Below are 59,530 nucleotides of genomic sequence, written 5' to 3'. Positions count from 1 at the left end.
TTGTCCGCGATCTTAGTAAACCGTTACGAATCGACTATGAGGGAAATGGGAACACTAACGCGCAACCGCGACGCGCAGATCACGTGACTGATGAAGTCCCCGCGCGGGCTATACCCTTGAATGTGTCCTAGGGATTGGAAAAAAAAGGAAAGGAACATCGATGTGTCGATACAACTGTCATCGACCAATTACTGTCGATGTTAATCGATACATTGGTAATAAAACGTCGATGTTCGTGCCATCGATATGTTTTTAAGTTTGTTTAATGAATTTAAATCTATATTTTCATTTCAGAGCTCAGTTTATTCAATATATTTTCTTTCATAAGTACAATTTTTATCGAGTGAACTAGTTAAACATACCAATTTGTTGTTGATCAAATACCATTCCCGACAAACAATTTTTTCGTTGAGTTAGTGTCAAGACAACTTTCGAAATATGTCCATAAAATAATCTATAACTGATTTTACACCTTTCGAACTTATGTCAACTGTAATTCCGTTCCCTATTACATTCAGTTTCATTCAAACTTCGCGCCTGTTGAGCTGCGTCTACGCTATAATAACATAACGCGTTACATAGCGACGTTCTACAAGTTGTTAGAAAAACAGAAAGAAAAATGTTATATACCATGATGTTACGTAACATTTTCGTGTTATATAGCAAGTTATGTGTTATCCATCAAATATGACGTCATTATTAATAATGAGACGCGAAATGTTATACAAGCTCGTTATGGACTTGTCCAAAAGGTATAATCTTGTAACAAGTTATAAAACATGTTGAATAGCAAGATTATACAACACTTTGTTGTACAGGATGTCCCAAAATGATGGGACAAACCGCAATATGCATATTCCTCATGCAAATTCAAATCGAAAAGTCCTTTACCGTTTTGTAATCTGATGCTCCATTTCGGAGATATTAGCAGTTGAACGAACTCCATTAACTGAGCGGTCGGCCACACGTACGCGTAGACATAGTCAAGAATCGGAGGCCAGTCAGCTGGGTCACGCGCTTCTTAAATATACCTGCGCGTGCGTGTGGCCGACCGCTCAGCTGATTCTAGTTCGTTCAACTCTTAATATCTCCGAAATGAGGAGCTTCAGATTACAAAACGGTAAAGGACTTTTCCATTTGTACTTGCACGAGGACTATGTATAATATGTAGACGCAGCTTAAAGTCCATGAAACACACTCAAGCTTCATTCGAAAACTATCAAAATAACATCGATGGTAAAAACATCGACAGGAAACATCGATGTTTTCAACATATCGATACATCGTTGCCATTCCTAGTTACACTCGCAGTATATTAACCTCAACGGGTTGACAAAACACTCTACCGATTCTTTAACCGGCCACTTTTATCGAAGCTTCCCACCGTGTCCCTGAGACTCTGTCCGCCGGCGTCACATTATTTGTATATGCAATCGATGTTCAAAGTCGCTTCGTCATTTCCGCGGCCAGTAGAAGATAGTTCTAGGGATATTTCGAAAGCTTTACGGAATCAAACCTCTACGGTGTCGATATTTATACCCGATCCCGCACACGCGTCGCAGCGTTCTCTCCGTCAAGATTCGCGATACCTCCATCGGGAACGACACAATAGATCGAGCTATGTATCTCGCCGCCGTGTGTGTTCAGGTGTGTCGAGTCGATTCCATCAAGAGAACCGCCTCTGGCTCTCCCCCCGCCGCGAGAAACTTCCGTGATCCGATGTCACGTGAACGCCAAGTCCTGCCGTGTCCACGACAGCGGCCATGCTCGATGGCGAACTTCGTCCTTTCTTAATGTGGAAAACAATGTCCTTTCTTCGCGTGAATCACACTCTGTGTCACTCGTCGTGAAACTGTTCGATGATATCTCGAAACGATTACAAGCGAGGTTTGTAAAATGGGAGGAGAGAAGCCGGACGATCGCGTCGCTCGCCGTGTACTTAGATAGCTTAACGAGTGAATTCACTAATTCTAAGGCGTACCGTTTACCAATTAATAAGTATTACTAAGTTAATCCGCTTGCTGTGTGTGTGATCATGACGCATCCGAGATACGACAAAATCCGCCGTGCATCGTAGACGAGCACATGCCACCAAAAGGCACTCGATACACACACGTTCGTTCTCACTGTGCCGCTACAACACGCTTCTGATCCGGTGTCATCCAGCGAGTGTGCGATCCGCTGGACCAAAAATTGCACTTTGGGGGGGCGCGACTATATCCCCCCCGTGGCTACTCGGTTTTCGTGTTTTTATAGTGGAGAATTTGAAGGATGAAAATGGCAGATTTAATGTTATATTGTGGAGGGGAGTTTGAGGTTCGGAGGGGCTGGAGGTTGTTTGGCGTTCTTCGGATGGGGGCTGATTTGTGTCTAGTGTGAGTCTGTTATTAGACGAACAGCCAAGCTTCTCAATTACTTGATACTGTAATATAATCGTTCCTTGTATTACTGAAATTAGTGGCGTTGATGGTATGAGTAAAGGGTAGGTGAATTTTGGTGACATAATATTTACAGAGATAGGAAATGCCAAGGTTGCAACAGGAATAACAAGTCTCTTCAATTATGCTTATGGTATAGCTTCTTTTATTTACTAAATATTGTATTGGTGGAAAGATATGGTTGTATTTGATCCGATATTATTCTTTGTATTCCTGAGTCTGGAATTGATTTTACAATATACAGTATGAATATACAGGATTTAGCATGAACCGTGTTTATATACAGGGATTATTATACATTAGCGATATAGTCACGTATATAACTTACTTACGTATAATATTTGACGTATGAAGGATATTAACAATGTCAATTGAATTATTAATAGAAAATCTACAATTATTAATCAACATCCATATTTGATGATGCATTCATTTCGATGTTCAGTTAAGTACGTACCTATTGAGGTACTAGAGTACTTCAATAAATGTGTCAGATTGATTACCGTCCCAAACAATATTCATAACAGCGACTGCAATTATAAATGCTACTTTAGCACTTGGTTCAATAACTGTTCAGGTACCACTGAAATGTTCAACTCAGTACAATATCTCTTCTGCCAATATTTGACAGCCTGATAAAATATTAGAAATTGTTTCTGAAATAAATATATGTCCCACAATCTTCTGTCACATCAGACCATCAAAGTTCGGAAAAATTCAAAATATTAAATTACACAAAAAGAAAATTGTTCAAATTTCAACAAAACTGGAATTATATTACAAGTTTCGCATCAAGACTAATTTCGAATTATTATGACGATTACACATTCATCAATATTTCAACAATCTACAATTTACCAAAGGTTCGACACGCCGCATAAATCAGCCCCTACGTTTCGAACGTAAAACGGTACAATTGTTTCACGAATCGTTCGGGTCAAGTTTGTCGTGTTCGAAAGAAGAAAACAGGAAATCATTATTTCTGGCGTCGCATTACGTCCTCAGTTTAACGAGGAACACCGTGCCCCATAGAACAATTCAACGTGCGAAATCTGAAAACGCGCGTTGCCCGTCGGAAATAAATCGTGAGTCCGGAAGCTCGAGCCCGCGGGTTACGTAAATAAACGGGGTGCGCAACTTGACGCGGGCTGGTAAAACAAGCAACAGTAGTTTTACGCGGCCTGGTTGCCGCGCGTGAATCGATACGAGTGGCGCAGAACCGGGGCGAACCTTCACCCCTGAGATCGATGGGGAAAAATTGATGCCTCGAGAAATTGTCGGCTCCCCCTCATGCTTCGTGCTCGATTCGCTTCAGGGGGATTTTCGCTTAAAACGTATTAGAATTCGTCCTACTATTAGATATGTGTGCGGATTCTACGAGTCACGAAAGATCAGAGGCCCTATATTGATCGATTGGAAATACGTAAATTGCGAATATGTAACAGGATCATTACATTTATGCAGAATTTTGACAGGAAAGATAATTTTGTGATTTATATGCTATTCCAATAACTGTTTCGTTTTCGTGCTGCCAATTAAAATGTTTGAAATTGCTTTGGAATTCACGGTGAAATTGATCGTGGGAGAAATTATTCAAGAATAATTACCGAATCTATGATTTTGGTTAACAGTGAAGGTGTAGGCACACTTTTAAATGAAATGTTTTGTGACCAGAAACGAATGTATTAAAGTAATTCATTAGTCTTTAATATGATGTCCCTGGAACATCCTACGTCATTTTTATATAACAAAGTATTGTCAAGATATTCCTAATTCATTCAGCATTGTTATTATTCAAACAAAAAGTTATTATTCGTTTATACATTCAATAATGTCAGTAACTAAATTCACTTTCTACTTCTAACCCTTTATGACCGGCAGAACTTTTACCGAATCTGTTACTTTAAAAGATAAAATGTTAAAAGCAGTAACAGAAGGTAAATCATTATTACTGGCATTCAAGAAAAGAGTCATTTTCCATAAAAATAACGGCAAATCGCGCAAATTTCGAGAACGAATATTGACCAGGAACGATTGCATCGGGGTTGGAAAAATTTATGCCAAATCCATAAAAAGTATGTCATTCGTCTAAAAAGGTATCTCTGGATATAGGCAAAATAGTTCTGAAAATTCTCATCAACCAGAGACTATTTTAGTCCACATATTTATACGATTTCATTGTTTAAAATTTAAGATGGAATATCAACGATACACGAAACGGCGAGTGCCACTCGAAATCGATTCACGATATACATATGTATGTACAGAATGCGAGGAATCATATAATTTCCGATCGATCTCTAGACAAAGGGAGAAAAGAAAACGAATAGAGAAATGCGAAGGTAGATGCCCGGATTTCATATTTATAAGTATAAATTAAATATTCATAAATAATTTCTGGCCGGTTCAGACGTTTTTTTTATTTTAACAGAAGCAATCGCAATGGCTCTTGACCCGATGACTATTAACAAATATCTGTATAAAGGATAATTTAATCGTAGCATCGAAGCATTTGAGAGAATGAAAAAAAAAACGATCTCATTCGTCGCGAGCTACCGCCATTTTACAGTTTGCGATCACGTACAAAGAAACGACACGAAGAAAACACATACACAGACGTGCGTACTGACACGACACGCAACGTGCCCATTCACCGAGCGCGACATGTGCAGGTACACACAGCCACATACACACACACACACACACACGTACACGGAGAGAACATACACGCGAAACACGCATTGAATAATAACCTATGGAAGGAAATAATTGAATTGTTTTTATGGATTAAGAACAAGTTGTCTGTGATCTACAATAATTAAAAGAATATTTAATAAGTATTAAAATGGTAAATGCATAAACTGACATGTCGATAATGTCGAACGAATCGATATAGGGATTAATAATAATAATTATAATAATAATAACGATAAAAGAGAGATGAAAAAACGTAACTAAAAGAAACGGAAGTAGGAGAAACAAGATGGCGGCCAGATATATCGAGGATACTCGCAATTAAAAGGGGGTAGAGCAATACGAATAGACGAGTCGAATGGAATCTAAAATGATGGTGAAATGGAAAACGTTTAATCGCATTAACGACGTCACTGCAAAGGAATTCTAGAGAAGAGGTATATTATATAAATACATATATATATATATATATAAACATTAAATAACAAATAGAGATTTACAATGGAGCACGCAACGTCTAAATATGTAATCGCTGTTGTTAATCAATAATAATTCGCGATATAAAAAATGGAAGAGGGAGAGAGAAAGAGAGAGGAAAAGAGAGAAAACCAATATGCGTGCTGCGTTCGAAGTACCGATTAAAATACACAAAAAAAATGAATTATATGAATAAATGAATATATATATATGACACTTGACCGTCGCGGCTAAAAGTACATAGGATAGATAGATTTATAGAAGCGCAAAAAAAAAACACCAAAAAATCGTTCCTTCCACCCGCTCCGGCCGTGTATTTGATTATCAATTTTAAATATATCGCATCTCATGTGAAGTCAAGAAATGCTCTGTGAACTCGTAAGCGCACTTCAGAATGCAAGTAGTACGTCATTTTATTAATGCAAAGGGACACGAGGTGGGAGGGGGGAGGGATAGGAAGACGAAGGAGAGGAGGGAAAAGAAGGAGTAGGACGAACGAATGAACGAATAGCAGGAGGAGGAAGAAAGATATATAAAAATGCCACAATCACCGAGTAATAAGTTGTTCAACGAGCGTTGCGAAAAATGTTCGAGATAATTTTTGTACAGTTTTGGCACACACGAGAACGTGCAACATCGTCGTCTTTATATTTATGTACAACATTCAATTATTATAAATTTTCGATATTATTACGAACTATGAGCGATTTCGTGTGAAAGTGTATATGGCTTTTTCTGCGGTTAACAATAAAATGTTGTCAAAGCTTTTTCACGAGATATATATACATACATATTTCACTCAAACGTTTGATTTATCTATTGACTCGTTTCCCCAACCCCTTCGTATCACGTTCCTTGGATAGATATTATGTTATTGTAATTCCTTTTTCTTTCGTTTCTTTCGTGGACCTTGATAATCTTAGGAATAGCAGATTGGAAAAATCTGTAATCTGAAATAACTTAATAGATGTCTGTTTATTGTTGATATACCAAAAATTAGTAATACAACAAAAATTAAATGTGGTATTTTCGTAATAGCCACAATGAATTGAATAGTGATACTTCACGTACAATCTGTTGGGTTTCTAACTTTCTTATGAGCATTCGGTATTGTAGAATTCTTTATAAATTACGATAGAAAATCGATAATTGTTCACGTCAGACCCGTAGAGGGCCAAATTTCCAGGAACTGATAAATTAACAGGCACCAATCACAGGCGCGCTCTACCTACCGATTATTCGTTCACTTGTTCACACCATAGCTACATATGTATTATGTGGGAATTGGCCACTTTGTGCAGCACACATACATACTCAAAGACAACGAATTCACGGGCGTGAGCACTCTCATTTTCTCTCTGGTTGTACTCATTTTGACTGCATTTACATAGTTATACGAACACCATTTTTGTTTCTCAAGCACTAGATTGAAAGCATAAACAACGTAGATTAATATACTTCATTGTTTGAGAAAGAATAATCAAAAGAACATTGATAAAATCACAATTGTTTGCAACGGTTGACACTGTCTCGTCATGCGCAACTTGTGTAATTCACTTTGAATAACTTTTACAGCGTTATGCGGACAGATTTCGGCTTCATCAAGCATTCGATTTACAGCTTGAGAAACGTATATTAATCCCTGTATATTGATAATAACAATAAATGAACAGAACACTGTTACAATCGCATTTAATCGCGGAATACAACTATTCCTTTGACTGGTGGCGTCTTCCGTGGCAAATCGCTCAAACTGTTAATCAAATCATACCGAAAGGTAAGTGAAAATTCCTAGTGAACCTATAGATGATAGCCCCCTTACCATTTTAGTGTCAATACCCGACGTTACCGATAAAGCATGAATTCTGAGTATTATTAGCACAAATGAAGTGACTTTTATGAGTTTTTACACTATCGGTATTTCTGAACATGAGACATGAAGTCCCACAAGATAATAGGTCTTTCTTATACCTAGTCGGTGTATGTACATACAGTAGGCATTCAATTCCCGCACTACCGTTATCTGAAAGCTACGCACCTCGCTCACACGTATTTCTCACCACGTGCGCGTTCCCTACTCTGTCGCCCAGCACGCCCAGGTCGGAACACATACGGTGTCGCGTTTAAGATGCATATCTCATCACAGAAAGCGTAGTGTATATCATACTGTTTTAATAAAATGTTGCAATGTTTTTATTGGTAGAATGAATATTCGTGGCGATTTCATTGATTCTTGTCTCGCGGATCACGCGTAATAAGTAAAAGATGCTAACCAAGATAGACATTTGCCACTAATTAATGTAACTGTAAAGTGCTCAGCCCACCCTATATGCGGCTGCGTCGTACAATGGAACGGCCGAGTGGTGGGGAAAGCGCTCGGGTAACTGGTGACCGATTTCTGCACGGTTCCTGGAATTCTGGTCGTCTACAGCCCCGACTAGTGCGGAAAACGAATGTCTACTGTACTAATATTCCGCGCCAACTACATATTCTTCGGTCTCTGCAGTTCCAACTCGTGCGGGAATCGAATGTCTACTGTATCTTGTCTGCGGATGTGATCCAACTGTAGGTCAGTAATTTCCTACATTATCACCAAATATATATCCTGAGAAAAACGTTCAGTGGAAACATTACCGACAGTGTGATTAATTCCCCTAAAAATGTTACTAGAGACTCTAGAAACATTAAAAAGGAAAAGAAACTTCCTGATAAGGTCATAGACAAAAGTATTATAAAAGACAAAATGTCCTGCTTTTAATACCAAATTTTTAAAAAGATGTGACGGCATATTATACATATTTGTAAAATATACTGAAACAATAATATTGCCAAACATTAATAATGTCTCTAATATTTCCGTCGAAGGGACTCAATAATTGTTACAACAAATTTGTTCCTCTCGAGTTTTTACAATACAGTAAGTGACACAACCCTTGCAGTTTAAAAGAGCCTAAGAATAATTGAGAGTTCTCAAATGTGTTCTTTCATTAACCCCTTGCCCTACGATTTTCTTGATGTCATTAGTCTCCAGAATTACTTTATCATCAATAATTCCCCAGAAACAAAAGGAATTCGTGCACTTATCGCAATTGTACATTTACTCTAAAAGTTAAATATTATTATCAACAAACTAGTACCTCACTTTGACTCAAAGAAAACGAATAATATTTCTGTTTGCTAAATCCATGTTGATATCGTCATCACGAATCTGACTCGATGTTATAAGGCAGTAGGGACTAATCAGAAATCCATTCATACCATAAACTGTTCAAAATTTTGACATAACCACTAAACTCACTGTAAAAATATAAGATATACTTGCCTGAAACGTAAATAATTGTTATAACAACTACTTCAAGAAATAGTGAACCAGAAGTAACTGACTTCTCCAGAGTACTATGCAGCTACCACTACAGTGAACTTTCACGAGAATAAAAGTCTGATAATAAATAACACAGTCAGCCCACCGAAGAGTTGATAAAAAAAGTAATTTCCGCCATTTATGGGTTGTTGGATATATACGTGTCCTTGGATTCTTCTGCTGCACTCGTACATACTCAGGAACCATTATGAGGTGTAGGCATGTCAGAATTATCATACATATTGGCTGGCCAGATGCCGACACGAAGATACGCGCCACGGTCCCGAAACGTCCCGATTATTTAAACAAACCCGCGCGATACGATCGCGGACTGCGGTCACACCCATCTTAGCGCGCCGGGCAACGTGGAATTTTTCAAGGTGAGAGATCTCGCACGACATGAAATTCACTTACCTTTTATATCTAGAATTATCGAGCAGTCTGACTAACAGTGCCTCGATATAAATAGCAAGCAACTTTTGGAGTTTCGTAATCAATTTTATAATCAAGACATTCTTATATTAGTATATTTTCTGATATCGGAATGACCGATCATTCTACATTGATAAAAGAAGAGTACAGAAGCCCAGCTTCGTAGAGCATTCAATTTTAGACAGAGTTCTGTCGTCATTGTGTTTCTCCGTTAATTTCTGTCGAAATGTACTTATCCTTACGCTAATTTTTGAATTTGTGGACGCTTGAGATTATTACTTGAATGTATTCATTTATAACAGCAAAACAGCTATCGAAATTGAAATTACGTTTGTTTTTCTTGAAATTTTTATAAAAATAATTACTTACTCTAATCGTAATTTAAAAAAAATTATTTATAAAATGCAAAACGTGTAACTATATTCTTAAAATAGAACTACACTCAATTTATAAACATTTAATAGTTTGTAAATTTATAATTTACATTTCTTGCCTAATGGTCATTAACTAGTACGCAGTCAATAATTGGTTGACTTACCCTAACATTTCCCTGCTTGACATATTTCAAACAAACTCCGTTAAAATGAATCTTGTATCATTGTATTGTGTTCATTAATATTACTAAGAATTCGGCTATGTTCCGTCTGCTTCCACAATCATACGATTTTGATTGTTAAATAAAAATTACTTCATACATTTCATGGCGTCAGTCACCGATAACCAACACGACGTATAACATATTACAAAAGCAATTACAAGAAAATACTACCTCTGTATCTATTTAAGTATGTTCTAACATACAATAAAACTCGTTTATGCTCACGCATTACATGTCGCATCCGTAATCGCTTGCAACATTCTGAAAAGACGAAAAACTCCCCTATAATTCGAACCCCAGATCGCAACAAATTTCCGTAAACCACTTTTCCGCGTAATTGCCCTCCTCGTCAATGATTCAGCTCCTCGACAGAAAAATACAAAACCTTAAAACGGCATCGTCAAAAATAAAAGCCGTGTTCAGCGTATATAATCAATGGCGTTGCGTCGAATTACACGAAATTGCTACGAATTACGCACAAGAAATCGTGTCTTTCGAGGGCAATTAAATCAACCGATAAATAAATAACGCTCGAAAATTATAATTTTCCGGTTGGACAATCACTCGAACGCTCACGCGAGCTTCCGAGGCCCACCCCTGCGAAACGGGGCGGCGATTTCCCTTCGTCGCGCGTGCACGCGCCGATATTAAATGTCTCGTGCGCGAGCAATGCGCGCTTTACTCTCTCTACGTATGAATAATAAAGGAGCCAGTAATGCGGGGGCAAGCGACACCCTCGAATCTGGCTCTTGACCGAATCGCCGTGCCCTGTCGCTGCCTGCTACAATCGAGAACTTTCGCCCTTCGTGCCGCCTCGATTATTTATAGAATGTTTCGCGCGTTAATTCATGGTCTGGGTCGTCGATGAATTTCACGAATACCACCCCTGGGATGGATTTTGATCATCGGAGGATTAGTAATTTGGTCGTAATATGTGTGTAATTCGCTCAGAATAGATATTAAGTAATACTGTAGTGTGGATATGAGGAAAAATACGTCTTTGGAATTTTAGTATTCTATAGCAGTTCTATACTAATTATGATGTAGTATTGTAAACTCAGTTATGCATTATTGTTTGGGAGAATTGTTTTGGATCAGAGTTGAGCACAATTTTACTCGGATAATATATAGTGAAAAGCGAGTATCTTAAATTTAAATGGTTAAGGAGATTAATTAATTATTCACTAAGTATCTACTCATTCAAGAAGAAGTATATTATTACAAAAATTTGACTTTCGTCGTTGAGTTAATAAAAATTATCGAAGTACTTTTAATCGTTATATGAAACTCTTTATTTAGATAATGAATTTGCTTATCTCTGTTTTGGATCTTATTCTGGAAGCATGAATCGTATCTTATGATTTATGCTTTTGCATGTTGTACGATAACAAATTATATTTTCACAAACTGCATGGTCGGTTTGTTTAAGAAGTTAAGCAATGTGAAACGTAATTAGGAACTGGGCTACGTATTGTACCACCCAAATTATGAGACCAGGTTTCACAATTAATGAGGGAGGAAAAATTCATTTTTCAAACATCTAATGAGACTAGCATATCTAAAGTAAACAAAAGTAGTTTGCATTATAAGTACACATAATAGTGACATAATACTTACTGACTTCGTAAGTTTCATTAAATCGTTGTAAATTACTATCATACTCTTCTATCAAATATGAATCCTGTTTAGGACTATTCACGAATAGCGTAAGAATGTCCACTTTTCTTTTAGTATCAAAAGAATAAACATTCATACCTCAGAAACAATAATACAAAAAAGACGATAAAATTTCTATAATCCTTAACTTAGAATGAACCGAACCAACTACAAACTTAACTATAACAAAAGCTCCATTATAATTTCTGTCCAAACCAAAATTAACCTAAACCTCTGCCTAAACTCTACCACAAATTAAAAGTACTATCGAAGAATGTTTCAGATATTAGTATCCCGTAAGAAGACGCCTAAACTCATTTTGCCAAAGTAATGAAGAATCAATGGAACCAGGAATGGAAAGACTTAAAAAGGACCGCTCTACATGAAATTAGGGATAGCATTTTTATGAAGAACCCAGGCCATAAATTAGACAGAACTAAATAATAACTAGACTGCGAATAGCACATTCCGCAATAACCAACAAGTACCTATTGGAAGGAAATGCCCCGCCAAAATGCGCGATGTATGACACACACCTATCAATTAATCATATAATACTCGAGTGTGTAAAATACAACTCCTTAAGAGCAAGGTACGTATTGACCAGGGACATCAAGGCTTGCTTGAATAAAACAGAAGTGATCATAAAACTTTTATCATTCATCAACGACGCAGATCTAAACAGAACCCTGTAATCACCTACGATCAATTGTATCACCTTACAGCATTAGCATTCCTATAAAAGCAGATTCGTAAGATAGACTATGTATTACATTAGGCAACTGTAATTATCGCACAACTCATGTAAACAATTGGCAAATGTAGTCTAAAAAAAATAAATAAACAAATAACAAAAAAAAAGATGTTCAGTCGATTCTTATATCTCAAACGTACAAACGAGAAGTCATTGTCGACCTTCGAAGATCGAGCAACCTTCCTGGAAGAGGACCGTGCCAAGGGAACCAACACAGTAAAACGTCGCGACCGCATCTTTCCCCTGATATTCGCGGCGATCCGGGCAAAACCTCCCCACTCGCCGTCATTTACGCATTCACGTTACGTGGAAATGCTAGAGGACGGTATTAAATAAGTACAAAAAGGTAACAGACTGACAACGAGCGAGGTACGTGCCCGCGAGGCAGAGAAGAAGGCACGGCGCTTACGGGGGCGTCTTGGTATGCAGACGGCGTGTGTCGCGGCGGCACTGACGAGCAAAAGACCCATCGGACTTCGGTTACGAAACGATTCTCGAAAATACGGGATCGGATAGCGGAATACCAGTAGCCGGGCCTTACCGGCTCGATAAATTTTCAACCGTTCCGCGGTGTCGCCGCGGCCGGAAAGGAAGCGGTGATCCTTTGACTACTTCCACGGTGAACAAGGACGTCCTATCGATTGGAAATTCTATTGTAGTCGCGGGTTGAATAAGTACTGAACTTTATAGACGGTTGATAGGTATGTACGATGGTTAGTCTTTGGTCTGAAGATACATTTGTTGATACCTTGTACGTTGCATTCAGAAAAATGGAAGACTTTCTTTTACGGTTGTTGCTGGAAGACGTTCTATTGATTTGTCATTGCATTACAGTCGTGAATTGGATAATTACGGAAATTTAGAGATGATTGGGTGGTGTATGTGACGATGATAGGTGTATACACGATACTACTTCTTTAGTCTGAAGGTCTGTTTGTCAATACTTTGTAGCATTTTGGAGTGCAGACACTCTATTAATTAGAAATTGCTGTACAGTCGCGAATTGAATAACTATGTAAATTTACAGATGGTTGGGTGGTGTATGTGATGATGATAGGTGTATACACGGTACTACTTCTTTAGTCTGAAGGTCTGTTTATCAATACTTTGTACGCTGCTCTCACTTAAACAGAGCATTTTGGAGTGCAGACACTCTATTAATTAAAAATTGCTGTACAGTCGCAAATTGCATAACTATGTAAATTTACAGATGGTTGATGGACACAAGATCCATTTGTTATAATATATTATGCTACCCACAAGAAAAAGAAAATTTTCTTTGACTTCCACGATATACAAAACCGTTCTAGTGACTAGAAATTACATTACATTCGCGAGTTGAATAATTACTGAAACTAACAGAAGGTTGATATGTAGACACGTTACTTTTTATTCAGTATCAAGATCAATTTCTGAGCACATTGCACGCTGATGTAATTTATTGAATGGAAATCGTACCTGAGCTGACGGTAAAATAACGACTAGAAGTTATAGACAATTGATCGACAGGATGCTTTCTCTTTCGCCTTTTATCAAGATTGATTTTTCACCACGTTGTACATCGCTTTCACTGTATGATACAACTTTCATGTCACTACTCGAACGTTGGCTTTGCACTCATAAAATTTATTGAGAACGTGGCTGCAAGAAGTGAAAGTTAATAAATAATATGTGATTATATAGGACTGAACTGAAAGATGATACCCACACCAAATTTATCGATAGAAAAGTAACGCATAAATGCACATCAGTACCTCATATCTCAGAGAACGGGTGCTTCAGGCTGAAAACAATAGTAGCATCAAACTTCAACATCAATAATAGCATCAAACTAAAAATTAGTACTATGTATTACAAACTAATTTCAACTTACACAAGATTTCTCAGAATGGAATTGATTATTTTACCAATGAAGTGATACGTCGACCTCTCGTTTCTACTTTAACAACACCATTAGCAATTCTGTTTCTGTCAGGCTACTAAAGGTATCTCTATACTTATTCATTTAATCAATATCATGTGGTATATTTAGCAACTATTCCCCGTATTGTTTCAAACATTACAAACTTACTGCACGTCCGTCACATTCTATAGTCTATAATCGTGCGGTAGTCTTCAACAGTTTAGTAAAGCGATAGTAAAACTGAAACATACTCTTCTATGTTCCATTTTCAATCCCACACCTGATACTAAAAGTCTCCATGAAAGATTACACAGCAAGTACATTTGCAACATTTTTTTTTTTCAAAACAATCACCCCACCTGGAAGACCGTTCCAATCTCAACCTTAAAAAATCCCTACCTCCTTCTCAGGATTCTCCAAGGAACAAGAAGAGTCTACCAAAGATTTCGGTGGTCACGAAACTCACGCCGAACAAAATCCCCAATGAAACGTGCGATGAAGTATTCAACGTGTAAATACCGTAGATCGCGTATTCGTTTCACGCGAACGATCCGGGCACCGTTAGCGCGAAAACAGCGAATCAGATCGATTCGAGCGGGGGATAGTCGTTGGTCGATCAGATCGTGGGTATCGAGTGGGCGTACCGTTCGTAGGGTCAGCCAGTCGAGAGATCTTTGCTTTCGATGTTTAACGAGGATCGGCCCTTCTGTAAATGAGACTCGATGACCTGGCAGGAAATCGAGGAACGGGTCCCGCCTCGGTGCCCTGGCGTTCTTGCATAGAGGAATGATATCGTAAGAAAGCCCTCTGCGTAGCGGCGTGCGCGCGCGCGCACGGGCCAAAAGTGCAGCCGCAGCATTCGTCGCTCTTGTTCTTTCCGCGGGGTGTCGTCGATGACTTTTTTCCGTTTCTCAATCAGCAGACGCACGGAATCGTTTCTAACCGATACGCTCGTATGCGTGGGACGGTAATTAATAAAGGGTAGAATATAAAAAGCTATTGAATGGGGCTCGAAAAAGATTTCAATGTTACGGGAATGTTAGAAATTATACTTCTGAAGTACCGATATTTTATTGATACAGTTGCTATGAAATATAAAAATATCGCTTGCGTGCGTGGAACGATAAATAAAAAAGGGTAGTACATAAAAAGCTGTTGAATAAGGCTCAAAACAGATTTCAATGTTACAGGAATGTTAGAAGTTATACTTCTGATGTACCGATATTTTATTGACAAAGTTGCTATTAAATATAAAAATATCGCTTGCGTGCGTGGGACGGTAATTAATAAAGGGCACAATATAAAAAGCTATTGAATAAGGCTCAAAAAAGATTTCAATGTTACGGGAATGTTAGAAATTATACTTCTGATGTACCTAGATTTTTTTTTGATAAAGTTGCTATGGAATATAAAAATATGGGCATTCATGCAATTCCATTTAATAGTCAAATTTTTTTTTACTAATTCATGAGAGTATTATACTATATTGACTTTGTTATTGTAAATGTAGAAAAAGGACATCCAACTGTATCTGAAACTAGCTTTAATTCATTTATATCAAAATTGGGCTCACCAGACTATGAATTTTGTGCAATTATGACCTCTGTGAAATGTAGTAAACGACAAAATTTTCATCAGATGCAGCCAGTTTTCTATTTCCTTCTTAATCCAACAAGATACTCGAGGGAAAAAAGAAATTCCTACCCTTGTTCCTGTCTTTATTAAATTACTTTCTAAAATGTTGTTCTGTATAAAAATCTGCGATCTACATATCATTTTCAAAACACACGGTGCATATTTACAAATAATATGAGAGCAATTTTCTTTAATGTTCTAGGCATAATTCTGAGGGAAATAGTAAGTTGGTTTGGATGATTCATCTGGGTGGGTATATTTATCTACGGATTGCTGTATTGTTTCTATTATTTAAAATTGCAAAGTCAGGGTATAATAATATTCTTATGAATTAGTCATTAGAAGTCCAGCTATGAAAAGGTATGTACATATATCAAATATATATCAACTGTACTAACTGTTTCCTGTCTAGCTGCAAGATCTCAAGCTTCAGAATAACATCACGTCTTCATTCACCCTTTGCCTCGTAATATCGAGTTAGACTCGCGGTGACACTTGTAAACCGGATTTACCAAGCATGAATGTTATTCATCCCCTTTACGTCGTAACGAAATACAATTTTGCTGGTACTAATATTCAAGTTTAGCAATAAATATAAAATTGCTATGAACATGGAATTCCTATTACTTCCGGAAAGCCATTAGTAGACTGTGTATTTTTATGCAAAATGACATTTTCCAAAGTAATATATAAACACAAGGGTAAATGTAGGAACTTCTTCCTTCCCTTAAATATCTTATCGAGTCCAGAATAAAATAAAAAACTAGTCACATTTAATGACATTTTTGTTATTTATTTTACTTTCCAGAGCTCTACAAGCTATAAGTGCATCAAATCCGTAGTCTAATTACTAGCAAGAAATAAGAATAAGCATAAAAACGAATAATTTGAATGAATCTAAAGTTATGTCCCCACTGAAGCAACAACGAGGAACTTTCTGTCGCCTCTTATCACTGCATGTTCGAAAACATTTCCAACAAACACCAACTTGCAGAAACATTTAGTCCACACTGAAGCAACAGAATCCTACGAACAGTTGGATTTTGCGTCGCTTCCAAGGCTACATTTCTTACAAGCAACAGAACCACGAAGAGATCTAGAGAAACATTCATCAATAACCTGAATAGCTTTCATTCAACAAACTGGAAACGGTTTCTTTCAAGAAACATGTAACATCGATAAAACATTCCTCGTTATTGCTTCAGTGATGACACTGCTGTAGCTTGCTCCACGCTTTCAAACACGAACATAGTTACACAGAAAAGCAACAGCATGTATCCTCATGCCTACCGTACACTCTTCATCGGAACATTCCATAGAAAGTCTCGACACAATTTCCCGCAGAGCCAACAGAAACTATTACCCCCATCAGCTTTCTGCCAGCTCGGTGAATCCGATCTGGAGGATCACCGTCGTGTTTAGCGTCCCTATTAACAGCGGCTCACGCGGTTCTGCACCTCCCCCCCGCGATGGAGGGACGCGCAAAGTGATTGCCGACGAAATGAACGAGACCTGTGCCCGGCGGTGGTGTGCCATGGGCGATCCACGCCCCGCTGACTGGACTGTGGCAGAGGGGTGGCCGAGTCCAGTCCGCCCGCAGCTGTAAGCAGGGACAAAAGTGGGTGGAGATACCGACGGAGGAGCAAACCGCTCGAGTCAGCGCGCCGGGATCACGAACCTATATGGGGGAGGGGGGGACACCCCCCTTTTTCACGTGGAGAACCGTGTCCTCGATTTTATACGATTTTTAAAATACAGACACGGTCGCTGGAGTCGACCCTGGACGAATCTGACGCGGGTGGAATTTTTGTGATCGAGTATTGGGATGGGTGGCGATGATGTTGGGAAATGGGGAGAGGTGTCAATTAGTTTATTTGTAATATACAGGAGAACGTCGATTATTGGAGACTCTAGAATAGAGACAATGACATCGTAGAGACGAATAAAGACGAGTGGACAGAAATGATATTGTTTCATGTATGTTTAGTGATACTTGAGAGTGTGGATCTACTAGACCGAATACCTGAAAAACCGTTTATCACGGTGGATTTCTGTTTCTATTAGTTCGGATAATCGAGGTCATAATTCTTTTTAACATCGACGGACTTAGACCCCGAGATATTCCAATGTTGCAGACCAACCTTTTTTGGATGACATTTACGGACCAACCTTCCTCGGATGATAAAGATTGCTTTGATCCAAACTTTTTGGGAAACTTGCATTTGAATTCGCTGTTGATCAATTGTTAGGAGACGCGGTACAGGACGTAGAAGCACTTTTGGTTGAAGAAGCTATATACAAAATATACCTATACCTATAATGGTATGGAATACCTACTGACTTTTAATATGTTACAGTCATTCATGTAACACATGAATATCTTCAATGAACTACAAAACTACTTATGTCATCTTCACTTCATTCCGAAAACTTTTCAAATGACCCACGTAGATTGTATACATTTATGACATACATGAGTACAGAAGATACAATAGAAATGTCTTGAGAAGTAAAACCTTTAACCAAAGAAGAAACAAGTTTTTGTTCATTTTCTATTTTTATGAACAGTTGGAAAGATTGGCAGACTCTTTACACCAGTAACTGATACTGAATGTAATTGGACCTATTATTTGCTGCAGTAGAATTTTCATGAATACAGGGAACCGTGAGTACCCCTCTTTCAAAGCCTGAGGTGAAAACTTACCCTTTAAATGTCAAGGTAAAAATTCTTTACAAGGAATTTGCATAAAAGAAAAAACTACTCTGACGATTGCTAGAAAACTAAGGACAAGTATGCCTTACTACTTTTAGAGATTATCCCAGGTGACTTTTCCTAAACTCTTAAAAAATCGATCAAAGAAGTAAGATTCCCCCGTAAATATATTTTTACTCCTATTAAGAACAAGTAAGAAATAACCATGATTTTCTACTGCTGACACAAGTTGTAGTAAAGGGATTTCAGTTGCCGAAGAATTATTCTCCTCTGGTTTAATTTTAAACAACGTCTCCTAAGTAGTGGGACGATCGATTCCAAATTTCTGCAGTCCTGGCAGTTGTCCATGGGATATCAGAAAGAGGAGGATCCCCGGCGATCTTCGATTCGGTCCTTCCACTTCCTCTCCTTGTCCGTATCATAAATTCGTAGGAAAAGCTTGAGGAAGTACCCCGGGCTATTTCGAGACGTTGGAAAGGTCAACGCTGCAATAAAAGTATTGAAATTCACATGAGGAAACTTTATAAGACTCACCAAAATCTTATTTCGATGACATCAATCTTTGTTGACAAATTTATGTTAGAGTCCTTTCCATCACTATGATAATTCGTTTTGCTATCTTGTTATACATTAATTTCATTCCTTTGTTCATATTAATGAGACTCATATTTCCTTTGTCATATTATACCTTCTTCATTTTACCAATAATACCAATGCTGTCAAATTAATTTACAAATGTCTATAATAAAAAAGTATAATAAAAAATAACGTAAAAATGTAATAAGAAATATAATAAAAAGTTCAAAGCAGACTTTAAGTCGAGTCAACACGAACAGTGCACAAATGTTAATGCAGACTGTTCAATAATATTAGATTGTTGCATAATAAATTTCATTCATGAACTGCAGAGTTTAAAGGATCATAGGTCACTTAACAAAAAAGATTTGGAATCGAAGTATATTGACCTACATCAATCGTAAGTCTCTTGCCAAAGAGTTACAAGCTCCTTGAACCCCTATTTACTTAAATTAAGATGGTTAAAATGAAGCACGCTGAAAACGACATTTAGTATGCAACAACCTACTAAATCCTGTATCTAGCCTCCATCAAAACTCTCTTCAAAGAAACCGCTGCACAGACAATATTCACTACACAAAATCCATCAAACACTCTGACATCACTCTCATAACACCCAGCCACATGTCACTCCCGCGAAACATCAACAATCCAACTATTCCATCCGCAAGCCCAATACAAACTCAATTCTCAAAATAACTCCCTCCTCCAACTCACGTACACGAAACATCCCCGACCTCGATCACCTTGAACCCGTCTCCATTCGCTTCGTAACCGAACCGTGGACGGTTTCCATTCGCCTAATCAACCCTCGAGCGTCGGAGGATTCGTTTCCGTTCATGATTGGGATTACCCGGAACCGCATCATCCACGAAGACGAAAAAGGAACTTCGATAAACCAGGAACGTGGAGCCGGACGGGTAAAGATCGTCGATCGATTCCGTGTCGTTTGGATCCACCAGCGTTTGGACCACCGACTGGAAAAGCCATGAGGCAAAAGTAAACGGGGTTGGAACGGGTAGGGGAGAGCGAGGTTCGTCGGTGGTAGCCGAGATATCAGTATCAACGCGGTGTAATCAGCGAACCACGCCCATCGCCGCTATACCCGCTCCGTTCCGCCCACTACGGCAATTACACCCTCGAGTCACCCACTGGAGGGGAACATTAAACTCCGTTTCCCTCCTCCCCCCTCTCTCCCCCTGGTCCATCCACGCTCCCCCTCGACCCTTCACGGTTTCATTCGTCGGCCACGGTTCTCCTCCTCTGCCCCGAGGCGGACACCCGGCACCGCACCAAGGCGACACACTACGCCGCGAAACGATCCTCCCGGCAACCGTTCACCTTTTTCCACCCTCTTCTCGCTGTCCCCCCAACCATACCTCGAACGGGCGATTCGGAGTTTTACGAGTAGGCGAGGTAATGAGAGCGATTAAGCGAAAGGGAACTGTGTTCCAACGCACGCCGATACCGGTTTGGATAGTTTGTCCTATTGTTGAGTCTGGCTTTATCCGCTCGATCGGGCTTGTTCAGGTGCCGATGGTGGCCTGATTTTTAGAGATTAAGAGGACACTTTTTCTTTACTGATTTGTTATAATGAAGGAGATGTAATAATACAGTTTCGAGAAAAATTTCATTACCGTCGAAATGACAAGCAGAAGGTTCTCTTAAGTCAAAGTTTAATATTCTCGAAAGTTTATTGCTACACGTCATATGTAACATGGGCATTTAAATAGGTAGCAGAAATTGGATGTACCAGGAATGTTACGATCGATGGACCCGACACTGTAATGCATGTGTACAGTGTTAAAGGGACTAGTTTGAAGACGATGGTCTCAAATTTATAGAATTCTCAAAATAAATGTTTTGAATGAATTCTTCTCAAGACTGTATTTCTACGCCTAGTAATATAACAGATAGCAGAAAGTGAGTACCAGAGATGTAAGGATCGATAAATTAGACACTGGAATGCGTATATAGATACCTATAGTTTCAAAAAGACTAAGTAGGTACATACTTGGAAGGCAATGGTATCACATCTGTAGAATTTTCAAAGAAAAATTTTCAAACGAATTACCTATTCTCGAAAATTTATTGTCACGCCTGGTACATTGTGTCGTGTGCTCCTGTCCCTGTGCCTCTCTATTTTCAATTAAGTAATGTATAATGGGGTCATTGTATATATAAAATACGATCATTTTTAAATGAATTGTATAAAGTAGGAGCATTGAAGAACATTAGGCGCACTCTTAGATCCTTAGAAAAGGTCAGTCTTAGTATTTGTCAGATTAGTATTTGTTACAAATTATTATTTGGAGTCTACGTTTATTTTAGTAGACCGTTCTATAACATAATCTGTTTGTTTATAAAGATAAAAATATATCTGAACGTCCTACAAACCAATATTCTTAAAAATGATTTAGGGTATACGGAAAAAGTATCTTTCAATTTCGTTCTGTTTAGAAAACCACACTTACTGATTAAAAAATATAAAGTCACCGTAACTGTTCTAAATTTCATTCTATCTTTTTAACTATCAATATTCTACAATATAACACAAAAAGGAAAGTTCTTATAACAACACGATTTTATGAATCGACGTTCTTTCTCGAAGTCTTCGAGTCTAAAATGGAATCCGGGTTCATTCGACGATTTAAGAGTTGTAACATGAAATCTGCCTACCTCGTTGAGTGTGGCAATATGCGTGTTAGTGCGTCGCAATGCGTGAACCGGTACGATAACAAAATGTGGAATCATTCAGAATGAAAGTATCTCGTTTGCAGTTTTCTGTCATACAAAAACCGCTGAGTCCGTGAAGGAATCCAGTGCGTTACGGTCAGGTAACGGAGGAATGATTTCTGGGTTTTCAGTGACGTTTGAAAACTCGATTCAGTAATTCTAGAACACCTCCATTTCCTGTTTCTAAATAACCGAATTTGAAAGACAATCGAACTGCTTAAACGGAACGATCACTTTCAAAGATATGACAACAAAGGATTTTTTTAAGTATTCTATCATGAATCGTAAATAATTCATAAATCGACTGTTAATGCGCTACATGTACCTAACATAACAAAAATAAAAAGTTTCAATCCGATTTCTGTAAGTTTCTGTACATAGACAGTATTGCTGTTTATCCAGAGAATATAATAATACAACAGATTAATTTATATTTTTTATGGTAATTTCGGTGTAAAATTTATCATTTAGCTACTCAAATAATATTTAACATGTACCAAGATGTGGTCAATTATTTTTTCTTTAAATAGTAATACAGTTTATGCAAAATACTTTCCAATGTTCCTTCTTCCAAAAATGGCGTAATAATTGTGAAACAACCAATCATACCGTACATTTAGCGCAAGTATTGAAGTTTCAAGAAACAAATAATACCTTCGAAAAAACCGTTAATATACCCTAATAATTTCTCAAATGTAAGAATTATTTATTAAACATGACTAGCGTATAGAACCAAGATACCAATACATAACCGAACACTACTTTAACAAAAACTTAAAGAACCTAGACCTGAATTTTCGTTTCAGTTATTTTAAATAAATCGACCCAATTTTCTAAATAATGTTCACGAAAGGAAAACGACATTCGTTAAGTGTGTATATATTGAATAAATTAAGATCTACCTCTAATCGTGGAAAACAAAGGGGGTCGAGGGTTGCAAATAGAAGGTGACAGACGTTGGGTACAGTAGCAGAGGGCAAGGTCTGGTGAAATTCGTCGCGGTCTCTTGAGCTGCAATTTGTCTGCCCAATTTCACGGCCCTTTTGGGGAAAATGGGAAAATCTCCCAGCTCTCGACTGCAGTGCCGAGTGTGGGAAATAGACCGCGTTAGTCTACCGCTTGTGTTTGCTCTCCTACTTCCATGTGGGTGTGAGAAGTCGTTCGGTTGCTACGCAATTACACTTAACTTCGTCGCAAAATTTCGTGTCACTATGCTCACTCTCACCTTAACGCCATTTTGAAATGATCAAATCCTTTGACGATCTCTTGTCTTACGATTGTTAGCTGGTCAGGATTCTTTTATTGTTAATTATTTGCTATGTAATATATTAGGAGAAGCAAAATATTAGTCATTCACTTGGATGAAGGCAAAATAAGTAATCATCAATAGACCGCCGATTTATATGCAAAATGACATTTTGTAAATGGATTTATACAGACAAGAGTACTGGTAGGAGTTTCTTTCCTCTGTAAAGTATCTTATTGGGTTAAGAATAAAGTACAAAAATCTCGTGGTATCTGGTGGAAGTTTCGTCCTTTACTATATCCCATAGAACCCTACAGAAAATACTACGATGAGGTGGGCCATACCGTTTATTCAGATTGACAAGTTACGAGGATTAGACAATAATTCATCAATGGATCACGTCAGCTAACATCTAATTACTCCATCAGAGGGTCATGCCACCCTAAATCTATTAATAAAACGAACAAGTTTTTCTATAGTTATCGTTCTCATAAATTAATCCACAAGAACATTACTTTACAAAACTCTTTGAAATTTAATTACACGACTTTTCATTCGAGCCCGTGAAAGTATCAACGGTGTAGGCCAATTTCTGATGAAATCGTGTCTGCAATTTTACTGTTGAATACTTTTATAAGAATTTTCAGAAAATTAATGAATGTGTACAAATATCTTCTGAGCCTTTAAAAAACTTTAATGCATTACCTACCGGTTGTTATTTAATAGGTTTGTAGATCCAACGATCAACAGTCAATGAACTATTATTAAACAGTTCAATTACAGTAGCAAACTACATTCATGAAAAATAGCAAAAACTCTAATAGAATAACGTTACAATATTTTCTTTAACCCTGATCTACAGGTAAATTTACCTTAATTATTTATTGAATAAGCTTCTTACCTACAAGAATAAAAACCGAAAGTCTATTAACTCACTGCATGGCATAACTATAAAATCACCCTAAAATGTTCACTTCTTATGTATTATGGTTCAAATAAAGACGAACTAAATATGCCACGTGTGTAATTGTGTTGAAAAATAATGCTTCCCCAGAAAATAATACATCACCTACCTTAGAAAAAAACTGTTTCGTTTTAATTTTAACCACAATACATAAGAATTAAAAGTCAACGAATCAGTAAAGTGTTAAAATCACATTTAGAGACTAGCACCCCTAATGCTTTCATATCTCATTCACTACCGATTGTAATGAAACAATGGCCCCACCCCTATACATAATGAATAACTAGATAATTAAAAGAAAAATAATCTTAATAGTTTCCCACGGTAGTCGAACATCATCCCACAGTTATCCGAACCGTTCACCCCGGGGTTGGACCAACAGCGACCGCAAGAGTCGCTCGATAAAGTGGCACATCGCGGTAATTCCGGGGCGAGGCGTCCAGACATCCCCCGAAAAACGTCCGCAATCGAGTCGTCCATCGATGTATTCCGTTCCGTGCGACTGGCCGTTCCAGAACGGATATCCGCGGCCGTACGGATTATTAGTTTTCCGCTCTCGGTTACTACCGGCTTCGGGTAGGGAGCTGGTTCTCTGTCCTCCTGGTAGGCGTGGTTGAAATCGGGAGATGATTTATCCTTTGCGAAGCGGTAACTGCCGAGATCCTCGGCTAAACGACCGCGGTCCTTTCGTGTATTAACCGTAATGCACTCTGCCGTTGCCATTGTGCCCCACTGTGTATATAACTATACCTAGACCCTGCCTCGATACGGCGACCCCCCTCAACAGCTAACTTCTTTCTCTCTGTTTGACTGGCCTCCTTTTCCTTTTGGGATCACGGCGAACTCACTTTTCGACTGCTGACTATCCTTGCGCGGACCGTGGACAGTCGATAATACTATTGGCGTTAACACGTCGACAGGGATTATGGTCGTGGGCTGATCGGCGTTTGATTTGCTGTTGCGTTATGGGAATCATCGGTGACCGATGACATTAGAATTTATTAAGACAATAATGTGGAGTAAACGATAATATTTATACGATTTAAAATGGGGGAATATTGTGATATAACCTGGTAGGCATCAATCAAGTAAATTGTGGACTTTGGGAATGTTTTAAGATTATATACTTTGTGCAAGGAAAATTTCAATTCGACGTAATGAGAATGATATGCAAAATTCGCCTGACGGTGAATGTTTAACCTTCGTGCACACTGTTCTGGTTAATTTTGACCCGAATTCGGAGGTTAACTTTTAATTTTGTATATTCTTTATCAGAAAAAGTTGTAAATTGATTCGACACAAATAGTTTACATAATAACAAAGATATTTCTTTGATTCCATTTTAACTTATTGTTTGACCAAGTTTAATTCAAGGAACAGTAATGGAACAATTTATTGAACAGCACACGGAGGTTAATAAATACTAGGTAGGTGAGGACAGTACTGAAGGATTCATTAATTAAAATTTATATGTACTCCAAAATCATCATTTTGCCACGATAAAAATGATATTTAATTATATTAAAATTTATATTTAAATGTTGTCCTTTAATACTGAAAATAACACTCTCTTCTCATTAGTATTGTGTTACGTACGTTATTGCTATTACTATTGTCCTTTAAGGAATCTCATGGAAGCTTAGAATAACACAAAATGTGTTATACTGTCAAAAATGGAAGGTCACAACTGTTTTCTATGTAACAAAAAATTAACAAATTAGCAAAAATAACGCTTGTGATCAGAAACAAACACATTTAAATTATTATATAGACTACTCCAAATACGAACACGTTTAGAACAGACAATGCATTTCATTCTCCATGAGAAAAGCATGGAATAAAAGTATCTGTCACGACGATAAAATTACAGAAAACAATTTGGTGCACTTTGTACCGGTGAACCCCGTCCGATCGTGTCCCGTAATTCCTTTCCCCTGTCGTGACTCCCCAACCTCAAGTCACTGCACGATCCCGTCCAGTCCACTTCCTTCTTTAATGCGCGTGAGATGCATGAACGTATTGGCATTCGTGTAGTCGTAAATTTTGATCGATTAGGCGTTCCCATAAGTTATACCTCGTTTGCCACCGACAAAGAGTGCTTTGAAGTTGTTAAGTCGATTATATTTGTAACTCTGTGTCAAGTTTAACGCGCAAATCGGATGCACACCCCTCCTATAACAGCTTGACACATTGTATTTGTTTAAATATTCCGAATTATCGAATGATTGATAGGTTTTTATCTAAACTTTTATAGTAAGAATTTTTCATATTGTTTAAATAGGAGCAGTATTATTGTATTACAAGAATTCCTCTGTACATGTTATTGTTGTAGTTCGTAACTGTTACAAAGTAGATATATTGCAATTACAATTTACCAAGGATTGTGCGATATATTTGCTTTTCATCACTTGTGCATGTAACCGATTGAATAAAATTAAAAAAATTATACTTCTCACTCCGCAAGAGAAAAAAAGAATATACACACTCAGCATAGATTAGTTATATACAAACACGAAAAACAAATATGACATTCATCAAAATTATTCTGCCCTTTAACTGTCCTGACAAATATGTTTCTAAAAACAAAACTAATAATTATAAAACAATATAACATTACACCTCCCACTCTAACATCTGTACACGAATTCTCCGCCCAATAAGTAACAAAACTCTTTCTGTAACCCCAATGATTATGCCAAACGCTTAAAAAGCAATTTCCAAAAATTCCCAAACTCCGTCGATAAACTAACCAAAGATAGTCACCGTCTTACCCTAACTGCACAATGCACCCAAAGCGTCCACCAAATCCAATCACACCCCAAAAGGATCACCTCCCTAATAAATTCAATCAACCAGATTATTTCACCCCTCTCCCCCTGAATCTCGACTTACAAATCGGCTTCTATTCCCATCAGCCTTTTTTCCCCAATCATCCCCCGTAATCGATCCACGAGTTGTTTTGACAATTCCGCCGGGTCGGATTCCTCGAAGGGGGCGGCGTTGCTCGCGGCCTAGGCTCGACCCCCAATCGCGAGATCGGTGTCTCCCGTGGGATCGGGTTCACGTCGAAAATTGCAGGCTGTGCACCGCAGCCCCGCGCGTATTTTCGCAGGCGCGTGCTGTCCTCTCAAAGAAGGGCCCCCACAGAAGGACCTTGGGGCCCCGTGCTTTAACCTCCCTTGAACGCCTCGTAGGCGTGACCCCATATGCCACTTTCGGCCGGTCGGCCTAACCGCTCGTGGATATGCATTCACGCATTGTGTGCAGTCAGCTAATTTGTCCTGGGGTTCTGTGAACGACACTGAACGCAGTGAAATGACGCGCGCTAGAGACTTTTCGGTGGCGTTCTTTTGGAAGACGTTCTTAGGAGAACTGGCAGATGCAATATCGTGACGGATTCTTTGGAACTTTTGGGTTTGGTTAGTGGAGGGTTTACGAATAAACTGTTTCGAACATGTTTGAGGGAAACATCTGACGAGGAGTTTACACAGGTCAAGCCGAGTTTGATCATGGAGAGGTGTTCGAAATGAAAGCCGCTTTGCAAACTTCAAACCGTCTGACGACGTTTTAAGCTTCAAATAGTTTGATGACGTTTCAAGCTCTAAGCAGTCTAATGACGTTGCAAACTCTAAAGTCCAAACATGTGAAGCCTCAGATTCACCACCACCTCCAGTCGATTGGCAGATGTTCGTAGATCGAGCGGCTTGAAGTTTGGAAGGCTACGTCAAACTGTTTGGGAAAGTTTATAGTGACTCGAGGGTTTGGAGTTTGCAACGTCATCAGACTGCTTGGAGTTTATAATGTCATGAGACTGTTTGGAGTTTGAAATGTCATCAGATTGTTTGAAAGCGACCTTCAATTTAGATATTTTCTTATGATCAAATTCGGCTTGAACTGTCTAAACTCTTCCTCAGATGTTTGAACACGTTTGAACAATCTGATTACTCATCTTCGTAATGTGGTCCCTTGACTGGCATATCTTTCGGTCGTAAGCTCTACCTAGGAGGGTATTGACGAAAGACGAGCTAACTCGTCTTGCTCGTAGCAGACATGAATGTGTGTTACTGTTACTGCTGATGAAAATGGAATAATAGAACCAGTGATGGATGGTTCGAGAATATGATAAAAAGAAAGGTAAACGACACGGGAAGTTCTACTGTCTTTGAAGGAATGAGAAACAAAAAGTATACATATGTTCATTCTTTCGTAACGGATGTTATTTTTTAACATTAGTGACGAGTTTACTCGTCTTGTCCAGTGAAAAAGCATCTTCAAATAACGAGTTAACCTATCTCTGCCGGCTTAAGAAGTTAACGAATTCATAGAACTGATTGACAGTTGCGCACTGTTTGAGAAACTGGTTGTATATTGTTACCTTGAGCTATTTTAGGCGGGTGTACAAATGGAATTGCGGGAATATATTTACCTAGCACTAGATGGTAGTCACTTTAGCAATGTATATGTATAATAGCCAAATTTATTCATTTCTGTAACGAAAGATATGATTAAAAGTTAAACTTTCTGTTTGGGTTAAATTGACTCGAGTAGTAGACGTGGGATGAGAGAAAAGAAAAATCGTAATAAATACAAATCAGTGAACTAGTCATTCTGGAAATATTCAATTACTTGGTTTATAAGGTATACTACAGACTAACTGCTGTCAGTGTTTTAAAAAAATATACTGAAAATTTCACTTACCTCGATAATTAGAACACCTAGAAATCAAGTGAAACTTCTAATATAAGAATCTTCTGCAAATAATTCGTAATAATGAGCGTGTAGTATACTGGATAATCGACGAAATGTCACGTGACTTAAATACATAATTGAACCGATTCAATTGAAGTAACGGTACTAAAATTGCGCGAGTAGATCCAGTGCCTCATGAAGTTACAATTTCCTGCCTTCTCTCCGTACGTTATCGAAAAAGTGAATAATGCAAAGCTTCCCTACCACTGTTTGCTCGAACGATTCTCGACGGTACGGGATTTTTTTCCATTTATACAGTTCACGTGTCGCGGAAGAGTGCTGGGAACCGATGGTGTGCAATCAGAAACGAACCACGATTTTCATATGATACTCCGACGTTTTATTGCCTTCTCGATATACACAAGTTCGCGGGATGCAGCTGCGGTAATCACACGGCCAATCGATAGGCCATCGGCGTGACATGGTGCTCCTCGATGGAGCGGAGCCTCGCTTAATGTAAATTATCTACAAGTTATACCTACGCTCTTATGCCGGATAGAATCTACGCGAATACAACAAGCGAGGGAGGGAGGAATAGTAGAGCGATAGAGATTCGAGTGTCTGACTTTAGAGAATATTCACTTGCAACTTAACTTCAGTTCTTTGGATTCTTGTCTGAAGACTACAGATAGACCCAATTTTAGTTACACGAGCTGAACAACATTTTCGCCAACTATTCAGTATGTACCGTTCCCCAATTCTCCCTCAGCACTCTCGCAAAAGCCATGCCTTCCAATATAGCACACACTCCCACCAAACTCAACATGAGATATTCACCCTACACACGCGGTAGTTCCTTCGCTACTATACACCCACTTAGGTTAGACTTTCGATAGCCTGGCAGCTTCAAATGATGATAACAGGACCCCACTGTCAACCCTGTACACAGGGCATCAATGACACTTTCCGCTTGAGATTAACCTGTATATAACCCCAACTGGTGGAATAATTGTCATTCTGTGTATCAAAACCCATACAATGGTCTTCGTACGCTTCCAGATTGCTGGCCAGCAGCTAGACCTTAGAGGTCCCATCAGTCACTTCACCTCAACATCCACGATCTTTCAGCTCTACCTAACCAACGGATCCCACTACTTCATCTCGCCACAACGTTCTCCAAGTTCCATCACACGCACAGTCCACCAGGCAGTATTCACTACCTCCCAGAGGAGCTAAGCCCGCCCCGATGAGACGGTACTGTGAACGCTCTCAGCCCAACACCAACACCAATTCCCACACCACTGCTCATCGGTGCTTGCACCTGTCCAGACAAATTAATGGACGAATTGACCAGCCCTAGAGCATCCCCAAGAACCGACGAGGACGTGGTGGATGCTGGACTCTCACTAGATGGCCTGATTCTAGGAGGTCTGGCGCATTTCTCCAAATGATGATGATGAGACCTCACCGCTAGTCGGCTGACGTGCACCGGAATGGGCACCACGATTCTAGTACCGTTTCCAGAATGCTGTCCAGTAGCGCCGTTGTGTCTGCTGGAGGCTCCAGGGACCGCCATACTGGTTGCTCCAGAGCCAACACCGCCGCCGCTCAATCCAGCCTTCACCCTTTTCCATTTGGCACGACGGTTCTGGAACCAGATCTTCACCTGCACCTCCGACAGCTTCAGAGCGTGAGCGATGTGCGACCTCTCCGTGAGACTGAGATACTTCTTCGCGTGGAACTCCCGTTCCAGCTCCAACAGCTGCTCGGACGTGAACGCTGTCCGTCTGCGTCTGGCCTTGTTGTTGCTGGACCCGGTCCCCGAACTGCTCTGCCCGTTCTCCAGGGAACCACCGGGACTGACGTTGCTGCACGCGTTACTGGACATAGCGTCCGATGCGTCCTGGCCGTCGCCAGCGACGGTCAACCCTCCGCCTTCGTCCTCGCTCTCCGCTGACGCACGACCATTCTCTGAACCTGAACAAATGGATGCAGTTGTGAGGTGAGATTAGGGTACAGTAAGGCTTAGGTAAGACTAGTTTCTACTGATTATTTGGAGAGTTTTTAGCGACAAGAAGCTTGTTTGTAAAGGAGTCATATATACTGCCCTTCATAAGGATCTGTAATACACATAATCTGTACGAAAAAAATGCGACGTTTCACAAAAATTATATATTTTGGGTCACATTTATTATCTTATGATACTGTTAGTGTTGTCCATTGAACTGTGTAATTAACGAAAGAATATTTATTTCTGACTTTTAACAAGCTCGTAATGCTTTGTTGCATTCACTTTATATTCGAGTAAGTGTCCTAATACTTATGAACAGGAGTGTACCTCTGCTTTCACAAGGAAGTTTGGGTAGATGATTTTCTTCTGTTAAGTAAGGGGTTATTTTGACCTGGCTGTTGTAATACTTCATTATTGTGATTTTTTTATGTTAATTGGTTGATATATGATTGGCAAAAGTTTTACTGTAGGCAAAAATGATCTTAGATTCTAAAAACCATATTAAGAAGTATTTATAGTGAGAGGTTCTCGAGGGTTTAAATCATTTTGGTCCCAATTCTGAGTTTCTTAAGCGTTCTATTGTTACATAAGCACCTTGATCTTTGGCCTACTTGTGACGCATGCGTATCCATCCTACAAGTACACCTCTTTGATCGATCATTAACACAGTTCGTGAACTATCGAATAAATTGCAGAGACAGAAATTCTAGGATACTGTTAAAAATTTACAGTAATTAATCAATATATTCTTCTCAAACAGTTAATTAAAGGAATAGGACTTCTATTGTAACTATCGGTATGAACATACAAATCGTAAAAAAATTCTGATACAAACGCATTCATACTATGTATTCTGAAGATTAAAGACAGCACGAAATTGAAGGTGTTCGGAACTATTGTTGAATGTTTCACAACCTATGGATTCCAAGAGATCTTATGCTCCACAAACCTATGATCAGAACACTGTCAATAAGGATCGACGCTTAGCGATTCCCTTTCACGTGGTCATAGTTCTTGATTTTTAAAAAAGATGTCCTCGTCCTACCTGTTACTCATGAATACGTTAAGTGGCGCGCCATTAAGTCATTGAACGGTCGCATAGTAGCTCGACGGGGACCGATTAACATCGGTACAGTTAGAGAGAAAGATTTAATATGCGGGGGTATAAGAGTCGTTTCGTCATGAAGAGCATATACTTTCCGATCGAAGTTTTCCCCTTCGTGTTTCTATCATTTTCCACGTGTAAAGTCTCTTTTCCGTGAGCTAGATAGAACAGCGGCGTTGAATAAAGTACATTATGTTACAAGTTTAACCTCTTCGTGACCATTTCTGATGAAATATAGACAGGACCGTGTTTCGTCACTTGGTAACGATGAATTGGAAGATTATTGAATTGACGAATAGTATATATAAATCTTTAACCCAGTGTCATTCTGTACTCTGTCGTCGAAACTATTTTTACAATAATATTGACTGACGTGTTCAGCTACGATATAGAACGAGTAGTGGTGTTGAATTGATCTTATAAACTCGAGAAATGTGGCGTTGCTAAATCGCTAGAGGAAGTACTATGTTTACAGTTCATTTATAAATCTAATGCATAAATATGTAATAATATTAAAGTTTATAAAATCCTACATCTTGCTACAGAGGTCTTACACGACAAATCAGGGGTGTGTAGATGATCGTTGGGATCCATTTTCCAATTTACTGTCATTACCTACCAGATTTCGTTTGTTATGAATGCTTAGCACCGATTGTTAGTTGGTAATTATTTAGTAGCTCCATTCAGCGGAACAACATTCAATAATACATCATAATTCAGTTATATGTTCTATTGAAGTAGCTTTTATACCGTTTCCGTTATACTGAAATCTTTCACCTTCATTCAGATAGAAGAGCCTCTGAGGCACTCTTATTATTTCGTCCTGAATAATACAATTACAAAATTTTTGATTTTCATATACGTCCTTCTCTTGTTATAATAACTTTCGTACTAAAGGGTATTTATCCCGTTAATAAATAAACAAATAAAATAAATGATATATATACTAAGTAATTAAAAATTGAATGTTACTATTTTACTACACCCATAAACTGAATTAAAAAAAGTAAAATGTTTTTCTTCTCCATTCTACCCAGACGAAGGTTAACAAAATAAATAAAGTATCATTCAATTTTCATTTTCCCAAATCAGCCCGCAAGAATACCAATTTCCCTAAAACTCCACAGTCCAGCAATAAGTTTCTATTCAGTTCTCGACTACTCTCAGAGATTAGTCCCCGAGAATCGCGAAATTGCATGAATATCCACGATCCAGCCGTCGCGTCGCGAGGACGAATTAAGACCGCGTCAGGAACAGTTATTCCCGCGAGTGTGCCAGCTGCAACTTCCCTGAGTTTATAGCCATCCTACCTCTTTTATTCAGTTTCGTGTTTACGGCTCTTCCTAGTCTATGATCGAGCACCACGTAAAGTTCCGCCTAGAGGTAACCGGCTACGTAGGAGTTTGATGCACCCGTCCGTTTTATTAATTCAGGGAGTTTCGATTGGACGGGCAACATACTCCCGCGACCGAGACGAGCGTCGGTACCAGAAGAGAGCCGTACGACAAACGTTCGGGCGTTGTCCCCCGGCCGTCAAGTCTCTACACTTTCCGCAAGAACACCAGCTGGTCGATCCGCTGGAACACGGCTATTACATCTCTATCCTGCTCCGTTTCTCTGCCATTATGTTCGCCGATCGAGTCGAGTAATTGCTCGATAAATGTGTACGCGAAGCTTTTGTCGACAGGCTGGAAAATTAGTAACGGTCCCACGGCGGGGCCATTTTCATCCGATGGCGACGACCTTCGGCGTGTTTTCTCGTGGTGAGACGTCATCGAACGTCGTATGATGATCCGATTGTTGATTTATTGTTTCTGTAATCTTGTTACTTTTGGTGTTTTATCATTTTGAAATGAAAATGTGAACGTTCGTTTGTAAACGCTAAATGACATTGGGTTCATTGTTGCAGGTAAAATTCTAAATTTATTTCGAGATGTTTTAATCCCTATGGTACATTAACGCATTAATTCGCATCGGTGTGAAAATAAATGCACCAGCTTGCAGATAATTTATTTTTGTGGTACCTAGTGTCAGTAGTTTTCTAATAATTATTTGAAAATCGGTAATAAACGAAGTCGGCACTAATAGGTTAACAATATTTGTTATCCCTGTCTATCTTTTCACGCCATTTTAACTATACAGAAGATTGCAAAGGTATTCCGAATTTAAACTGCACTAGCTATATTACAATTTTAGTGGATTTCTCAATCATTCGTACCTTAATCATTTAACGTATGAGCTTTTATAGGTATAATATATGTTCAAAGCGTACATGCGCGTAACGCAATAGTTTGTACGTACAATTGTATCATTAGAACTGCGTTTAACTTATTTCTAAATTACATAAAAATTACCAAAGACATATTTTGTTGTATTTTTGTGTATATTACATGACATATAAATGATTGACAAGAAGATTTTAACGTTTTGAAACCGTCTAATGCCATTCTTCATTCGTTGCCGCTTAACAAGTTTTTTTTTTACTTTTGTCAGTTATACGGGGTGTCCCAAAATAGTTGTAAGTCTTTGAAAGGGGTGATTCCTGGGGTGATTTAAAACAACTTTGTCGCTAAGGAAAAAGTTGTTTCAAATCACCCCAGGAATCAGCCCTTTAAAGGGCTTACAACTATTTTGGGACACCCTGTATATAATAATCCCCATTATAATGTTATTATACATAATAAAATCCAATTTTTTGTATCTCTGATCGATAAACCCTCTTGAAATATATGAAAGAAATGAGCATTTCGTAAGTTTCAATTATATTTATAACAATACTCAACACTTGAGTTCCATGAAATTAAAGAGATAAAGGACAAATAATCTATTTATTTTACCGATAAGCTTTCAAATGCACATTCAAATTTCTGCCATGCCACCTATATAAGACTAGAAGAAGCTAATATATACTCACAGATGAAAAAATACATAATACTAACATTGCATTTCGTAATTTAGAGTACATAGCCATATAACAAAAGTGAGTAATTTCCACTCCATTCAATAACTGCTTGTAGACGTCTGTTCAGATCACACATTCTCTTTTTGTTCGCTTCGATTGCTTCGTCACAGAATTATACTTTGGTAACGAGTTCAATTGAAGCGAAACAATTTGCAATTAATCCTAAAGCAAACGAACTACGACCGTCCATAACAATCGAAACTTTAGTCCCTCCAAGGGTTATTATCCACTTCAAGGTTCTTTTCAAAACTACGGAAAATTAGGTTACAAGCGTAGGTAATCAGAAGTTGGCGTTCAAAGTCTTCGATTATAATAGATCGTGAAATTGACAAAACGACTGTTTTCGAATCTGGTTCGAGAGAAGCTAGAGCCGCGGAAATCGTGTCAGCATTACGGTTATTAGAAAAATATGCGGCACAATGTGTCATATGGGACTTCTGCCTGGAGAAAGATTGGCCAACCGCCAAATCGGAGTTCGATCCGGTTTCTGCACCCGTCGGGATGGCGCGTTGCATCCAGACCACTACGTCTCCGTGATATATTCCCGTCCAGCGGACGTCTTGAAAAATGGAAACAGATGTATTCGGTGTACGGTGCCTTTCTACGATCATATTCGGAAGCATCGTCATATTTTACGACGATGAATAGAGGATCAACGTTCCTATATTAACGTTCTCGATGCTGATGACGTGATACTAAGTAAGTATTGAATTGTTCGAAACGTTCAGAGCGTTTCGAGCACAATGCTGTTGTTACTTTATTATTGGGTGAAGGAAAAATCGTTTGATGAGGTTGAACAGGTATTGTATCCCAGGTGTGGATTGAATGTATTTATATTTATTGTACATACAAGTTACAAGTCGTTTTTCTTTATTTTCTGTGAAAAATATCAACGAAACGTATGGAGAACCATAAAATCCATTTTCATTATGTTCAATCAAAATTTGTACAAAAATTACACCACTTCAACTGGAAAATTGTGTAGCATCTTCCTAATTAATTAGACTTCATCCCATCAGATGATTATTCCCTTAAATCGTTAGAATATATTGTTTACAAAAAAAAACGTCGAAATTCATGTATAAAGAGATTGAAGTGTTTTGTATAGTTAAATCAGAAAAATGCTGAATTTAGAAAAATGAAAAGAAGTTGTAAAAATAGTAGCCAAGAAGAATACGATATGAATTGGAATAATTGGATTTCCGAACACACCAATAAATACTTCAAGTTCAGAACTAGGTGCTAAAGCTAAAGTACTATCTGCTGACACGATAATACCATTTATTTTCTTATTAAATAATGAAAGAAGTAGTCATATTACAAGCAATAGTTAATTGTGATTGAAAGAAAGGTTAGAGTTATAAGTACATCTTACAATTCACTTGTCAAGTTTTAAAATTAATCTTGGGTATATTATTATTTACGAAATTAGACGCTGTATCGCATTCAATAATTTTCTTTAAATAACAAATGATTAATTAAATTATATTTTGGCGCAGACTATTTTTAGTTTTCTCTTTGCTTTTGAGGTTTGAATTTTATGGAACTTTATGAAATTTTGGGCTGATGCAGGTAAACAAATTTTCGTTTATTCAGGAATTATAAGGCTGTCATATTAGAATACAGGCTTTAGTAAGAAAAAGGATTGTAAAAATAATTGCCACAGCACTAGAGATAGTAAAATAATTTGAATTAAATTACGTCATCGTAAAAATACATCCTTTGCTTTAATTATCTACTATTAGTGGCTTCCATTTAAATAAGATTCATTTTCTGTTCATTCATGTCAGTCCATTCTGAAATTGCGAATCATTCATAAAATTCCGTCCATGAAATCGTAGCGCCGGAAAATGAGAGTTGACCACGCAAAACGATTCTTTTATATTTAACGTAAGTACCATGAAATTTTTATAGACGCATTAAAAAATGCATCCAAGGAATTATAATCTCAATATCAGTTTTAATTCGGTCAGAAAGAATAAAACTACTAGTGTTCTTTAAACCTGCACAGCAATTCCATACAAATTATAAAACCATTTTTAATAACATCTCCCAATATATTTATGAACAATTACAAATTTATACAAGTTGATGCTCAATAAAAAAAAAAGGATATTCAAGAATTCGACATGTACCATTACCTCCTTTTTAAAGAATTTAATATTCGCGACAGTTTCGAAACCGAAATTATACAAAAAAATTTGACCAAATTCCGTCGATCACCGTATCACAGATACTTTAATACTTCACGCGTTAAAACGTATGTAGGTTACATCCACGTGTTTTAAGTCATCTGATCGGATTTATTGACTCACGGAGCCATTTTTACGTCGAACGAAATCGGTCCGCGACAAAAATTGCACGAAGTCCTCGATAACTAGCACCGAAATTGATATATTTCGTCGATAAAAACTCCGACGGAAGGTATTTAAGAGGGGATCCTGGTGTAAATGGGCTAAAAACTAATTTTTGGGAATTTCTTGTGAAGGAATTATTAAACCAATCTTTTTGAAACTTTGAGAATGTTTTACTGTACAATTGAACTGAATACAACAAATTTTATTTTCACGACAAATCCATAAATATTGTAGTTATAAGGATTTATGTGCGACCGGTGAGCAAAAAAAGGTGTTCCGCGCTAGGGAATGTATCTCAAAAAATATTCAACCAACTGACGCAGCACTTCATATACATATTGTTTAACATCTTCACAGCATGAAGCTACATTTATAATTGTATTGTTTCAATAAATTATATTTTTTAACATTTTTTACTTGAATAAAGTTACCTTGTTTTTTTAAAATGTCATCATTTTTTCAGTTTTGCATTTTTTTAACTTCAAAATAGGTTCATGCTGTGAAGAAGATAGTAAAGAATATGTACATGCAAGGCTGGGACAGTTGATTGAATATTCCTTTCGTTACATACCCTGTCGTGAAACACCTTTTTTGATCACAGGCTGCACATAAGTCCCTATAATAATAATAGTTATGCATTTGTAGTGAATATACAAATTTTTGTATTCGGTTTAATTGTGCAATTAAAATATTCTGAAAGTTTCAAAGTTCAATTGGTGTAATACTTTCTTCACAATAAATTCCCAAAAATTCGTTCATTTTTAGCTGTTTACACCAGGCTCCGCCCTTAAAAACATCTCTGTCTTGTACAATTAAGGAACCGTTGTCGACGTTGAACAAGTTCATTAATAAACAAGACGAAGACGTCATCTCCTCGGATTGCTGTGATCAAACGAACCCGTAAACTCGTCGGTCTATTAACCGTATCGATTAAATCGAAGGGTCCAAGCCTGGTCGTACAGCCACGAGGGGACATTCTCTTGTGTTCGTTTTTTTTTTCGCTGGATTTTGGATACCACTTGGGAAGAGCATGTGCAAGGAGATCCTCCCTTGTCGTGTCGGTCGCCGCGGGGTTCACGATGGGGTAATGAATACGTAAAAAAAGATCGAGAACCGGAGATTCTGCGGAAAAAGCGGAAGTTTTATGACATCGAATTGGTTACTTTGCTTTTAGCATAAAAGAGCTTGTTGAAATGGGATCGTGAGGAATGTGGTCAATTGTGCTTGTGATTATAAAAGTGATCTATGTTTACAATGTAAAAAAAAAAATGAATCTAACACCTATTTGGTGTTAGGTCGATTTACGTTACGACAATACGGAAGCATTTTTGCCAAATCTTTAATTGACTTCGACCACTTTCGTAATCACCAGAAGATTCAATGGCTGGGTAATTAGCGATTAAGGACGACAGAGTGGTTTATTCCCCCGTTATGGTGCAGCTTTCGTTTTTTCTATCTCAAACTAAGAATACTTTAGCTAGAGGGGCACAATTATTATAAAAAACTGTATTTCTAATATCCTGATAAGACTGAACCAGAAATGGTCAAATTCATTACCTAGATAAAGAGTTTCGAATAACGAATAAAAGATTAACAAAGTATTTCGACATTTTTTATTAACTGTAATAATATAATATTGTAATAATGTAATACTTCTCCTTGAATGAATAGATACTTGGCAAAAAATTATGCAATCACATGGACTGTTTGAAAATCAGGATATGACGCTCTTAGATACTGCTGCTTTTCGAAATTCGAATAAAATTGTGCCCAATTCCGGACTAAACATAGTTACGAAAGAACAATTTTGCTGTTAAATCTAACCTAACCTACTTCGAAATAGGGGTTGGAGGACGGAGAATTCGTTTTTCGTGTTTTAAAAATATCGATGTTACTTCGGCTGAAATTAACGTATTAATAGGTATATCAATAAATAGTTCCCTATGTCTCGCCAAATTTAGTATATGTCGTTAACGTTTTACCCAGCATTAGTATCCGAAATCGATTAGGTTTTTTCCTGTGAACTGAACTCTTCTAAATAAAGACGGGAAAATAAATAATTCTTCCTTGTACAATCTGGTTCGACCCATTGAAGTTTATTCGAAACTAAATGCAAACATCGCGATCTAATATTAATTGCATTGAGTCAATACTCCACCTAGAATTCGAACATCAATAAAATTGTCCTGTCTGACGCAAAATTTTATTGCAAACGAGGATTTGGATTCCCTAAACTAATAGTAACATAATTGACCAAGAGAAAAAAACGGTCAAGATAAAAATTTCTGGTATGAAATATATATAATTTTAACAAATTAACTGCCTAATGGGCAATCTGTATTAGTTTTGATACTGTATCCTTCATTCAGATTCTACTCTTTTTTTACACAGTGGCCAAAAGTAACATAATCTTTTTCCATGATGGTGCTTAACGTGTTAAATATTAATTCCACGAAGTAAACTCGCTAAATCACACCGATATCTGACTGAGTTCGACGATAGTGTCTCCATAGATCGACAATTTGCACCGGACATTAAGTAGTTAAGAGGAACGATTAGAAAAATTGTCGCAGGTCTACGACAATTTCTGATTTGCGGTGTCGCCAGTCGATGGGTGTATCTATTTCTGTACGTGCCGTATAAAATTTCAATCGGTGTTATTAACATTATTCCAGCCGGTCTCACCTCTAACGTCACGTGAACCGCCGATCGATACGTCTAAACTGTTATTCGGCCACTTTGCCGCAAAACGAGCGATATTACTTAATGAACAGACAGTCGATGCACTCGAATTACTGTCGTCATTTGACAAAATCCCCAAATAGAATATCAGGATACAATAGAACGAGAAAGAGGACAAGCCGACATGGACAATGGCGATTACATAGCGCGAAATGTCGGATTTATGTGGAGATTTCAACGACCGAAATATCTAACTATTACTTGAAATGTCAATATGAACGTATTAATATACTTAATACATATATATAAATTATAAACAAAATGTGATCACTCGATTTGGTTTCAGTTAAAGTAATCCGTATTTTGATGATGTTCAATATTTGCTGAATTGGAATTAAAGTAATTATCGTTAATTTAAAATGCATTGGTTTTGATTGATGTGGTTTAACTACTGACTGGATTTGGTGTAAAGTATTCAGATCCTAATTAGGTTTCAAATAAATAGGATTAGTTTATGCTTCATTTTCTACCGACTTTATGTGAATCAAACTAATATTTAACCTCGTAAGTGAATGAGAAGGATCTATCCGCTGCGGCAAGTCGATCATACATAATTTTTGTCGTCACGAAAATAGCCGTTATATCACTTCATTTTAATATCATAAAAACAGCTCTACTTTTGTTTTTAAATAAGTTTACAACATTGAATTTTGGCCAGCATTTTAAGTCATATACTTCATAGTGTGGCTCGCGAAAATTGTTTTCCTGCTAAAGGGTTTGAGTTAAAGTATTGTAGTTTGGTGTCTGTCCAAGTGTTTATCCACCTTGATTAATGAGTTCTTTAAGGTGGTATAAATTCTCGTGAACTCGAACGATATCTGTGACGGAAGTCCGCCATTCACGATATTAGGAACTCTGTTTCATTAAATAATTCTATTTGGTCCGCGATCGATCCGCCGTTCATTTCCATCGTCTTCCACATAAGCTTCATTAACGAGCTTAACTGGCGTATCAGCTGAGCCATTGTTAGTGATTACATTAACGAAAAATGTCTAAGGAGATTTCCACCGTTGGTTCATTTCTGCTGAAAATTTTATCACATTTTCTTGTCGACGATCCAGATAACGTAGTCCGGAGGCTAATATGATTATTAATTTGACAAGTTGAGTTATAAAAGCATTGGCACGTTTTTTGTAAGAACCTAGATTCGCGGAATCAATATCAGGCGAAACGTGGAATTCGCTGAACTTAAAATGAACCAAGAATCGCCTAAATTCTATTCTGCGAACATTCCTTTGTTAGTTTATGTAATGAAAATAATTAAATAAATTAATTTGAGTACTTAATCAGACGATTTGAATAAATTGTAAGCTTCGACAAAATTATATCCAAATCTTATCTAGGTAATAACAAAAGTCCGTGAATTAAAGCTGTTAATGAAAATAATAAATGTGTTTGAAAGTACGATGACAATTAGATCGAAACTATACAGATCGTGAATGTAATTATAAGCGACATTGTAGCTATAACTGGTCGGTGGAGTTTATTGCACATTAAATGAAATGCTAATTTTGTATCAGACGGTTTTCTCTATTTCTTATCGATCACTGAAAGCGTTTCAATGGTCGAGACGAGAAGGCAGCAATTTTAGAATTCTCGCTTTCAATAGAAACCTAAAACGAAAAGGAGGAAGCCAGTAATCGATTGTTGATAGTAACACTTCCTATGAACGAAAAATTGCCATCTTCCTTTGCATATTTTCTACTCTGTTCACATTTTTCTTCTTTCTCATTCGTTTAACTATTCTCTCCAATTTTGTATTATGTGACACAATTGTATTAAACATATAAAAATGTAATTAGAAAAAAGTACCAGTAATAAAGAAAGATAATTCATTAAACAACCATGAACTATTAACACGTTCACTGTCACGGCGATCAACTGTGACTATGTAGCACCATTAGATCATATAAAAAAACATTTGCTTCCTGGACAGTAATATTTACAAACTTATAATAACTGATGATACAATACTGATTTAAATCGTGAATGCACAAATCAGCGCAGAAACTTATGTACTTTTAATAAGATACAATTTAAACAAACGTGCTTTTCCAGAGTATATAAGGTGTTCATAGTCCTACCAAAAAATTGGGCAATCAACATGTTAATAAACGTTTACATGGAAATAACTAAAACGAATGCAATCGAAATAACAAAGATTCTGCTGCAACAACGGAGAAAAACAATTTAAATAATAATAATGTATACAATGGACACGATGAAATACATGATCTTGCTAAAAAATTGGGCAATCAACGTGTTCACAAACGTTTCCATCGAAATAAATAAAAACGAATGCAATCAAACTAACCAAGATTCTGATGCAACAAACGTAAATACAACTTAAGTAATAATAATGTATACACTATGGGCACAATAAACTGCAAGAATCATTAAGTAAGTAAATGTATAAAAGAAACGAGAAGCTGCTAAACGGTAAAGGTAACCGGTCAATATCGAGATATCCACGACGATGCAAGAATCATAAGGACTGTACGCGGTTGGTCAGATCGTTCAACAGTGATCGACGATTTTAGTGGAATCGTTTTCAATCGTTGACGGGGACGAGAATAGGGAGGGCGAGAGAGCCTGATCGGCGTTGTTCGTCGTAACGATCGCCACACCGGTTCGGCACGGTGCGTCATAAATGACCGATGACAGATTCCTCGAAGCCATTTCGTTGCGCATACGAAATCGCCTCGGTCGGCGGTACATCAATAAAAAGCGATCGGCCACGAATAAATGCGCGCGGACTCCGTCGATCCATTCGTTCGCCCCGCCTCGCCGCCTTCGGAAATACGTGATCGGCGAGTTTTCGACTTTCCATCTTCGATCGACTATCCCCATGGAATAGTCCAAGCTAACGTCGTGATGGTTCTGTTTGCATTGACCATGATAATTGGGGAATGGGCGATAATTGAGGATCCGTGACAACTAGGGACTCTGCGACAGTGAGGGTATCCTCTACATTTAGAGAATCCTTGACAGGTAGGGAATCCTCGACAGTTAGAGAATCCTCGACAGTTAGGAAATCCGTGACAGTTAGGGTATCTTGCAACAATTAGGGAAACCGCGACAGTGAGGGTATCCACTACATTTAGAGAATTCGCGACAGTTAGGGAATCATGTACAATTAGGGAATCCTTGACAGTCAGAGAATCATCGACAGTTAGAGAATCCTCGACAGTTAAGAAATCCGTGACGCGAAATCCGCGACACTTAGGGAATCCGCGATAATTAGGGAATCCACGACAGTTAAGGAATACACGGTTTCCTCGGAACCGTAGAGCGAAAAGGACTGCAGGATATATTGGATTTCGAGTAGTGAGATACGCAAACACCAATTGTGTGTCTTGGAACTACGTTGTAATTATTAGGTGTTTCAATAAGTAATCCACTATTTTCTCTGTTATAAGTAGTTCTCGTTACTTGTTTCCATCATTCTCAGTCATTTCGATTAGACAGAAGATCGGAAAGGTATTCTGAATTTAAAGTGTATTGCCAGTATATTGATTAGTTAATAGTACAATTAATATATTACTTGTACATACATTCAAATTTACTTTTTCGTAGGGCGAAGATTTACGGATGGTTTTTCGGAATAACTTCGCGGATGACCAATAGTGATCGATGTCGTTAAATTATAGGAAAGTGATCCAGTCTCTGAACAATAATAGTTACATTCTTGTAAATATGATTAGTAGTATAATGATGATCGAAAAAGTTGTTCTCTTAATAGCCAGAACTTATACAGACGGATTCTACTAGGATATTGTCAAAATAGTGAAAATGTAAACAGTCAGCGTGTTAAAGTGCAAATAATATTTATGTAACAATCTAGAAAAATCTCTAAGATGATGTTTCAGGAGATCTATAAAGTATTCCCCAAATAAGAAATTAAAATTTAAATATGCTGCTCATTAAAGTGATAGAAAAAACATTAACACGTTGTCTGGTACAGTAAGATATGCCATACGTAACCAGACATTTTATTTCATTCTTAAGTCTTACATCGTCAAAAATAGGTATATGTATTTAGTTAATACAGACGTGGCAACAATAAGCATTTGCCCAGCCACATTTGTTTGAATTTAATAAAAAAATGTTTCAAAGTATTCAGAAGAATTAATTTTCTTTATAATAAGAATCATAGAACAAACAGAATTCTGAATTGTTTATTGGGAATTCACAATGTGAAATGTAAAATGCATAAAAAGAAATCGTTCTTCGATGGAAGAAGAAAAACTCACGAGGGGTAGTATATAGTCAGATTTTAATGGAGATAGGGTATCTCTAGTCCCTTTAACCTTTGGTTATAGTCATTTAACATGTTCGTCGTTTTTAAGTTGTTTCCTTAATTTTTCTAATGATTCAGAAGGCTGGTTGTCCAAAACAATCAAGTACTTCATATAGTATTGTACATAATAATATCGCTGCCTTTCATCACTTTACATTAAACAATTCTCAAAGTCTCAATAAAGAGTAAACCAGGCAGAGGGTAACATTCATACCGTTGTGCACACTTTTATAAGTGCAAAATTATGCAGGAAATTCCACGATGGCCGACACGGACACGTCGAATCGACGGAAAATGTATTCGATAAATTATCATATCGATCGGTGAAATTTTCGAGCGTCGCTCTTCTTTTCGAGGAAGAGGGGCTCTTCGTCGAAAGGGGTCGCCGAGCGTTTGAAATTCGGCCAGGATTTACCGAGTACCGTATCACGTACACGAGCATGTGTGCGAACGGAATTTCACGTGTGGATTGTGTGTGCAAACGTGCGATATTCGACTTTGGGACAACGCGTAATTTATGCACGCTACTGTGTATCTCGGGCCCTTTGCCGGCTTCGAGCGTGGCGACTGCGATCGTAGTCGAGGATACGCCACTGGAATCGTTAAGCGGTCATCGCGATTTTTTGACGACTTGCGTTTCACGTACGATGCAGCTGTCGTTCATTTTTCGTCATACAAAAACATTGACAGGATTTAATAAAATTTTCTATTCCGATTTTTTTCGAAAACAATTGGTGTCCGATTTAGTGTAAGTTGGAGTATGTAAGTTTGGTATAAGTTGAAATAAGTAAATTTTGTAAAATACTTCGATTATGAACAGACTAAATTTGAATCCACTAAAGTTGTTATTCAATTCTGTGTTAAACTGCAATGAGTGCATAAAATCCACAAACTAATTACTAGATGTAAATTAAGAATTCATTTGTAACTCGTGTTTAGGAACATCCAACAAGATATTAAATTCGTTCTTAAGCGACGGTACATTGACAAAGGAAGTGATAAACACAAGGAAAAGTTATTTAAATTAATCGTAAAAAAAGAACACTGAATAATTTTGATTGTGCTTAATTGTGAGCGTTGAACTGGAACAGTTAGAAATAACGGAAACGTCGTAAATTCGTCGTTACTGCCCTAATAAGCAGCTTATCGATCGACATTTCCTTTAATTAGTCGTTGCCACCACGGTAGCATTTCGTCAGTGCTGGGGAATAATTGAAACGATCACTCCCGCATCCTGTTAACGCTAACAGCCGTCAGACGTCAAGCTATAGCACAGAGCTTGCGCGTGCATCGAATATAGAATTACCATTGGCCGTAAGTTAATAGCGGAATATAAATAAATAGGTATTTCACGATCCCGTTCTCGTAACGGCCCGCTATCATTAATAAACCACCGGGGAATTGATAATGCTGTTGAATCAGAGGTTGCGTAATGTCTTTCAGAGATGTTTCATGAGAACTTGCAAATTAGTCGCGTCTATTCGTTGAAGTGGGAAATTGTACGATTTGGATATAACATATAACATACATATCGTGAATCTTGAAAAATTTATAAACTTCAAAAGCTGCTATTTGGACATTCGAAACGCAGAGATAGAAGAAATTACGTATTACAAAATATTCATATTTTGCACATGATAACAAAATTGTGAAATGAGATAACTACTGTACTGCTACGACTACTGTTACCACGTACATTAAAATTCTCTATAATCATTATCGCCGTCGAAAAGTTTTGCTGTTAGCAACGAAATGATTAAGAAGAGTAACAGACAAACCAATTATATTTTATGAAAAGGCTCACCGTGTCGTGACTTCGAGAGATCGTGAACGGGCGAAGCAGGCGAGTCAATGCTACCGTCGTCCTCGCTGTCGGTGAAGCTAGTCGATCCACGGTGATTCGGTGTACGCTGACAACCGGTCGGATAAGCTGCCCCTTGGAGATGATTAGCCCCCGGGCCAAGATGCTGCGACAATCGGCTCTGATAAAGATCCTGATGGGACGGGTAGCTGGCCGAGGTGTGCGCGGGTAGCATCGGGACACCGGAAGTCCCGCCGCTGCCGTACATCCGCATCGGTAGCCATGCTCCGTAGAGGCCGAGGGGCACACCGAATCCTAAAAAAATGAGCATTGGTCAATTTTTTGGTGAAGTTTTATTGCTTACTATACAGGAATTCAATAGCAATCCTGTATATTTGTGGAGGTAAAAAGGGTCTAAGACTTTAGGTGCTTATAGTATACTTATTGAGTGGAGTAAAAAGTGTCGAATCAATATGGGTCTTAAAATTATTTTTTTGATGAAAAATACAGAAGTTCACTATGACATTTGTTCCTTTCATATCTCGTATTGCCTGTTGTCTTACAATCTGGAACTAAACGGTATTTCTAAACCAAATATTTTGTTGTAATATAAAAATAAATTGTAATATAAAGGTTGTAAATATAAAAGTTGATTTTATACCGAAAGGATTGATTTTAGGACCTATATTGATTAGACATTTTGTACTTCTCTCGGTGAGTACTACATATGAACTTGTAAAGTCTTAGACCCCTTCATCACCTATACTAAAGTTGGGGCGACTAGAGTTGACACGCGAATTTGTCACCTTTCTATTTAATGGTGTCTAATGGTAGGCATTTATTTAGCGCTTTATCGTCTGCTATACATGAATAGAACCAATCGAAAACGCATTGATTGATAAGAAGTGTCACGTTTTCTCGAATTTCTTCGATTGAACAAAAGATGATCGGTTCAAGTAGAATGACTGTCTTACACATAGCAACCAGTTCCTTTCCTTAGCGAATACAATATCAGGACATCGAAATGATTACTTATGGGGCGGAAGGGGGTAACGTATGTTAGTTATTGAACTAGGAGTAGATCAATTCCTCATCATTCATATAACAATTCAGACCGTTCCGACTTTAGTTCGAATAACAATTTGGTAGTTATTTAGGTGATACACAGGATGTTTCGGAAATCTACATCAATGACCGATGAAATATACTTCTTCCATATTTGTAATTGTAAAATTAATATGGACTAGAATTTTTAAATGAAATAAATATTTTAATGGTAATATAGACGGCCTTTTGTTAGCACTTTATACCGAAGTTTAGTTAACCCTCGAGTACTGTTCGGGTCAATTTAACCCGAATGCAATTTTTAATTCTCAATTATGTATTTTATTATAAAAAATCATAAATTAAGTTGACATCGATAGCTTACATATACAATACTATAATTTAACGTTAGATACATATATTTCCTTACTTCGATTTTAATTCAGACCCAATCCGGGTCAAAGAATGGCAAGGCAATAGTTTATTGAACACTCCACGAGAGTTAATTAACTTTATGAAAACAATATTCAAAGCAACATCAATTCCTTATTTAATTAGTATTTAAAGAGAAACTAGTTATCAATAAGCATTGGAATTAATAGACTTTAGGCTTATTAATAGACTTTAAGCTTGTTAATAGATTTCCGGTTGAAAGACTGTTAATGAATCCTGTTCCATCTAAAACCTACGGTTCCACGTAATCGTAAAATCCAGTTAAGCTACAGAAAGCTAATACTTAAACCGGTTTCTTAATACCATGTCCTATAATTGTACTCTGAACAAATACCTACTTGTGCTCTAAATTAAAAGGTAAAATTTCCCAATCAACTAATATTTTCGTTGAATCACCAATAGCCCATCTTCCGAAAAATTTGTTCCATTATGTTTTAAAGTTTTTCCACTGACGCATAAAACAAAGGAGTGCTCGGCACAATTGAATTTTAAAATATACAAATTTAAACTACCTAAACATGGAGGCCGATTCAATGAATGAAAATCAAACAGTAACCTGGAATAATTGTGAATCTGATAACGATCATAATCTAATGTGATTGTCTAAGGTGACATTTAGCGAAGCTTGATCGAATTTCATTTACCAATGAAAATAGGGCAAGTACCGGTAAAATTAGGCGCGCTACATCCGGTGCAACAAAAAGATGCTCCTAATGTACGTATTTGATTATTGAAGAATCAGGCTAAATCTCCCCGGCGCTTCCCGAGTTCCCGCTTTATGATCCTCTTAATCCGGACAATTCCGAACTGGAGCGGTAAATCGAAGAAATTTAAATTTCATTATCGGTAATTGTAATACGATTATGGGAATGGCGTGACGAAGACCGGAGATTAAATCATGGAAGAACGCGACCTACTTCCCGTCGTAACGTTATCTATTAACATATTAGAGTATATCAGCTTCCAATGGAATATTGGCAAGTATAACTGACATATGCAGATCCCGATCGTACGATATATATTCCGTTTCCATTTCTGATAATGAAGAGACAGTTCAATGAATCATCAATGACGTTTAACATCTTGAAATTCACCGTACTGAAGTTTACAATTTGATGGAGTATATGAAGGAAAAGCTGAACATTCTTTTGAAAAGTTCAATATGGTACAATATATTGTAAGTATGGGCGATGTAAATAAAATGAAATAGTAATGAGTTGTGTAGTTATAGTATAGTAAATAAGGGCAAGTCATCACGGACTATTATTTCTGATTATGAGTTATAATATGATAATATTTCGTTATACAGCACCTTTCAGTATATTGCATTGTATTACTAGTAGAACTAATAATATTATGACATTGTAATATTAGCATGTGTAAATAAAACATAATAAAACACGACGTATGCAAATTAATTGAATTTTCATACGATCATCAACGCCAGCAACAACTGCATTCATTGGAAGGTATTGTAAACTGTTGTAGAGCTATGTCGTAATGGCTCTGACGTAATATGTGCCAGCAATACTTATGAAAACTATATAATGTCTACGATAATCATAATTACCTATACAAAATTACTTGATATGTCAGTTCATAAGATTTTTTAAATATCGAGAGCTTTTTTAGTTCCAAAACTGTCACAGAATTAAATAGCATGCACAGTAATTAGAAATACAAATCACGTACTGTTCAGTGAACGCTAATTACAAGCAATCTGAACTATCGTAACCGTCATAAATTGCCAAAGTCATGTTACTCTGCTATGTTCGTTATAACTACCAAAGCTACGACAACCATCAGTCATGCTTTATCAAAAATAACAACATACAACATATAATCGACATCACTGTTCAACAAAATTTTGAAAATTCTAAGATGGAGTGAAACTAGTCCTATTTATTTAATTTTTAGTTGCTGAATACAATGGTAATCTCACTTTCAACTCTATACGTAAGGATTTTCTCTAATTTAATTATAAATATAGGTCTGTAAAAAACACGTAGTACCCATATTTATATTTTACTTAAATTCATTATTATTTGTTAAATACAATAGAAATAAAATCAGAAATATTTGACTAGGTGAATAATTCAAGAAATAAATCAAACTCAACGTCGCTAACTTTATCTCTAAAAACTTTATGACACGTAGAGGTAAAACAACTAAGACCAGCACCGTGTTCAGCAATCTTCGATTAACACAAAAAAGCAGGTTTAGTTCCATCATTCTGGGATTTGTTGAACAGTGTGTTTAATAAAATCTTTATAAAATCACCAAATTATAAAAAAATTGATACTGGCACCTAAACGAATGGAAATAAACAAATTATCTGCATAATCTTGTACAAATAAGAAACCAACCAGGAGGCAGTGCGTTCGCCGCCGCAGTCGCCAGGTAATGCCTCTGATAAAGATATTCCCTGTCCCGGTCCGAGTCCTCCTCGTTCTCGTTCGTTCGTTCTTCCTGGGTAGCTGGATCGCAGATTCCTTTCTGGGGCCCGCAATTCCCGATCAGACTTTCGATCGTGAACGGCTTCGGTGTCGGTCGTCGCGTGATCTTCGATTCCGCGATCGAGGATTCGAGCTCGTCGCTCGCGGATCCGACGTCGAGCTCAGTTTCCTCCACATTTGAATCCATATTTCTCGATTCGAATCTCGGTGCTCAGTGTCCAATCGAATCACTTCATGCTCATGTATCGGTTTATACAGAATTCGACACAAATGTAAAGCGACAGTCCTCTTGTAAATTTTTATCAAATTATAATATTTAGATACTTCCTTTGTGTCGCAGATCGTGACAAATAACGTATTTTTTAACGCTTTAGCTTAAACTGGATTATGATGGTTTCATGATTATGGGACTCGATATGAATTCTTGTTGATGTAATTGTACTTCCTACGTTTGTAGTATGCATTCGTAGAACTGGATGGTAGTTGACACACTGAACTAATTTGTTAGAAATATTTTACACGTGGCTTCTTGTAGGTGGCTTACTGCAGGGGGATGATATATTCGTAGAATGTTTGTAAAAATCGTGAGACAATGCAATTTATAATGGCAGATTTTCTTCACGACGTTCGTTTTTCGATTCTTCCAATAATGATCCACCGTCCAACAATTAATTTGAGTTCGATAGATCTCTTCTAGAAGTCCCAAATTTTCTATCCTTGCAGTACAAATTCAAAAGTTGTTTTATCTGCTTTTATACTGTGTAATTGAATTTCTTCAAATCAGTTGCTTCGAAAATAATCACTGCACAAATTGGATCTCCACAGTGGATCCATCACATGTTTCAGCTCCGTCGTTTAAAAATTGCGAATACTATATAAATCCAATACCACAATTGTTTATGAAGCCATAGAGTCCTTGAGTTGTTCCTGTCTGCCTCAAAACAAAGTTCCTCAAGCACCGTACAACTACTCCAATTTCCCAAATTCTTCCATACATCAAACCGCACATCGATCTTCAGTGTCACTGATCAAACCGCGATAGACTCGTTGATCCTCCACTGAACCAAACCATTCTATTTACATTACACGCGTCTCTCAAGGTCTCATCGTACAAAACCGCAGTATTTACATCTTCTTAAACATAGAAGTCATTCCAACTGTCCATTACTAAACAATTCCACGATAAAGAAAAACTACAATGCTCCAACTGCACCCAGGTAGAATATTCTATTCCACTCAAAGACCTTGAATCTCAATGCATAAACAAAGCAGCCGATACTACCTTCGAAAAAATACAATCCCGAATACATCTACAGGGTCCACCACGTGTCGTCCACTCGCGCCATAACGTACAACACACCAGAGCTCACAAGAAATCCCTTCCGATCGAGGTCCTTCTTCTCCTCCCGAAAAAAAAGAACGAACAAAACGAGTGCACCTCGATCGTCGACGTGACCAGTCAAGCAACGGTATGACGAATCGCGACACCCGCGATCCCCATGCCAAAACGGTGATCCTCGATCGTTGCCATGTCGACCGAGCGCATACGTAATTGAAACGACGGAGACGGAACGACCATGGGCGGTAGGGAGGGAGAGAGAAAAAGAGAGCACGTGTGTGGCTCGACGACCGTATCGGGCACGAGTCGACGGGTAACTGGCGGCGGCCGCCGGCGTGCCGCATTTCAATCGCCGCCGGGTCGCGGCTCCGTGCGCGCCGACTCGCCGCGGTGGCGTGGCAGCTGGCGTGGCCGCGTAAACCGCACGGACGCGGCGACGCCGCGGCCCGGATTGGCCGTCGCGTGAGCCAACTGCGTGCAAAGACGCGCCTACCGGACCCGTGGACCGCCATCTTGCTGCCTCTCCCAGGCAGGCTTTTGTCCTTCCGCGGTCTCTCGCAAACTATCGCGCGCGCCCCGATCCACGGGGCAGGATCTAAACGAGGAACCTGACGAATTTCAACCGTTTTCGCTACCCTTTCCAACCTGATCGATCCTGCGTTAATTGCTAGACTCCAGCGGCCCATTGGCGCTTCAATGTATTCTGTGGACGATTTTTTTATTTTGTTTTTTGAGGGAACTTTTTTAGTATGATCGTTTCTCCGATGGAGGTGTTAGTGGACTGTGTTGAAGAGTTTGGAATATGTTGTGGGGATTATGGAACGTTTAGGAATTGTTTGATGGAGGATTTATGGTTGAGAGGTAATTTTATTTTTGTATTTGATTGGTTAGATTGGCAGAAGGTTTTGAATGATGATTTTTGACCGAAGGTATGCCCTTGTGGAGGACTTGAATTCTGAAAGTTTATTCCTGGTATATTTCCGAGTTAATGGAAATGAATATTCCAATAGTATTCCAAATGAAGGAATAGAGTTTCGAAACTTGTATTAACAGTTACTGTGTGCATTTACGGTATGTTTAAATATACAGATGTCGGTAAGAATTTGTTACAGATGGAGATATAGGGGAATAATAGATAAAACTGTTAAACCTGTAGCAGTTAATGTGACTTTTTTACTTATTAAATTTCGATCAGCAAAATTACTGAAATAGCTATTATAGTACTTTCCTTCATAATACTGAAACTATCTGATAAAAGCAGTTAGGATCTTCACAGTAACCCACTAGGTAAAACTATACGTCATACATTGTATATCCTTAGAACCATTACAACTCAGAACAAGCTCTACGGTTCCAACTGTTTTGAACTTAAGTTGAAGTTTGATCTTACTTATTATTCAACCCAATACAGTAGAACCTCGATTATCCGAAGTATAGCAACCCGAACAAATGCATTCTGATAAATAATTTTTCAGGTATTTAATCGAGAATATTCACATATTTCATAGGTACATCAATAAAAATAGATGAAACAATAGATTAACTAGCAATTTTTATTTGGTAGTTTTTGAAAATCAGGGTTCTTCCATAGTCAACTCTACACATTCTAGATAACACACCCATATTTCCTTTTCATCCTCCACAATCTCACACCGAACAACGACGTAACGATTGCAACAATGCATGAAAGTGTTCGTTAACCATGCTGTTCCCCTCGGGTCTATATGACCCAAAATGAAGATTATGTTTCGAAATATTTGTTTTTCATATTGGACGTATTTAAATGTTACACCTATTTTGTATTTTGAATAAGAACAAATTACCTCAACATTTGATATAACACTATCTGTAGGGGTATAGCCGCAAGGAGTAAACGAGAAAAACAACATGGTTAATATTATAAGAATGAATCTGAAAACCGGGGAAATGCTGAGGAACCTGCACCATGAGTGCTCGCCGTTAAGCAAACACGAACTCGATGACGTCGAGCGGATTGACACCAAGAAGGGTACATCATTATCCTGCGAGTGGATTGGCTCGCGCCAAGATCGACCGGATAAACGCGCTCGTTAAGGGCCCTGGTCCGTGCGGGGGTGGCACGGCGAGCAACCTAATGGGAAACACGTTCCGCGTCGGGCATTCGCGAGCGAGCGATAAAAATACAAGGAACGCGGCTGAGTGGGCTTATGGTAACGCGCGTCGCGCTTGAAAGCGAGCTGGCTCGTTAACGCTGATCGCTTTGCATACTCATTATGACGTAAATACGCCCACGCGTCTAATAACGCGTCGATTATTGGCTCCAATTGATTTATCGAAAATTGTTCGTCCGTAAACCGGTGACCTGGATTTTAGTGAATGATATGCTAATAATTACAAATTAGGATCGTCAAATGTTGAATTGTAAACACTAGATTGAAGATTTTATACATTTATAACGTATCTAATTGTGTAGAATTTAGTACAGACAACAGTTTAATAAAATTGAATGAAGCTTGTATTTTATTTGCAACCTAATAGTAGGTCCTACGTTTAATGCGGTATATATTTAGGATCTGCGACTTAATCATGGAAGATTGATATTTAGTTGACGATATGGTGACAATTAAAAATTAGGATCCTGTAACGTTTAATTGTAAACACTAGACTGTAGATTTTATGCATTTATAGCGCATCTGATTGTCTAGAATTTAGTACACTCAACAGTTTAATAAAATTGAATGAAGCTTGTCTTTTATTTGGAACCTAATTGTACATACGTTTAATGCAATAAATAAATTTCTATCCGATTTTAGTACTTGTAATTTAATCCTGGAACATCGATATTTGTATGAACCTCCGCATTCTAATAATCACTAACGAACGATGGGGCTGATTCAGAAAGAAATTGATCTCCTCCAATCAAAGTTTTATTAAATCAGAAATAAGAGTGATGTTTTATTTTCCTCACTTTGTTTTGCAGGTAATCTTTAGTTGAGAATATACATCAGACATTAATATAGCATAATTAATAATGTTCTTCGATAATATAAAAAATACTATTGATCGAAAGAGATTTAATAAATTGGCAGAATCTGGACGAAAATACAATGTATTAAAAAATGTACATCTATTAATAAGTCTATTAACTGGACTACTTTTCCATCGTCAATAATCCACGAATCTTATTAATTTACCATGTCTAGCAAAAAATACAATATTGTGAGTACAATATAATATAATTGAGTAGAAGTATTTTATCTTCGGCAATTAAGAAAGTATGCTTTATTATTTCATGAAGGATTCGACAACATAAAAAGAGACAGTCGCGATGAATCAATTACTCACTCTCGCATAATTTCTCTTTCATCGTAAAGAACCTTGTGGCAGGTTACACCCATGCGTCGTTTGTACTGTCCGGAGGCGTTTCCAAGCTGGCTAATCGGTACATCACGCTAATAGTGACGCTATTTCGGCACTCGTTAACGCGACACGGCTCTAATTGAGCCTTACAGAATCTAAAGTTAAACGGCTGGTCGTTATAGAAAGCGCACGGCTATGCATCTTCAAGCTCGTTGCGTCGATGACGTATTTCTACTGAATTTCTGAAAGCACATGCATCAAGACATGCCGTATGATGATCGATCAATCGAACTACGAGCATCAACAAAAATTGTATCGATCTATTAGATACCATGATCTCCATTTAAGAAGTGCACTCCAATTTCTCCTACCATTAATTATAAACTTAAAAATAATATAATTGTGAGAATGGGAATTTTGTGCATTTACAATCTATATAATCGAGTGTGTAAAATACAATAGAATACGATTTTCACCAAAAATTTAATACGATTTTGAATGTGTTAACAAGTCGAATTAAATATAGTTTATAAGTCGAACGATACTTCGCTAAATTCAGAATTTTTTTTTAATGAAATCTCAGATTATTTACGGACACAGTGACAGATTTATATTGGGGAACATATGGAATAAAAATTTGGTAGTTGATTAACAGTCGTTTTATTTCGACTATGCTCGTCGTACGAATAATATCAAGTAATCTGTACTGCACAGAAACGTGGTTCTTTATTTTTAGATGTTCCCGAGACTCTTTAAGTATTAAGGATACGTGACTTTATGAGGCGTTGTCAGAGAAAGTTTATCGTGCGAGGAAATAGCCTTGACGAAAGTTATTCGAGTTACGACGAGAAGCGGAAATGAGTATCGACCGGATCTGCGAGAGGTTACGGAGTCTGACAAAGTAGCACTTAACGGGTTATAAAGCAAGATGAAAGTAATGGGGATAAAAATCGAAGAACACCCGACCCAGCTGCGTAGGTATATATAATTAGTACAGACGGTTCATATAAACCAGCAAAATTTTACATTTAACGAAATCATCCATACAATCTGATTTAAATAGCGGCATCAGACGTTCCTGAATTTATTTTCACATAATCCTTAACTAGTCAGGTAGGGTTTGAGGAATCCCAAGTATGTTTTTACAACTTTCTTTTCATTCAATACTTACTTAAACAGGTGCAAGTGTATGTATGATAGTGATAGGATTTTGTAATAAATAATAAGATTTCCACCTGATCAGTTAAGAGTTAATGGTACTAAGAATAATAATACGCCTTCATTACACTTAACCCTTAAATGTCTTGACGGTACTTTGAAGTATATACTAATTATATTACAATAAAATGCTGCTAGGACCAATATGCTTAGTACGTGGCTTGGACTTACTACTTCTTTGAAGTCCTCTAAAATATTCATAAAGTGATACCAACGCTCAGAGACACCATATTTAGTTATTTAAATACAAAAAAATATAAAAATCCATATTTGAATAGTTTTCAAGTATTTGGAATAAAAATTACAGGAAGAAAATAACGCTAACACAATTCAGGCCTTAAAGGGTTAATACAGTTGGTATGTCAAAAACAAACGCGTAAAGTGCAAAGCATTATGTCTGTTAGCAAACTTTTGTTAACCCGTATTTACTATAAAACCACCTAATATATCTACTTTTCTTCTTAATAAATCTTTCTACAAGAAATGAAGCTTTCTAAAAAAAAATTATAATGTTTCAAGTGCAAAGTCATACACTTACTCATTATACTATAACATGTTTTTTTATATCACCCTGTACAGAGGAGGTTTCCACCAGCAGAATTTCGTACCCTCCAAGTACACACAGGAGAAGTGCAATACGCGCAAGGAGATTCAGACACGAATGCTCAGACGGTCCTAAATCTTGTCTCGCGATGCGAGCTGCCTGGGGCCTCTCTTTATTTTGCCCCGCGGAGGCGTCGTTGCGCGACTCGCGAGGCTTTCGTTACGCACGTGTGAACGGAAACGTCGACTCTTAAACGCTTCGGTTCTTAAGCCCGCCACTCACCGCTTTCATGACTTTTAATTGCCTGCTGTTTCGACGACCGGGAAAAACTGTGTAAATAGGTACAGCACCGTCCATGATTACACCAAAAAAAAAAACAAATGTATTTACTGCGAAACGTGTTCATCAGTTCCTACAGTTCAGTACAAGATTGGTGTCCCTCAATTTATAGTAGATATATGTTCAATTGAGCAATCATTGTATTGACTATATTCACTTGTAGAATTAAAAATCTACAATCTGAATACAATATTACTTTGAATGACAATTGATAACAATTTTTTGGATTGCAAGTGTATGCACGATGATTTGTTTGAAAATTAACCGAGCAGGAATACGTTCAATAAGTAGAAACTGCAAGTAATGAACAGACACGTTAGCTAACTCTTACAATCATCACGGATATCTAAAAGATTTTCAATGGTATTTTAGTCGAAAACAGGGCTCAACTTACAGAATTTTTATTGTCGACTTTCGACTTATTATTTATGAAGAATTGTTACTCGTCCAGTTGTATAATCAACGATGACAAGATGGGGAATTAATAATCTTAATGAGACCATAGGTAAAGGTTTCCAATTCCGTTATTTACATTCCCAACTCGATGAATCCAGGCCCAACTATAACAAATTCCACTACAAGCCCCCAGCCTAAACGATCCACAATTCCCAGATAGATCACCCGAGCAATCTCAGTTCCACGAAAGCCCACGAGTTTTCTTCGGGTGCAAGACATTCGAATTCATCAACGGAAAAGAGAGACGTCACGGCTGACGGGGCACGGTCCCGTCAAAACCGGCCACGGGTGCCCGCGTCTGTGTTTCTAAAGATAGAGCCTCTCACCGTGCCGGCTGGGTAAAAACGTGGATGGAAAGGAGGGATCGGTAAAATCCGCGATTGGCGTCGCTCGCCCATGCCACTGGTAATGGATTAACCACCGGCCCTCCTGGCTGAACCCCTGTGTTACCGAGGGCAAATTGTACGCAGCGAATAGGAAGGCGACCGTTACCTGCTCTAATGCACACCTTCGTGTCGAAAAAGGGCATTAGGAATTATGTATCGCGACGAATAAGCGGCCCACCCATAATCGTTGGGGTTTCCGTAACGGAGTGTATGGAGACGGGAGACATTACCTGTCGACAAATTATCGCGTTTCCTTGAATGGTTTACATCAGAGATGGACGAATTTATTAGGTCGCAATTCATTTAGGTCTCTACACCGCTCATCAGGTTTATAAGGCACCCCCAAATTTTTCAAGTTCATTATCGTCCATGTATTCCTTGTATACGAAAACATTGTGATTTGATAAGTTGTTAATAAAAACGGCGCTTTTGTTAACAAAATTCATGTTGCAGACTTTAATATATTAATTAAAACTGTATTTGCAATTTTTGCCTCGTTGGGTTTATAAGACACTTACGTTTTTTGTTATTCTTTTGGCATTATTTGACACTAATGGGGGTGTGTGTGGTAATAGGCATGTGCGTAAGGTGCCATGCTATTATTATTTAATCTCATTAACTGTTTAAAGGTGATGATGACCTTTAGAACGTTTCGTCAAGACTTACAGATAATTAGACAAATCTTCGACTTACTATCTTTCCCTTTCTGTATTTTATAGATAAATAAAGATATTCAATTGTAATCCAATATTTTTACTATTTAATACTCATTGAATGCAGATGAGTTTTTCATTCTATGTTCCTTCATCACTAACGAAAACATCTTTTCGGTTCGGTATTCGAATGATTTTTACCACAAACGTTCAGTTGGTTCTATTAAAAACTTTCTACTATACAGGCTGTAACAAAAATGTTCGAGGACCCGGAAATGGGAGATCCGTGAGGTGATTTGAAACAAGTTTTTCCTTAGCGAAAATGTTATCCGAGTCTTTGTTAACGAGATAATAACGAAAAACCCCGACCAATCAGAGCGCGAGTCTGCCGGCCAACTTCTCGCGGTAACATTGAGTACGCGCTGTAATTGGTAACCAACGTTACCGCGGGGACTCAGCCGGCAGACTCGCGCTTTGATTGGTCAGGGTTTTTCGTTAATATCTCATTAACAAAGCCTCGGATAACATTTTCGCTAAGGAAAAACTTGTTTCAAATCACCTCACCAATCTTCCATTTCCGTATCCTCCAACATTTTTGTTACACCCTGTATATTAATATTCACCGAATAATGTTTACCATAAACAAACAGTTTATTATATTAAATTCTTTCCACCAGAAATGAAACTATCCAAAATCTGTAAAACATACTTTTCCAAAATTTCCTCGCTGGGTGAAAGACTAACGGGAAGAATCGTCGATACGCAGCCCTCGCGTAGCACGAGTGGGCGTGAAAAAGAGTTGCTCGACTTAAGTCACGGTGGTTCCGAGGGGATATTAAACGGAGCCGATGCTTAGATCACGTTAATCGTACGGGACACGACTAAACGGGTGCTATCTTGGGAGCGAAGCCCGAGGTCGAGAAGTGGCGAGCGTCCTCGACGCTAAATGGGATATGCTTTCAATTATGCGTGAAATGAAGGCGGCGATGCGTGCTTCTAACTGCCGACAGACCGCTTGAACGCGTGTTGTGCCGCGTCGCGTTCGCGGTGGTGGGCCCGTGAAACGCACAAATCCTACGGCGTTTCGCTCTAAATAATTTTCGAAACCACTGTAATCGGTTTTTAATTGCATACGACAGCGGTTGTAATTTAG

General features: G+C 37.9%; 1 protein-coding gene across 1 annotated transcript; it reads right to left on the bottom strand.

Annotated features, from left to right (window-relative positions):
- Positions 1 to 30,088: 30,088 nt before the first annotated feature.
- LOC107186684 (homeobox protein GBX-2-like) lies at positions 30,089 to 50,290 on the bottom strand. The gene is made up of 3 exons (XM_015574615.1): positions 50,014 to 50,290; positions 46,154 to 46,465; positions 30,089 to 30,849 (listed from the first exon to the last, which is right to left on the bottom strand). The coding sequence occupies exons 1-3, from the start codon at positions 50,288 to 50,290 to the stop codon at positions 30,089 to 30,091; spliced, it is 1,350 nt and encodes a 449-aa protein (XP_015430101.1).
- Between the last annotated feature and the right edge of the window lie 9,240 nt (positions 50,291 to 59,530).

This window comes from Dufourea novaeangliae, unplaced genomic scaffold (assembly GCF_001272555.1).
Source record: "Dufourea novaeangliae isolate 0120121106 unplaced genomic scaffold, ASM127255v1 scaffold84, whole genome shotgun sequence".
Classification (NCBI taxonomy): Eukaryota; Metazoa; Arthropoda; class Insecta; order Hymenoptera; family Halictidae; genus Dufourea; species Dufourea novaeangliae.
The sequence above is the reverse complement of the archived record's forward strand: the minus strand, read 5'-3'. Positions and strand labels throughout refer to the sequence as shown.

Excerpts from the sequence above, each read along its gene's own strand:
- LOC107186684 (XM_015574615.1), bottom strand. The coding sequence starts at position 50,290 with ATGGATTCAAATGTGGAGGAAACTGAGCTCGACGTCGGATCCGCGAGC. Across the intron at positions 46,466-50,013 it reads GGCGAACGCACTGCCTCCTG|GATTCGGTGTGCCCCTCGGC; the intron begins GTTGGTTTCTTA and ends TCATTTTTTTAG. Across the intron at positions 30,850-46,153 it reads TCTCTCGAAGTCACGACACG|GTTCAGAGAATGGTCGTGCG; the intron begins GTGAGCCTTTTC and ends CCATTTGTTCAG.